The 61984-nt window shown below is 34.8% G+C and overlaps 4 protein-coding genes across 4 annotated transcripts in view; 2 read left to right on the top strand and 2 right to left on the bottom strand.

Annotated features, from left to right (window-relative positions):
• Positions 1-1243: 1243 nt before the first annotated feature.
• Positions 1244-32004, bottom strand: LOC141336832 (glycogen synthase kinase-3 beta-like). Its single transcript, XM_073842561.1, has 8 exons — positions 31181-32004; positions 21853-22046; positions 17644-17727; positions 4239-4349; positions 3930-4060; positions 2025-2131; positions 1357-1458; positions 1244-1269 (listed from the first exon to the last, which is right to left on the bottom strand). The coding sequence occupies exons 1-8, from the start codon at positions 31266-31268 to the stop codon at positions 1244-1246; spliced, it is 843 nt and encodes a 280-aa protein (XP_073698662.1). The 5' UTR covers positions 31269-32004.
• Positions 32005-35453: 3449 nt separating this feature from the next.
• Positions 35454-44964, top strand: taf5 (TAF5 RNA polymerase II, TATA box binding protein (TBP)-associated factor). The gene is made up of 11 exons (XM_073842437.1): positions 35454-35873; positions 37598-37823; positions 37936-38251; positions 38887-39050; positions 40297-40432; positions 40510-40630; positions 40765-40894; positions 41070-41234; positions 41644-41821; positions 43641-43818; positions 44325-44964. The coding sequence occupies exons 1-11, from the start codon at positions 35471-35473 to the stop codon at positions 44540-44542; spliced, it is 2235 nt and encodes a 744-aa protein (XP_073698538.1). The 5' UTR covers positions 35454-35470; the 3' UTR covers positions 44543-44964.
• Positions 44965-44975: 11 nt separating this feature from the next.
• On the bottom strand, positions 44976-45893 carry atp5md (ATP synthase membrane subunit k). The gene is made up of 4 exons (XM_073842438.1): positions 45839-45893; positions 45355-45457; positions 45164-45259; positions 44976-45083 (listed from the first exon to the last, which is right to left on the bottom strand). Exons 2-3 carry the CDS (start codon positions 45439-45441, stop codon positions 45170-45172), a joined length of 177 nt encoding a protein of 58 aa, XP_073698539.1. The 5' UTR covers positions 45442-45457; positions 45839-45893; the 3' UTR covers positions 44976-45083; positions 45164-45169.
• A 186-nt stretch (positions 45894-46079) lies between these two features.
• pdcd11 (programmed cell death 11) overlaps positions 46080-61984 on the top strand; it is a 27924-nt gene continuing 12019 nt past the window's right edge. The window contains exons 1-20 of the mRNA XM_073842560.1: positions 46080-46160; positions 46773-46900; positions 47030-47158; positions 48712-48879; positions 48979-49140; positions 49451-49559; positions 50874-51049; positions 51241-51348; positions 51972-52181; positions 52276-52400; positions 52487-52547; positions 52658-52804; positions 54027-54278; positions 56084-56209; positions 56291-56488; positions 56588-56752; positions 56844-57057; positions 57155-57307; positions 59763-59878; positions 59959-60419. Of these exons, the coding sequence (XP_073698661.1) occupies positions 46802-46900; positions 47030-47158; positions 48712-48879; positions 48979-49140; positions 49451-49559; positions 50874-51049; positions 51241-51348; positions 51972-52181; positions 52276-52400; positions 52487-52547; positions 52658-52804; positions 54027-54278; positions 56084-56209; positions 56291-56488; positions 56588-56752; positions 56844-57057; positions 57155-57307; positions 59763-59878; positions 59959-60419 (3179 nt within the window). The 5' untranslated portion in view covers positions 46080-46160; positions 46773-46801. The remainder of the gene's footprint in view (positions 46161-46772; positions 46901-47029; positions 47159-48711; positions 48880-48978; positions 49141-49450; positions 49560-50873; positions 51050-51240; positions 51349-51971; positions 52182-52275; positions 52401-52486; positions 52548-52657; positions 52805-54026; positions 54279-56083; positions 56210-56290; positions 56489-56587; positions 56753-56843; positions 57058-57154; positions 57308-59762; positions 59879-59958; positions 60420-61984) is intronic.

The following is a 61984-nucleotide window of genomic DNA, read 5'->3' as shown; positions in this document are numbered from 1 at the left end:
AAAAATACATAGTATGGGTCAAAATTATTGATTTTTCTTTTATGCCAAAAATCATTAGAAAATTAAGTAAAGATCATGTTCCATGAAAATTTTTTGTAAAATTCCTACTGTAAACATATCAAAATGTCATTTTTGATTAGTAATATGCATTGTTAAGAACCTAATTTGGACAACTTTAAAGGTGATTTTCCTCAGTATTTTGATTTTTTTGCCCCCTCAGATTCCAGATTTTCAAACAGTTGTATCTCGGCCAAATATTGTCTTATGCTAACAAACCGTATATCAATAGAAAGCTTATTTATTGAGCTTTCATATGATGTATACCTCTCAGTTTGTAAAATTTAACCTTATGACTGGTTTTGTGGTCCAGGGTCACACATATATATATATATATATATATATATATATATATATATATATATATATATATATATATATATTTTTTTTTTTAAAGCAAAGATGCTTTAAATTGAACAAAAGTGATGATATAGACACTTTTATAATGTTACAAAATATTTCTATTCCAGATAAATGCTGTTCTTCTGAACTTTCTATTCATCAAAGAAACCTGAAGAAATTCTACTCAGCTGTTTTCAACATAATAATAAATGTTTTTTTAGCAGAAAATCTGAATGTTAGAATGATTTCTGAAGGATCATGTGACTGGAGAAATGATGCTAAAATTCAGCTTTGAAATCACAGGAAGAAATACATTTTCAAATATATTCAAATAGAAAACAGTTATTTTAAATAGTAAAAATATTTCAAAATTGTACTGTTTTTGCTGCACTTTGGATCAAATAAATACAGGCTTTAATGTTAAAAAAAAAAACAATAAAATTGGTATGGATGGTTATATAGTTTATCTTTATATCAGAGTTATTTTAGGTTTAGTTAAATTGGTTTTTAATTACCAATTTAGAAAATGTAAAATATTAAGTTATTTTAGTACTTCAACTTTAACTTATTTCAGTTAAATTTTGATTTCAGTTTTAATTCAAATAAAAAAAAAGTTTTTTAATAGTTTTAGTTTTTGATGACAATAACAACACTGCTTTAGATATTTTTGGTCTCAACAGGAATTTACTTATAGGAAGTAAGACATTTTTTTTTTAAAAAGTGCCTCGAGGATTTAGCTGTTAACTAGGACAGCTCCGCCGAAAAAAGAAATAAAAAATAACTGCGTTTTGCATTACTCAGACACAAGAAAAGTGCATAATAGGGGCTTTCGCACTCCATAGTTCTAGGAACTAGCCAGCATGGTGGTTCCTAGAAAACTAATGAGACACATCAGCAATAACAAGAATGGAAGCTACAGTTTCAAGATTATTTATGAAAACACACACACACACACACTTGCCTTGATAATTTCAACAAGCTGATCTACGCCACTGTCACCAGGAAAAATGGGCTGTCCAAGCAGCAGCTCAGCCAGTACACAGCCAGCTGACCAAATGTCTGTATGGAAACAAAAGTAAAAACTGAATATTACAGCACTTACTCTTCTTACATCACAGATTAGCAGCAGAAATGTATTCAATCACATCGTGATCCTGGATTAAGTAGCATGGGTATACTAAAAATACACTGCATGGGTCAAAATTATATATTTTTTCTTTTATGCCAAAAATCATTAGGATGATAAGTAAAGATCATGTTCCATGAAGATATTTTGTAAATGTTATACCATAAATATATCAAAACTTAATTTTTGATTGGTAAAATGCATTGCTAAGAACTTCATTTGGACAGTTTAAAGGTGATTTTCTCTCTATTTAGATTTTTTTGCACCCTCAGATTGCAGATTTTCAAATAGTTGTATCTCGACCAAATATTGTCCTATCCTATAATGTATAAATCTCAATTTAAAAAAACTGATCATGACTGGTTTTGTGATCCAGGGTCACATTTCATTAGCAGGTCTCACTAAAAGACTAGAGTTAAGGCAGATGAAATATCCACTTTGTTATACACTATAAGAGGAGTATTTTTTGTTATACACTATAAAAAGAGCATTAGATTACCTATGCTGGAAGTGTAGTCCGTGGCTCCGAAAATGAGCTCGGGGGCTCTGTAGTAGCGCGAGCAGATGTAGGAAACATTAGGCTCACCACGCACCAGCTGCTTAGCACTGCAGGAGACAGAAAGAGACAGACCAAACGCAAGACACAGACAGAGAGAATTAGACATAACCAGAAATGACACCAACACGCGTCCACATCAAAACAGCCATCATCATTGGACACATTATCATCACAAGAACAATAATCATCATCATCATTATTGCCAAATAGCCACTAACTACAGCCAAATGTTTGTTAACTATGAAGGAACAAAACTTTAAGTTTAAAGCAGTTTAACCAAATAAAGTCAGTCACAGATTTAGATCAGAACGCTCAAAGCTAAATGTGTCAGATGATGGGATTTGATCCGTGAAATAGTCACTTTCACACACGACTTGTTTAGCTGCTGTGAAATTGCCAAATGAAGTTTTCCAGTAAAGGTACCACATCACACGAGTAATGTCTTTCTGTGTTTTATATTGCTGCCATTCACACGCCATCACAACAATGGCATTATTTCCTCAACCAGCTTCATAAAGTGACTTTTGAGTTGACATTCTATATATGATGGACACTTGTTGCATGCTATTTCTTCATTATTTACTCCAAACTATAAATTTGTAAAGAAACACAAATGTACACACCTGTTCATAAGCTTGAGGTTTGTACGATTTGTGTAATGTTTTTGAAAGAAGACTTTTAAGCTCATTAAGACTGCATGTATTTCATAAAAAATACAGCAAAAACAGAAAAAATGTCAAATATTATTACAATTTAAAATAACTGTTTTCCATTCTAATATATTTTTAACTTGTAATTTATTGCTGTGATGCAAAGCTGAATTTTCAGCATCATTATTGCAGTCTTCAGTGTTACATGATCCTTCAGAAATCATTCTAATATGATTACCTGCTGCTTGAGAAATATTTCTTATGATTATCAATGTTGAAAAAAAAAAATCTTTGTAACATTAATGTAATGGGTTTTTGTTGTCTAGTGGCTGTAAAATTGCCAGATGAAGTTATTATTGCTAATAACATAAGTTATTTTTATTACTACCAATGGTGAAAACAGTTACAGGAAACTGTAATACATAACTTTTATATAAAACAGAATTTTTTTGCACAGTGTCTTTACTGTCACTTTAGATCATTTTTTTTATTTTTTATTTTTGTTAATGCTATTCTTTTATGGCTATGTTAATGGCGAGAGCCAGGTTTAGTTATTCAAAAATAAACCTAAAAGTATCAACAGAATAAAACACAGGAGTAAAAGTATTACAGTCTAGCTAAATACGTTTAAAGGGCAGTGGATTCTGACATTCTGATCCTAGCAATTATCAAAATGAAATATGTTTTTTTTTTCTTTTGACCAATTTAATGCATCCTTAAAGAATAAAAGTATTTTTTTTACTGACCCTAAACTTTTGAATGGTAGTGTACTTTTGTAAATGATGTGGAGACTGACAAAGAAATTGTTGAGTAAAGTTGTTATTTTTGTTTTCTTTGAGCACAAAAAGTATTTTTGTTGCTTCATAAAATTAAGGTTGAACCACAGATGTCACATGGACTATTTTATCAATGTCCTTACAACCTTTCTGGGCATTGCCCTTTATGCAGGGTCAGAAAGCTCTTGGATTTCATCAAAAATATCTTAATTTGTGGTCTGAAGATGATTGAAGGTCTTCATTTTTGGGTGAACTAGCCCTTTAAGGTCAATCACCAAAAGGTTTTTAAGATAATGAGCATCAATACAGAACTACAGGCAATGTTTCAGCTGTTTTAGTCAAGATCTCAAAATAAACAAGTGCTGTTAATTTTCCAGCAGATGTTATATGCATGACAGCACCTAATTTCCCAGTCTCACCTTCCAAAGTCACAGAGTTTGAGTACAGCTGTCTCCGGGTCGAGCAGGAGGTTCTGCGGCTTGATGTCTCGATGGCAGATCCCATACGAGTGGATGTACGCCAAACTGCGGAACAGCTGGTACATGTATAGCTGAATACACACATAAACAGTGACTTTAATACAGCAGAATTTTCTAGCTGAGGTCTACAAAATATTTCACTAAAAAGGTCAGTGGTTCACAAGCAGCACCCAACCAACTTAAATTAGCATGAAAAAAATCACGTTTTCAAAATAGTGAATAATGTCAGATTCTACTGACGGACGTTACCTTCACATAGACCATGGGCAGATTCTGCTTGGCTCTGCTGTAGTGTCTGGCCACTCGGTATACGTTTTCAGGCACGTAGTCCATCACCAAATTCAGATACACCTCATCCTTCTGTGGGCATGAAGGAGATGGGTAAGGGACATAAGGAAGTGAGTTTAGCAGGTTGATATCTAGAAAACACTGAGTATTTAGACTTGTATGGCTTAATATACCATTAATTATGTCTCTTACTAAAATATGTAGTAGAAACCCCATGAAAGATTTACGTTATTTTAAAAATCAATGTTGTTTTACACTTATTTTGGAATAAATTATTTTGATGATGTCAAATGGTTGCACTCAGTGATCAATTGGCGCTACAACACAACAGCTCCACAATACCACAATAAAATAATGATATGATGACCACAGCTACTGTGGTCTGAAAGAGCTTACAGGTGGCGATAGATAAAAGTGAAGGCTTAAACTAAAAGCCGTATCATTGATTTTTCCCACAAGGAGCCTAAACACACATGGATATTGAGTGAAATCCACGCTGAGAAACTACTTCAGTAACTGTCAGTCATCGGCATCTAGCGTTTCTTGTCTCTGCCGTTTGTAAGCTCTTTCAGTAGCTGTGGTCTACTAAAAGCCTCAAAGGCATCATGGCTGAAGTGGAGAGAACAGAGACGCGGGTCTCTAGGAAGTTTTATTCATTCACAAGCATCTTCCCGTTCTTTTCTCCTCTTCTTATTGCTCGGAAAGCAGTTAACACTTACATCGTCTCTGTTGTTGCCCTTCGACTAAAATTACAACCAAAAGCCACACAATGCGGCATCATATTAGTACTTTATATTCAGAGCGGTCTTGCGATAAAAATACCAATAGGTAGCGCCAGTTAACATCATAATAATGGCGCCCCCCTTAGTCCAAAATATATATAAAACAATGTGGATTTTGTAAATAACGTACATTTTTCATAAATTTTCTACTACACATTTCAGTAAAATACATAATTTATGTTATTTTAAGCAATACAAGTGTTAATACCCATGGTTCCCTTTAAAGAGAAAATCCACCCAAAAATAAAAACTCATTTATTTATACTCAGTCATCATTTATTGACTCATGTTCAAGCCTGTATGACTATTCTGCGGAACACAAAACATATTTTAAAGAATGTTGGTAACTAAACAGCTTTTAGTTCCCACTGACTTCCACTGTAGTGACAAAAAATTGAATGTAAGTCAATGGGAACCAAAACTTATTTAGGTTCCCATCTTCTTTTGGAATGGCATGAGGGTGAGTAATTAATGATAGATTTCTGGGCGGACAAGCATTATATATATATATATAGATAAATATAGATGTAACGCCACAGGCGTGTGTTTACTTGCTATTATGGAAATCAACATATTAGCACAATTTCTGAAGGATCATATGTCACTTAATTGAGTAGTTCACTTTCAGAACAAAAATGTACAGATGATTTACTCACTCCCTTGTCATCCAAGATATTCATGTCTTTCTTTCTTCTGTCGATAAGAAATTATGCTTTTTGAGAAAAACATTTCAGGATTTTTCTCCATATAATGGACTTCTATGGTGCCCCTGAGTTTGAACTTCCAAAATGCAGTTTAAATGCATCTTCAAAGGGCTCTAAATGATCCGAGCCGAGGAAGAAGGGTCTTATCTAGCGAAACGATCGGTTATTTTCCAAAAACATTTACAATTTATATACTTTTTAATCTCTACACAGAGTACACATGGAGCTAGACAAGATGAGCATTTGAGGTTAAAAAGTATATAAATTGTAATTTTTAAAAGACAATAACCGCTCGTTTTGCTAGATAAGACCCTTTTTTACTTGGCTGTGATGGTTTAGAGCCCTTTGAAGCTGCATTTTGGAAGTTCAAACTCGGGGGCACCATAGAAGTCCATTATATGGAGAGAAATCCTGAAATGTTTTCCTCAAAAAACATATTTCCTTACGACTGAAGAAAGAAAGACATGAACATCTTGGATGACAAGGGGGTGAGTACATTATCTGTACATTTTTGTTCTGAAAGTGAACTACTCCTTTAAGACTGTAGACTGTAAGACTTAAGACTGTAATGTCATCACAAGAATATATTAGATTTTAAAGTAATAATATTTCACAACATTACTGTTTCTACTGTATTTTCACCAAATAAATGCAGCTTTGGTGAACATACGTTCTTTCAAAAACTAAAAAAAAAAAAAAAAAAAAGTACAGACCACAAACTTTTGAACTGTAGTGTAATATTACTCTACTGATTCTGGTCATACAGTATCATCTACCCCTAAAACCAAAATATTTATTTCATTCCTTTATTCACTGGAACATGTGGATAACAAGAACATTTCAGTGGTGGTCTTTCCAGGGCAAAGGGGGGTCTGAGACTCACACATAGACTATTTGAACAGTCATTATTTCTCTCTCTCTTTTGCCCCCCAGAGACATAAACTCCTTAATGTAGCTGGAAAATTAACCTGCCAAAGGCACTGAGCCAACTCCTGCCTCGTAACAGTGACATCAGCCCTGCCATTGTCCTGTGATTGGCTGCATGTTTTCCGAGACGTGCTGTGATTGGCTGTTCACACACACATACAAATCCTGAGATAAAAGAGGCTGCCAAATGACAAATATTAGTATAAAGGCTCCATGCTGGTGCTTCTACATTGGTAATGAATGAAGACAAGCGTTTTAAGAGATTGATTGGTCAATACAGCATTCCAACCATGCTAAAATACATCATATAGTAACATCCACAACAAAAAAACAACCCTAATAGAAGTATATTGTATAATGTGCAGTATATACTAGATAATGCCTGCTATATTTTAAAAGGTTTGTGAAACAGTGCAAAATATGCAAGGATAAACATTTTAAATGGTAGTATGCTACAATGACGTAGCATGTCTTAAGCAATATCCAAAAATACATTGTATAGGTCAAAATTACAACTTTTCTTTTATGCCAAAATTCATTACGATATGAAGTAAAGATCATGTTCCATGAAGATATGTTGTAAATTTCCTACCATGAATATATCAAAAATTAATTTTTGATTAGTAATATGCATTGCAAGAACTTAATTTGGAAAACTTTAAAAGTGATTTTGTCAATATTTAGATTTTTTTTTCAACCCTCAGATTCCAGATTTTCGAATCTCAGCCAAATATTGTACACTAGCAAATGATAAAAATAATTTGACTTATGAGTGGTTTTGTGGTCCAGGGTCACATAAACATGCATAAAAAATCCATAAAATATTTAAATTAATTTTATATTTTTATACAATTACTCACACAGACATTCACAGTAAAACAAATGCATACTACTGTGTCTAGATTGCGCTTCTGTTCTTGACTATAAGGTGACGTGATAGCTAATATCCATGAACTTTGATTCAACCGCACCATGGGTATGTAAACGGGTGAGAGTTCGGTCTGGACAGGGTTACATAACTGAACTGATCCTGTTTCTGTGCCACCAGGGGAGCCGTCGGGACGAAGTCGCAATGGTCAGACAGTATGTCACCGTGCTGGAATGGAGGGTTAAACCGGTGAGGACAGCCCTGCTCTCGCTGTCGGTCAATGAGACGGCCAAAGACACCAGCTTCACAAGACATAAACATACTCTACACATGCTAAATCATCACGTTAACATGTGTTTCTGTCCTATGGGGTGCCAACATATGTCATTACTCAAGAGGGCATTAGACTTTCCATTAGATTGCAGCAATACTTATACTTACATAGTGTTTCTTAACTAGTGGGACTAAATGCAAAAACACTAACCATATAATTGTGAAGACAAATAAATAGGCCTATCAAATTTCATACAGTATATATCCAGTAAAAATACAGTAAAAACAGGGATATTGCAAAATATTATTACAAATTCAAATAACTGTTTTCTATTTTGATATGTTTTGAAATGTAATTTATTTCTGTGATAAAAAGCTGAATTTTCAGCATCATTACTCCAGTCTTCAGTGTCATACAATCCTTCAGAAATCATTCTAAAATGCTGATTTTCTGTTGAAGAAACATTTCTTATTATAATTAATCGGTGATGGCGGCTTAATTTGTGTGAAACTGTGATATAAAGTAAAAAAAAATAGCATTTATATATAGTATTATTTTTTACATTTTAAAGTAATGTGTTGTGGGGTTTTTATAAATCAAATTATTGGTTAAATAAACATTACTTACACAAGAAAACAACAATTCTATTTAATATATTTACATTAACAATGTAATCAATATTCTATTAATAGCCAAGTATAAATCTCATCAAGCATTTTACATTTATTCCTAAATAATAACTCAAGACAGTAACAATACAATTTAAAGGAACCGTATGTAAGAAATTTATGTCAGTTAATTATAAAATGGCCCTAACATGTCACTAGACATTAAGAAATCATGTTCATTTCAAATACTTATATCACTGACAACAGTGGTCCGGCCAGGATATTGTCATTTAAAAGTGAGAGTTGCAGCCCTCAACTGATGTTATTGTTGTCGTTTTGTGTTTTGGTCTGAGGCTCCACCCTCCAGCTATCTACCAATCACGAAGTCAGTAGAGTTTCGTGAGACGGGTTGCCATCTCTGTTAGAGCTGCAGCTAGCTATACGAACGTGTCGGATAAAACATGTATAACGTTACGAAACCTAAAAGACCTCGTTATTAGGGATGAGCGAGTACAGCATTATCTGTATCTGTATCTGTATCTGTTAACCCTATTGAATTATCTGTATCTGTATCTGTACTCGGAGTGGGCGGGGCCTAACCCGGAAGTGAGTGGGATTTAACCTGGAAGTTGGTCATGTTGTCTTGAAATGGGCGGGGCTTTAACCAGTATGTTATTTTAAGCATGCAATTGATATGGGTTGATCAGAAATTGTTATATTTATTGCTGATTAGAAAACTATTTACATGACAGCATCAGCATTGAGCTTCAGATCAGTGGTTTTGATCATGATAACAAACGAACCATATACAGAACAAGTTTTGCAACAATGAATACAACACATGCGGTTGCAATTATGAAGTAAAATGTAATGGACAAGAGTTTTCATTTCAACATAACTTTCTTTTTTTAACCTTGAGCAGTGTGATTTTTTATTTATTTATTTATTTGGTTCTTCTTTTTTTCCACACCAGGTATGTGTGTGTGTGTGTGTGTGTGTGTAGCTTATTCATTTGTAATATAGTTTTTTTTTATACCACTACTTCGAACCAGCAGAAGGTTTAAAAAAAAAAACTCAGATGAACGGCAGAGAGAGGGAGAGAGAGTGTGTGTGTGTGTGTAACTAATTTGTAATACCACTACTTCCTTTTTTTATTTTTTTATTTATTTATGAAATACAAAAAAGAAAGTGTCAGACACTCAGTGAGTGAAGTAAAAAAAACTGGTCAGAGCCAATTGACTGTTTAAAAAAGAAAAAAAATTCTCCGACAGGCAGAGACGCGAGTCGCTTTTACCAAGCACCACGTCTGAACAAACCCCGCGTTTACCAAAACTCTACTGGTTAAGTAAGTACTACAAACAATCAAAGTAAAAAACAAACCTGAAGCTGAAGAAACCCTAAACGTTAACGGAAAAAACCCGCAAACCTGAGTGACTGAGGGAGAGAACGAGAGAGAGCCACTGATCTATATAATGACTCTATTATAGATCAGTGGAGAGAGCGCGCTGTTCTCTTCTCTGCTCAGTGTTCTGTGTGTGTGTGAGCAGAGCGGGACCGTTCACATGTCGCGCCTAAAAACGTGTGGAAAACGCTAGGCACGCCGCTTTCTTCCTTATCATCAACAAAGCGCTCGGGCGCTTGCGCTCCGGAAGCATCTGCCGTTTCTAAGCAACCATCAGCTGCGCTCTAGCTCCAAGCTTCGGTGCGCTTGCTGCATTCAGAAAAGTTGATTTGTTTTGCTTCCATTATGCGCGCGCAAGCCTACATTTAAAATAACGAATTTGAGCACGCAAAAGACGCTACATGTGAACGGCCCCTAAATCTGTATGTGTGTAGGGGAGGGACGCTGTGATTAGTCTATCACAGAACGCAGACACAGTAAACTACCCAATGAGAATTTTTATTCAATCCGAGCACAGATATTGACTCGTATTACTCGTATGATACTCGTACTCGGCAAAAGTGCTTTATCCGTGCCGGATACTCGTTTCAGCCGAGTATCCGGCTCAACTCTACTCGTTATGAATCCGAAATACGTCGTGACAAAGTCGGAAATAAAACAAGGATTTGTATATGCCTTTGAAAGATGGAGACGGCTGAAAACGGAGAAGAATTTGAAGATAGACGCCATCATTGGTAATTTTCCCCTGGACAGGTAAGATTCATCTATGTTTGGCTAACTTTGCTTCCGTACACAGTGGATTTCCCACGATCGGCCGTGCTAAATGCGTTCATAAAAAGCTTTATATCGCACCACTAGCAGGGTATGAAAACAATCTATGTTCCGACTGAAATGTGGTATTACAGTACATCTTTACGAAATATTTGGCTAATCGCCATCTGTAAATTTTTGCGATACATAATTACTTCGCAAAACATCTCTTGTGAAGCATAAACATAATTAACAGAAGAAAAACAAATTTCTGTGTAGGACTCGTCACTTGCCATTGGAAGCTCCTTGTAGCAGCCTACTCCTGCAGCTTAGCTGGCAACCTCGAGTCAGGGGGGAGGGGGAGGGGAAACACCGTTCTACAGTATTTTGAAAGTGATTGCAGTACCAGTTTTGGCCACAATCCTACATACGGTTCCTTTAAACAATATATTTAATTTGTGTACTTATATTCAGCTATTCTTTTTAATAGTTAACTTTAACTATTTTTTAATTTGTCAGATCATCAGTCATCAAAGATCTGTAAATATTGGTCACAGACATGGAGATTTACTTTAAAGCTAATAACTCCCTAAAAACTCCCACAGATCATTTTAAGTCTTATTTTGATGCAACAATAAAAAGTTGTTAATTTTTTAAATTTATCTATTAATTAATTTCTAGAATCATTGTGACTTTATTCTCAAAACATTGAGACTTTATTTTCAAAACATTTAGACTTTATTCTCGAAGCATTTCGACATTATTCTTGAAACATTACGACTTTATTCTTGAAACATTTACACTTTATTCCCGAAACATTTACACTTTATTCTCGAAGCATTTCTACTTTATTCTCGAAACATTACGACTTTATTCTCGAAACATTACGACTTTATTCTCGAAACATTTACACTTTATTCCCGAAACATTTACACTTTATTCTCGAAACATTTCTACTTTATTCTCGAAACATTTCTACTTTATTCTCGAAACATTACGACTTTATTCCTGAAACATTTACACTTTATTCTCGAAACATTTCTACTTTATTCACGAAAAATTTCGTCTTTATTCCCGAAACATTTCTACTTTTATTCACGAAAAATTTCGTCATTATTCCCGAAACATTTCGACTTTATTCCTGAAACATTTACACTTTATTCTCGAAACATTTACACTTTATTCTCGAAACATTACGACTTTATTCTCGAAACATTACGACTTTATTCTCGAAACATTACGACTTTATTCTCGAAACATTACGACTTTATTCTCGAAACATTACGACTTTATTCTCGAAACATTTCTACTTTATTCTCGAAACATTACGACTTTATTCTCGAAACATTACGACTTTATTCTCGAAACATTACGACTTTATTCTCGAAACATTACGACTTTATTCTCGAAACATTTCTATTTTATTCTCGAAACATTTCTACTTTATTCTCGAAACATTACGACTTTATTCTCGAAACATTACGACTTTATTCTCGAAACATTACGACTTTATTCCTGAAACATTTACACTTTATTCTCGAAACATTTCTACTTTATTCACGAAAAATTTCGTCTTTATTCCCGAAACATTTCGACTTTATTCCTGAAACATTACACTTTATTCTCGAAACATTTACACTTTATTCTCGAAACATTTCTACTTTATTCACGAAAAATTTCGTCTTTATTCTCGAAACATTTCTACTTTATTCACGAAAAATTTCGTCTTTATTCCCGAAACATTTCGACTTTATTCTCCAAACATTACGACTTTATTCCTGAAACATTTACACTTTATTCCCGAAACATTTACACTTTATTCTCGAAACATTTACACTTTATTCTCGAAACATTTCTACTTTATTCACGAAACATGTCGTCTTTATTCCCGAAACATTTCGACTTTATTCTCGAAACATTTCGACTTTATTCCCGAAACATTTCAACATTTTTCTCTAAATACTTCAACTTGATTCTCAAAATATTACAACTTTAATCTCATAATTTTAGATTTTTTATTTTTTAACGTGGCACTAAATCAACGTCGTAATATCTAAATGTGTGAGTTGTTTACTTTTTTTAAATTAGTCTTCTAATTAATGCAATTATATTGTTCATTCAGACTGATTCATGAACGCAGAACGTGTATGAACACAAGAGGTGGGATTTATTGCATGAACCAATCACAGTCAAACATAACCATAAGTCATATCCAATCATATTACGTCTGTTAAAACTCAATGTCTGTTAAAACACAAACTGTTGAACAATTTTCTTTAGAAAAACAAGTGATTTATACACTTTCTAATGTTATATTTTGTAATATTGGCATTGTTGTATTTTTGTACTACAAATTTTTTTCTCATCCTACCTCCCATGCCTCCTCAGAAGGAAACGCCCCTGATATAAATATATACTGACCCCAAATAGTTGTGTGTTTTTGTTGTTGAAATGAAAGGTCATACGACCCAGGCTTGAGTGTTTCAAGCCAATATGTTTGTCCTGAATTAAAACACCAGTTTAAAGTATGTTTCAGGCCACAGTGACAAATCAATCCATCACAACTGGCCTTCACTGACAGCATCCTACTTTCTGTTTATTTTCTTTTATGTCTTTCAAAGCAGCCCTCACACATGATCTCTTTCTCAGCGTCTTCCTTTCTGTCTTTGTTACAAAGAGAAGCCCTGCCGTTGTGTGCAAGAATAACTCAAGAGTAACCTTACACCCTGCAGCCTCTCGTATGTGCATCAGTGTGTACGTGCATTTTTAGGTTAGATGGTTGACATTTAGTGAACTGAATTGGTTTGCAGAGGGATAAACAAGTCTTAACATGGCTCCACTGTTAGGATGGCCTGGGTTCGGGTTCAACATAAGTAAACTAAGATGTCTGTTAAACAAAAGCATTTGAATTTTTGTGATATATTGATTACTGTGGTTGAAATAAAAAATCTGGTCATCTTATAAATTACTCCAGAAGCCTTGAGTGCACTGTAAAAAACTATTTGTTGAGTCAACTTAAAATAATTTGTTACCTGGCTGACTTATAATTTTAGGCTCAGTCCACTCAAAAAAAAAAGTTTAATCAACTTAAAATGTTAAGTTGTACTAAGTGACAACTTAGATATTTGAGTTGATTCAACTTAAATTTTTAACAAAAAAAATTTTGTTGCGTCAACTCAAATTATCTAAGTTGTCTCTTAGTACAACTTAACATTTGGCTGACTTATAATTTTAGGCTCAGTCCACTCAAAAAAAAAAGTTTAATCAACTTAAAATGTTAAGTTGTACTAAGTGACAACTTAGATATTTGAGTTGATTCAACTTAAATTTTTAACAAAAAAAATTTTGTTGCGTCAACTCAAATTATCTAAGTTGTCTCTTAGTACAACTTAACATTTCAAGTTGACTAAACTTTTTGAGCTGACTAAACTTAAAATTTTAAGGCAGCAGGGTAACTTGCCCAATTTTTTTGTTAAGTCAACTCAAATATCTAATGGCGCTTTTCCACTACACAGTACCAGCTCGCCTCGGCTCGGCTCGACACGACTCGGCTCTGTTTGGTTTTCCACTGTGTAAAAGTTGTACCTGTACCTCTACAATAGTACCTGGTTTGTCATAGCGACGCTGCAGGAAACTGCCGTGACGTAATCATCTACGCGACACACACCCGCTGTCTGCACATCCTCGTTTGACCACGGCGTATTCTTCCGAGTTGCCATAATATGTAATGGATTGGATATGTCACGCAATCTCTGGCCAAACTTTTTAAAAATGGTGGGGTTATTCTGGATACTATTGCTGGCGCGTGCAATGATGACGCAGTGAATAGTGACGATTCTCTCTGACCAATCAGCAGTCTGCTGTGTTTTCACGTCACATTTAGTATCGCCTTAGCTCGCCTCAGCTCGCTTGGAACCTCGCCGGAGGTGGTACGAAAAAAAGTACCTGGAAGCCGGTACAGGTACAACTTTTACACAGTGGAAAACCAAACAGAGCCGAGTCGAGCCGAGCCGAGGTGAGCTGAGGCGAGCTGGTACTGTGTAGTGGAAAAGCGCCATAAGTTGTCACTTAGTACAACTTAACATTTCAAGTTGACTGAACTTAAAATTTTAATGCAGCAGGGTAACTAATTATTTTAAGTTGACTCCATAATTTTTTTTTACAGTGTAATGACGCTGAAAATTCAGCTTTGCATCACAGGAATATAAATTACATTTTAACAAATATTAAAATAGAAAATTCTTAAATTGTAATCATATTTCATAATATTACTTTTTTAGTGTGTCTTGGTGAATATAAGAGACTTTTTTAAAAACATCTTATTAAACATCTTAGCTACCCAAACTTTTGAAAGTTAGTGTATTTATAGAGATATAAACACATAAAATATATATTAAAATATGTATTTATTACATTTCTGAGGGACTAATATTGCAAATCTTAACGTCTGGCCCAAGCCAGCACAGAGAAATATAAATATTTGTACTGTTAACCACTGCTTTAGTCACGGAAAGGTCCTTGATTGCTCTTCTGACTGATGTGACACTTCAATCGAATTCACTCAATCCAAAACGTAAAGGAAAACAAAAGAGTATGTGGATGAAACAGACCCTCTTTGCTCAGAAAAATTCTCTCAGGTTTCACAAGCAATCATTTTCCAAACCACAGCCAAAGTATGAGCTGCAATCTATATTTATATATGAATGTGGCCCTCTTGGTTGAAGTGGACTACCTTTGACATGAACTATGCATGTATGAACGTGGTTAGAGTTAGGTTACATTGTGGAACTGTGTTCTTCTTTCTGAAAAAGAAAAAAGTGGTTGATTTTGGATGTCTGCTGCTTGTAAAGTTAAAACTTTACTCTGTAAAAAACCTACTCTCAGCTATGTAATGCTATAGCATTCTCGTTATAGGATCCTGACAAGACTCCGATCCTATTTGTGTGATCTGTGTGCAGATTATCCATTAAAAGTGAAGTCTGAACTCCCCTAGACCTGAACTCGGTGAACTGTCTACACACACACATTGCTCCTTTGGCTGGCTGCACAGGAGCCAGAGCTTGTCATACAGTAAAAATAGGGCTGGTCTAACAGTTTATCTTCCCATCAATCAAAAGTTTCCTACTGAGCTGTCACAGGCCACTGCTGTGACAGGTTTCGCCCCCGGGGCTATCAAAGGATTACCAGAGATCCCATCCACAGGTCAGCGCTGGAGGGTATGAGCAGTCAGAGCTGTAAATCACAACAAAAATACCACCCTGTTTGGATGGCAGATGTCTTCTAGTGTATGTACTGTATGCTTGTGCATATTATTAATAGATCTATTTATGTAATGATTTGAAGAAAAATGAAAACATTTTGTGATTGTTCCCTTCTGGGACAGGAAAGTATATTTGATTCAATTTGTTTATGATGTGCTGGAGAATCTCACCAAAAAAAAAAAACTGTTTATATTTTGCACAAACAATTATAGCACCATTAGTATTTATTTATTCATTCAGTTTTTTGTCTAAGATATCTTACTTTTCAATGAAAAATATAAATATGTATATTGATAAAAATACACAAAAATATTTGCAAAAATAAAAAATATTAAAAATATATAGTTTTAAAATGTCATTTTATGCATAAATTCATTCATGATGTACTGGAGAAAAAAAAAAGAAAAAAAGAAAGTAAAAACTGTTTATTTTCTGCATAAACAATTATGGCACATTAGTATTTATTTATTCATTCATTCAGTTTTTTTTTTAGTAATTTACTTTTTAATAAATATATATATATACAATACATTTTTTGTAAACTTCATAAAAGTATACAAAAATATTAAAAAATATTTTAAAAATGACATTATATGCATAAGTTCATTCATACAGGAGGATCTCGCAAACAATTTTTTATATTTTGCATAAACAATTATAGCACTATTAGTATTGATTCATTTATGTACTTATTCATTCAGCGTTTTGGTTAAGATATCTTACTTTTTAATGAAAAATATAAATATGTATATTTCTAAAAATAAACAAATTTTTTTTTTAAACTTTATAAAAAATATACAAGAATATATTTTAAAAAAAAGTCTAATTATATGCATAAATTCATTCATGATTTAATGGAGAATCTCACAAAAAATGCTTATATTTTACATAAACAATTATAGCACCATTAGGATTTATTTATTTATTAATTTATTTAGTTTTGTACTTTTTAATGAAAAATATTAAATATATATTAATACAAATATTTTTTTACAAAATTAAATATTTAAAAAATATTTTAAAAAATTACATTATATGCATAAATTTGTTCATGATGTAGTTTTTGTTCGTGATTCAGTTTTTTGGTTAAGATATCTTACTTTTTAAAAAATATATACATAAACAAAAAACTTTATAAAAAATATAAAAATATATATAAAACATCATTATATTTATTATTAATTAATAATATATAATAATAATAATAAATAATAATAATAATAATAATAATAATTAATAGTTACTTAATAGTGAGAATTGGTAAAGTGTGACAACTACAGCATCATTAAGATTGATTTATTATTTATTGATTTGTTTATTGTGCCATTTTGTGGACATTTTCTCACAAATACTTACTATAAAAAAAATCACAGTATCATAAAATAACATTTTAAAAAAAAATTTAATGTAATATAGCAATGAAAATCATCCAAAAGAGGTTTAATTCATTATGTAAAATAAACATTCTTATATCTGTTATTTATTGAAAAGACACCAAATAGAGTATGACCTTCCAGTCAAGTGTTTTTAGGTATGAGTTTGCTGGTGTCCAGAGTGTAACTTGTGCAAGAGCCAAACTACCTGCAGGGCTCTGCTGCAGTCCCTCGTAAGCACAGCTCATTAAAAAGTTAGACATCAGACTGCTATTCACTTCAGGTTGCACCACAAGAATACATATCCCATGACCCAGAGCATTTGCTGGAAACTGCTGGACTGCATGTTTCTGGTCTATAGGGCACATGATGCTGCTCAGAGAAAAAAAAAACAGAGGAAAGAAAAGTGGCACTCACTTTATCTCCACTAGAGTAGAAGAAATAGCGCAGACGGACAATGTTACAGTGGTCCAACTTCCTCATGATCTGCAACTCTCGATTCTGAGACAAAAAAATCATAGGCAGAGAAAGGAGGAAGAATCATGAGAAATGACATCAATATAATGCTACCTGGGTATACACAAAATAGGGATGCACCGAATGTTCGGCAACCGAAATAAGCGAACAGGCAGAATAAATTATACAGAACAATGACACGATCAAATAGAGGTGCGCACTAATGCAGCAAACATGACGGCAGTGTGGAAGCATTCAAAACTGTCAGAGAAAGACGCAAAAATCACTACAAGCACCGACAACGAGAGACTGTTTAGTTTCGCATTGCATGTCTTCGATGAGAAGAGAAAGGGCTGGTTGTTGCTGGTTACTGTATGATGACTGAAATCGCGAAATGGCCTTCAACCATTGGTGAATAAACTACAGAACGTTATTTTGTCTAATATACGCATGAATTGTGTTTATTCGGACAGCGCTGAATGAGCTCCTTAGCCAGGGTTCAAAGTCCAAAGCGTAAGGGAAATCTTCGCTGAAATGATGAGAATCATTCATTAATCTGCTTCAGCAAAAAGTAGTACTGAGGTCTTCTTGCGGGTTTCCGCCAAAATAAAAGTCAACATTCATAAATGTCAGTACTGTAATTTTACTGTTGTTCTTTAAAGGGGTCATCGGATGCCCATTTTCCACAAGTTCATATAATTCTTTAGGGTCTTCAAGGTGCAGTGTGTAATATTTAAGATGATCTCTAGACAGAAATGAAATATAATATACATAACTATGTTTTCAGGGGTGTATAAATACCTTACTTAATGAACCATTATGTTTTTATTACCTTAGAATTATCAGTTTATATCTACATACACCGCGGGTCCCCTCACATGGAAGTCGCCGTTATGTTTCTACAGTAGCCCTGAACGGACAAACTGCTCTACAGATCGCGTTTCATCACTGTTGTTCTTTGTGAAAAACACTGACACAATGATGAACAAGTAACTGTAGTATTCACAATAACATCTTTTATAGAATGATTGAGTAAATATAATTCCCTAATTTACATTTTAAAAGAAACCTCATTATTCTTTGCTGTCTAAAACGCCGACATCTTAATCCTGCGCGGCTACCGTAGCTTCTGTAAAGGGAGGGGTGAGCGGTGGACTAAACCGTTGGTTGCAATTCATAGCCTTACCGCTAGATGCCGCAAAAATCTACACACTGCACCTTTAATGAAAAGTCTTTAATATACTTTGGCTAAAAATTCTCAATAGTACCGTAAAAAAACACCCTTATACCTTGTCAAAATCAGCTCTGCAAAATATCAACTCATTTTATTGCATAGTCCTTTAAATGCAAATGAGCTCTGCTCACCCCGCCCCTCTCTGCTGTGGGATTATGAGTCGTCATGTTTACTTTAGCCGCATTTAGCCGTGTTTAGGGCTGCAACAACGAATCGATAAAATCGATAAAAATCGATTACTAAAAGCGTTGGCAACGAATTTCATAATCGATTCGTTGTGTCGCGCGACGCAGAGACATTTGGTTGTTATTATATATATAAAAAAAAAAATTGAGCGCAGAGCGGAGTGGACACATTCGGTCTCTCTCCCGCACTGATGCCAGCAGAGTTCGGCACCTCATAAGCTGTGTTTCCATCCAAAAATGCGAATTTAACTTATGCGCAAAACTGGAACATTTGAGCATAAAGCACCGTTTCTACATTATATATATATGCTGCCCCGATTTATATCAAACATGTTTGATATTTAAGCCTACTTTGGCTAGCGTACTTTCACAGCAGCCAATGCTCGATCGCAAAACAGCTGCTGTACGGGTCGTTGGATAGTGGAGATGGAGAAAACTACTTCTATAGTTTTTGTAACACTGTCTGTCTGTATAATGTGTCGAAAACATACCACAACCGTAAGGAGAAAGAGGAGCTCTGCTGAGGTGAAATCGTCTCAGTTTTGAATAGGGCTGTGACGGTGGCACGTTGTTTTTTTTATATATAGCCTACACTTCAGTGATTACATTTATTTTCGTTCCTTTAGTTTATAAAGTTAATTTAGAGATATATTTGGAACACTTTTTGTTTGTTAAAGTTATACCTAGCAAACAGCGGCAGACAGATCAAAAGCCTGCTTAATTCATCGCGATTTAAATTAAAATCCATTGATATAAAAAACTTAAAACATATCACAATATTAGTTTAATCATTCAATCAAGATAATTCCAAAGTTTGTGCGGACAGAAGCGCGCTTTGCAGGACATGGAGACGCCAGTGCAATGTGGAATTTCTTTTTTGCTCATAAAGGTAAGAGTAATTTACCACCCGGGCCGGAACTGTAAAGGGTCTAGCTTAGTTTGTGTGTACTAACAGTATCAACAAAATGTGCTCTTAAAGAAAACAAACAGAATACGCTTGATATCTTTGGCTTTAAACAGGAGCGCTTCACAATAATTAACCGAAACCCAGGTAATTGCCTCACAAACACAATATCTATAGAAAGCTTTAAATTATTATTTTACTATAAAACGAAATAATTAAAATCGAAAACAAAACTCTTTCATTAGCTAATCCATAAAAATGCATTAGGCATTAATGAGCAGATGGCAGGATCGTCAATTTCATCTTTGCAACACTGAATCAGAAAATACTAGTTTATTAATAAGTAATTTGAATATTTTCTTAATTTTTGCCTTGACTCATTCATGGTAATTACTTTTGCTGGGGCTTTGAGGCCAGTTTTGCGTGCATTTGAATGCGGAACTCTTCCAGCTGGTCGCTGCTGATGACAGGACACTAAACACCGCCATGGCAGAATAATAGCAGAAAGTTAGTCAAGTTATCCCGTTCCAGCGTGCAAAGTCACATGACTTTTTTAATGCGCACTGAGGAATTTAATTTGAGAGGCTTCTTGATGGGAAATGCAGCATGTACACCACAGCAATCCGCTGTTATGACGGATAGTAATTTTAGTTTATTTAGTATATATATTTGGCAGATGTAAAGCATACATGTGTATGTTTTTTGTGTTAGTCCATTTTTATTTTATTATTATTATTATAACAGTTCAAGGAGCAACATGTTCGTGCACTTTCTAAAGATTTTAGTTCTGTTTTTGAATAAAGGGTTGTAAATCCCTTGTTTTTTTTTATTTATCCGATTCATCGATTAATCAAAAAAATAATCGACAGATTAATCGATTATTAAAATAATCGTTAGTTGCAGCCCTAGCCGCATTTATCGGCGAAACTAGCCAACAAGCACATTGCATAAAAAACCATTATATACTCACTTCTGCTGTGGGTGAACATAGACGCATATGTAGATCGGGATCAGCGCTTTCCTTTCAAAAACAAAAGTGTCTTCAGTGGCTCAGATGTCGGGAGTAAATGACTACTGCTATGTTCATTATTACATCCAACAACAGAACACCTCAATCACTCAATCTGAGACATTCTTGTCTTCCACTGCACCTGAGTCGACACTATGGCGATCGGAGTCGGACTGTTTCAGCTCAGTGAGGGCTTATGTCAATTAAGTATCGTGGGAGTGGCCTCTGTCTGTGTGTCATCACACCGACAAGAAGCTGAAAATGACCTGATTTTAAAAAGGGGATATTACTTTTAAAGATTAAAAAATACCACTGGGTGGATTTTTATCATTGTAGAGTGGTTTTGTACACAAACTGCCAACACACATTAATGTTCAAACAACATGTAAAAGTGAGTGAGTAACACAATACATGTATTATTACATTCTCCTTTGCTTAGCAAGGCTGCATTTATTTGTACATTAAAAACACATGCCTGATTCAAGAAGGAGGTCTTAAAAATGGCCAAAGAATGTTATTTTACTAACTTTGTATATTGTGCTTTGTTGGTAGGCTATAATGTCTACTAGAATGTTAAAAATGTTCAGTGTTAAATAAAAAAATTTAAATTGCTGTTTTGTAAGCAAGACAAAACTGTAAAAAAGCAAATATTGGCTATTTAATTTATGCAACGGTGAAAAAAATGAGCAAAATACATGGGGGAAAACGCGAAAAAAAAAAACGTGTTCGGTAATCTGCCTTCAGCCTTTGGCCCAGTGTGTAGTTTTGTTCGGCTTCGGCCAAGAATTTTCATTTCGGTGCATCCCTAACACAAAACCACCGATAAACAAATTCTCACCTTAAACCTTTTATCCTGCAGCACCTTCTTTATGGCCACCAGCTCACCGGTGTCACAAAGCTTCGCTTGATATACGACCCCGAACGAGCCATTCCCGATGACCTTTGTGTCCGTGTAGCTGACCTCCTGAGGTCGGTCGGGACCCTGACCGGGGGTCGCGGCCACTGTTGTCACTTTACTGCCATCTTTATCTCCTATAGACAGAGAGAAAGTACAGTGTACCATGAATATTCCTTTGTAAAATTCAATGGCCTGTTTTACATGGTCACATGAGCTCTGGGTGTTACTATGCTCATTAGTGTATGATCCTGGGTGTATCATTCATCCACCTAAGCTCATTTTTGAGTTAAAAAATGACAACATGAAAATGAGAAATATGAGGACAGAATGGGCGCTGTCCTCATTTATAAAGTAGATATACATTTAATATAAAGATGCAGGGAAGAAGAACTGTTGAAAAAGTCGCTATTTTTAGTTTTCTTTGCACACAAAAAGTATTCTCGTAGCTTCGTAAAATTACGGTGGAACCACTGATGTCACATGAACTATTTTAACAATGTCCTTACAACCTTTCTGGGCCTTGAATGTGGTAGTTGTGTTGCTGTCTATTCAGAGTCAGAAAGTTCTCAGATTTCATCCAAAATATTTTAATTTGTGTTCTGAAGATGAACGAAGATCTTACGGGTTTGGAACGACATGAGGGTGAGTAATTAATGACTGAATTTTCATTTTTGAGTGAACTACCCCTTTAATGTTCACTAGGAAATAACATTAGTGAACCTTCAAAATTTCTTGGCAAGATTTTTTTTATGTTTTTTAAAAGAAGATTCTATTTGATGAAAAATACAGTAAAAACACTAATAATGTGAATTTTGCTATCCTCACTTACCAAAATAAACTGTCCTGCACCCACTAGTAAAAAAATTATATATAACACACACACACAATATGAAGGTAATAAACTAGGAATCTATTCTTTACTTTCTTTTAAAGGCACTCCCTACAGAATGAAAGCACAAGGAAGGAAATATCAGATTTACCATACAGGCGTCAAAACATTGACAGTATCATGATTCACTCACAAATCATCTAAGTCATTAATTAATTAGTGTTACAAAAATAACCTTTAATAATAAAGGGAATAATTAGTTGTTGGTTTTGTGTTTGCTTTCTAAATGAGTCATGTAAGATTCTCTGTTTTTACAAAAGAACCACTGCGAATAGATCATCAAGTGAGTAAGCTGAACTTAGATTCATAAATGAATCGTTCAGCTTGTTTTCTGAATCAGATGAGGAACTAGGTCAAAAGAATGATTTGTTCATAAATCGAATCGAATCTCAAGTTAACAACTCACTCAGGTAATTATGACTTAAATCAGTCTTTTCCTCATGCAAAGCTAATGTACAGCTTTAGAAACACCCTTTTTGATGCTTGACAGAAGAGCTGTACGAGAAAATCATTTAAAAAATGCATTATTGCAGTAAACACAGCCAATAAATAATAAACATTTATTATTAAATTGCTTATTAAGTATTGTTCACCTTTTGATTATTACTGATGCCTCTAGTAATTAAGTGTCTGATTTTTCATTTCCAACCTATTTTGAATTCATTTTAAGCAATAAATATAGTAATGTTTTTAACAGTAGTTTATAAAATAAAACTGCCCAAATATTTAATTTAACCACTGGGTCCAAAATAAATAAATAAATAAAACAAATTCATACAAATTCATCTCGATAATGTCAGATAACTTTGATAGAAAGGTATGTAACAAATCAAGGTCAGGTCAAAGTGTCAAATCAAATTTTTGGTCCCAAATTTTTATCAATTTTACTGGTGGTCCACTGTATGAAGACTTTTTGGATATAATATCTAACGGTTTACATATTTTGCTATCCTCACTTACAAAAATAAACCATAGTGTTCTGCACCCACTAATAAAAAATATCTAAAATTATATCTGGTGTTTGAATAATATATATATATATATATATATATATATATATATATATATATATATATATATATATGCACACACGATGTGAAGGTAAGCGACTAGGAATCTATTCTTTACTTTCTTTTAAAGACACTCCCTACAGAATGAAAGCACAAGGAAGGAAATATCAGATTTACCATACAGGCGTCAAAACATTGACAGTATCATGATTCACTCACAAATCATCCAAGTCATTAATTCATTAGTGTTACAAAAATAATCTTTAATAATAAAGGGAATAATTAGTTGTTTGTTGTGTTTGCTTTCTAAATGAGTCATGTAAGATTCTCTGTTTTTACAGCCGTGACAAAATAGATCTGGGAAGTACCGGTGCGAATGGATCAAGTAAGTGAGCTGAACTTGTAAATAGATTCATAAACCAATCGTTCAGCTTGTTTTGTGAATCAGATGAGGAACTAGGTTAAATGATTCGTTCATAAATCGAATTGTACCGATCCGGATCTCAAGTTAACAACTGGCTCAGGTAATAATCATAAATCAAAAATCAGTCTATTTTCTCATGAAAAGCTTTAGAAACATCCAATTTGGTGCTTGAAAGAAAAGATGTATGAGAAAATCATTTAGAAAACTGCATTATTGCAGTAAACACAATCAACACACGTGCTGCATGTTTGCAGGCAATCTAAGGCACTTTAATGAAATAGTATAAGCATGTGTGTGTGTGTGTGTGTGTGTGTGTGTGTGTGTGTGTGTGGCAGGTCAGGTGAGCCGTGGAGTAAAGTGCAGACAGAGTGCACGTTCAGCACGGGGAAATGTGATGAGTCAGAGGGCGTGAGTGTGCACACAATCACACGATGAGCTAATAAAGATCTCGGCTCCCAAACTTACGCAGCATGGAATTTTAATTGAGTCACGGGCCATTACTTACCCAGATCATCTTCCCATCCTGCTCTTCTGACACCATCCCGCTCGCGAACCGACTAGTCATTTAGCAATTCAGATAAACCGAGGCATTTAATATAAGACGCAGCTTAACTTAATCTTCTCCGCTCTAAGAGACTCTTCATCATTACGACTACAGCATTAATCACATTATCTCACATACAAAACGATTATCCCTCACCATCCGCTATGTTGAGAACAGAGGAAAATAAAACGGGTGTAAATAAACATGAACTGATTATGAATATCTAATGATTAGCAGAATTTAAACGCCAACATTCTTGCGTATTTGTTTTTATATAATGACAATAAATGTCATAATTAACTTGACACGTATGAAAACAGGCATGATACCAATTAGCCAATAATTATATTTTTATGTTACAGCATTATAATGTGCAGTATGGATATTCATTTTAAGATTTACTAAAGATTAAATAACATTTTTTTTAATATATTTTACACTATGATTCAAAGGTTTGGGGTCAGTAAGATTATACATTTATAAAATAAATGCATTAAATAAACAAATGTAATTGATTAAATGACAGTGAACTTACAATCTTAAAATTTATATTTCACACAAATGCTGTCTTTCCAGACTTTCTGTTCAACAAAAAGTATTACAGTTTCTACAAACATATTAAGCAGGACAAGTGTTTTCAACATTGATAATATTTCCTAAACATCACCATTTCTGAAGGATCATGTGACGCTAATGCTGAAAATTCAGCTTTGCATCACAGAAATAAATTACATTTCATAATATATTCAAATAGAAAACAGTCATTTTAAATTGTAATAATACTTCACAATATTGATGTTTTACTGTATTTGTGATCAAATAAATGTGGCCTTTATGAGCATGAAACACTTCATTCAAAAACATCCTACCAACTCTATTCATTTGAATGATACTGTATATTTTTATGAAGATTAACTTTGTGAGCATTAGATGACAGCAAAGGTAATCGTAATGTAAAAACAGGTAAAAAGCACAGTTAAATATCCAATATCTGCTAGTATGTCCCGACTGATAGCTACCAATATGGTACTAAGATATTATACTTTCAGCTTTTTGTCCACTGAACATTTTTTGTTCACACTACCAGTCAAATGTTTTTGAACAGTAAGATGTTTTTAATGTTTTAACGAAGTCTCTTCTGCTCACCAAGCCTGCATTTATTGGATCCAAAATACAGCAAAAGCAGTAATATTGTGAAATATGTTTACTATTTAAAATAACTGCTTTCTATTTGAATATATTTTAAAATGTTATTTATTTCTGTGATCATTACTCCAGTCTTCAGTGTCACATGATCCTTCAGATTTGTATCAGCTGATTTGCTGTTTTTTGGGGTAAGAAATTTTAGAAATGAATACTTTTATTTAGCAAGGATGCTTTAAATTGACCAAACGTGATGTTAATGACATTTATAATGATTTCTATTTCTATTCTAGGGGCAGCCGTGGCCTAATGGTTAGAGATTCGGACTTGTAACCCAAAGGTTGCAGGTTCGAGTCTCAGGTCCGGCAGGGATTGTAGGTGGGGGGAGTGAATGTACAGCACTCTCTCCACCCTCAATACCACGACTGAGGTGAGTCCCTTGAGCAAGGCACCGATCCCCCAACTGCTCCCCGGGCGCCGCAGCAATGGCTGCCCACTGCTCCGGGTGTGTGTTCACGGTGTGTGTGTGCTCACTACTGTGTGTGTGCACTTGGATGGGTTAAATGCAGAGCACAAATTCCTTGTATGGGTTACCATACTTGGCCTCACTCACCCCCTTTCCTTTCCTTCAGTTTATTTCAGATAAATGCTGTTCTTCTAAACCTTCTATTCATCAAAGAAACCTGAAAAAAATATACTCAGCTGATTTTAACATAATAATAATAATAATACAAATTTGAGCGGCAAATCAGAATATTAGAATGATTTCTGAAGGATCATGTGACTGATGATGCAAAAAAATTCAGGTTTAACTCACAGGAATACATTCGATTTTAAAATATATTCAAATAGAAAACAGTATTTTACTGTTTTTGCTGTACTTTTGATCAAATAAATGCAGACTTAGTGAGCAGAAGAGACTTTAAAACATTAAAAATCTTACTGTTTAAAATCTTTTGACTGGTAGTGTATTTTTATTGTAACCAATACATTAATGATCAACAAACCAGTACCGTTGACCCACTGAACAACTTCTGTCCCTCACAGGCTCGTTTCATACCTATTAAACAGACACCTACCCTAAGGAGGTCTATAATAGCTCTAAACAGGTTTAAATCCCTAATTTGCTTGGACAGGTTCATGGTATTATCTCTAATACGAGCTATGAAATGTAATTTCACAGCTATGAAGAGAGGCCTGCCGCTGTTTTCTGTTAAGCATGTCTAGACACGAGACTATTTGGCGTGTGACGGTAATGAGCACGTCACATGTTCAGGTGTAGCCCCTCTTTAGGACACACCCTGTGGAGGAAGTCATGCTGCCTCAGGCCTGGGTGTTGCTATGGCAGCAAGATGAGTCAGCTGCTACGGCTGATGCTGGGAATCATTGGCTGTCAGCTGATCAGATATATATACATATATTATAATATACAATGACTAATTTCTATTTGAATATATTTTTAAATGCAATTACTGAGATGCAAAGCTAAATTTTCAGCATCATTACTCCAGTCTTCAGTGTCACATGATCCTTCGGAAATCATTCTAATATGCTGATTTGCTGTTTTTAGAGAACTAATAATAATAATAATTCTATTCTATTCTATTTTTTCACAATTGCATTGTCGTACATAGTGTTTGAGGAAACATACAAGCTGCACATAGCTGCTTTTAAACCCTCCAAATCCAATCCCAATAGAAAATAATCTAATGAAACACTGAGTTTCCATTATGGTCAAACACCATTACACAGACATGGATGTGTTAAAGGAGAAGTTCACTTCCAGAACAAAAATGTACAGAAAATTTACTCACCCCCTTGTCATCCAAGATAGTCTTTCTTTCTTTAGTCGTAAAGAAATTATGTCTTTTGAGGAAAACATTTCAGGATTGTTTTCCATATAGTGGACTTCTATGGTGCCCACAAGTTTGAACTTCCAAAAAGCAGTTTCAATGCAGCTTTGAAGGGCTCTGAATGATCCCAGCCGAGGAAGAAGGGTCTTATCTAGCGAAATGATCAGTTATTTTCTAAAAAAAAATGTACAATTTATATACTTTTTAACCTCAAATGCTCGTCTTGTCTAGCTCTGTGTGAACTCTATGTATTCCAGTTCAATACAGTTAGGGAATGTCTAAAAACTCCCATCTTATTTTCTCCTCCAACTTCAAAATCATCCTACATCGCTGCAAAAGTACAGACCCAGTGTTTACAAAGTGAATGCACAAGGAGGGTCAAACACCCTTTTACAAAAAAAGGTACAACAGCGATGTAGGGCGATTTTGAAGTTGGAGGAAAAAACGAGAAAGGAGTTTTTCAACATACCCTAACTGGAATACACAGAGTTTACGCAGAGCTAGACAAGACAAGCGTTTTGGGGTTAAAAAGTATATAAATTGTACATTTTTGTTTCACTAGATAAGACCCTTCTTCCTCATCTGGGATTGTTTAGAGCCCTTTATAGCTGCATTTAAACTGCATTTTGGAAGTTCAAACTCATGGGCACCATAGAAGTCCACTATATGGAGAACATTCCTGAAATGTTTTCCTCAAAAAACATAATTTCTTTACGACTGAAGAAAGAAAGACATGAACATCTTGGATGACAAGGGGGTGAGTAAACTATCTGTACATTTTTGTTGGAAGTGAACTTCTCCTTTAAGTGGCAATCCGCAGATCCTCCCCTATTGTTAAGATGCCTGTGACTCTACCGACAGCTACTGTAGGTATGGACACTTGGAAAAGAGGAACAGAGTCAGAGGTGAGTCACACACATCCCTCTGATCCTCCTTTCCTGAGGAGCACAGTGGTGAGATACACATCATTAGTGCAGGAAATGAGTGATCCAGCTGAGCTAAGGCTCAGGAGAGAGGCCTGTCAGTCAAACCATGGGGCATGGGTTCAAAGAGGGGCAATGGACAATTTTACAGCTCAGGCAGCTAAACATTATCCAGCTAGAGAGTACGTGAGATATCAGGTAGTAAGCTGTGCCTCAAGACATTCATGGCTTATAAATCAATACCTATTCAAGGATCTCTGAGCACTAAAACAAGCCCTGAGATCATCATAGAACATCTTTCTTGGTAGAACAATGAGTCTGAAGCTAAAAGGGTCTCAGATTAAACTTAAAGGCACAGTTCAAAAAACAGAAAAAAATAGAATTGTGTTATTTACTCACCCTCAAGCTGTTCCAAACTTGTATGAGTTGCTTTCTTCCGTTGAACACAAAAGGCTACCATCAACTGTTTTTTTTTACCAGCATTTTTCAAAATGTATTCTTTTTTGTTCAACAGAAGAAAGAAACTCTTACAGGTTTGAGACAAATTTTTGGTGAACTGTCTCTTTAAATGACAGCTTTATTTGTACACAGCAATGTTCTGATTAATATCACAATGTATACGTGACAATATTCTGTTTGTGAACAATATTCTGATTAATATCAGAATATGGTCATCATGTAATGTGTTAATCTAATGATATATATATATATATATATATATATATATATATAAATCTGTATTCCTTAATCAGACATTTGTGTCAAATAAACACATTTATTTGGAATAAATACCCTAATAATATATCATGTGACAGCTGTCTTTTTCAGACTTCTGTAACCCAAAATGTTGGTTTAATCTGGTTATGGTAATTAAGTCAGTGTTATTTTAGGATCATTGAGATATTTTTGTATTATTAATTTAGTTTTTATTACTATTTAAAATTTGTTTTCATTTGTATATTCTATTTTTATTTTATTTTAGTTAAAGTTTAAGTAATTTTGCTGTGCTTTTGTCATTTTTATTTGTTTTTTGTATGTCTATAAATAGCACAAATAAGAAATATAACTGGCAACTAGCTGAATTAAAATAAATGTTCTTATTTTTTTATTTTGGTTTAATCTGGTTATGGTAATCAAGTCTGTTATTTTAGGATCATTGAGATACTATTGTAGTTTTTATTAACATTATTGTTTTCATTAATATTATTGTAGTTTTAATTCATATTTTAAATTTGTTTTTATTTGTATATTTTATTTTCATTTTATTTTAATTAAAGATTTTGTAATTTTGCTGTGTTTTTGTCATTTTATTTTTAGGTTTTAGTTATTTTAGTACATCAAGTCAAACAACGCAAATGTAAAATGTAACTTTGGCCACTAGCTGAATTAAAATCTTATTTTAAGTCTTATTTCATCCTTTTAGTTTAATCTGGTTATGGTAATCAAGTCAGTGTTATTTTAGAATCAATGAGATATTATTGTATTATTGTAGTTTTTAATAATGTTATTGTAGTTTTTATTCATATTTTAAATTTTGTTTCCATTTTATTTTACTAAAGGTTTTAGTAATTTTCCTGTGTTTTGTCATTTTTATTTGTTTTTTAATATGTCTATATAGTTTTTTTATTCATTTTTATTTTTAAGTTTTAGTTATTTTAGTACATCAAATTAAACTAAACGCAAATGAGAATACGTCTTCTCATTTTTTTATTTTGGTTTAATCTGGTTATGGTAATATTGGTTTAATCTGGTTATAGTAATTAAGTCAGTGTTATTTTAGGATCAGTTAGACATTATTGTATTTTTGTATTTTTTTATTAATATTATTGTAGTTTTTATTTAATTTTGTTTTTATTTTTGTATTTTCCTGTTTTTATTTTATTTTAAAGATTTAGTCATTTTGCTGTGTTTTAGTCATATCCATATATATATATATATATATATATATATATATATATATATATATATATATATATATATATATAATAGGTTTGTTTTTGTTGTTAATAATAGTAAACAATTTTGTTTACTATATAATAACTATAACAACCCTGATTCATGGTGTTGTGTTTACATGATGCTTATATGACAACTTCTGATTATTATCTGACACTCCTTATGCATGTTAACGCAGTCATTATCTCAGCTAAAAAAAAAAAAAAAAAAAAAGCTCTGGCCACTGCAACCTCCCTGGTATAAACTACTGAGCTGTGCAATGATGCCTAAGCAGGGTGCTTCCTTAGTGCACAATGCAGCAAATGTATTTCCATTGAGCTGATCTGATAATAAGAGACAGGACCTGACCCATCCCTTGAGATTCAGGCAGCATTACATTAGGGGCAAGATTACATGGCAGATGCTCACAAACTGTACATTATACACATCCATCCTAATCATAACCGATTATGAATTTCTTGTATGTTTATGCTGTTTGGCTGAGATAGCCTTCAATATGAGATATAGAGTAGATGTTGGTACTTACTGCTGACTTTCATGTTGCCAAAGGCTGAAGGCTGCGGCACTGGCTTGCAGCTCTCCGCAAATGAGGTGGTCCTAGGCCGGCCTGACATCTCCAAGATCCCGTTACTCTTTAACCACACTCCTTATAGGCTCCTTTAAGACAAGAATGAATCTGGGTTCCGAATAAGCTTCTGTTTAAGCAAATAAAGGAAAACTCCAGGATATCTCTTCTAATGCAATGAATTCAGAGGTGGTCAGCTGATTGTGGATGAAGATATCCGTTCATTAACCATCAAACGTGCCGTTTAAAAACACTTTACAACCCGAATGGCACAAATTAGTCCCCGTTTCAGACTTGCCGATGATAATGTCAGAGAAAAATGTCTATGGAAAGACGAAATCACATTATCTTGAACAGACATTCAGCCTGTATCAGTTCACATCAGCATATCCAGAGCGCAGAACTGTTATCTCGCATGCGCACAGATGAAGTCTGCCGAGATCAGATAAACTTACTCAATTATGATTATTCTTTCACTTTATATCCTTTAGATGTTGCAGGCGTGTTTCGATAAAGCTGACACCGAGACTTGCCATGGCCGCATCAGTCCGTGAACACTGATCTACATCCGATAAAACGCAAATAATTCAGGCATCTTTCTTCCAGATGAAGGGACGGATGTCGCTAGCTTTTTCGTGAGCTCCTCAAGAATCCCTGAAGATGTTTCCTTTCGACTGACACAGCCGCTCTAGATGCCTCCTCAGCTAGCGATGTGAGTGAGATTCATGAACAAATCATTCCGAATGATTCGAATCTTTTTGAATGAATCTTTCAAAACGCTCTAGTCTAGTCCAAACGACTCGTTCCTCAACCGGGCTGGTCCGGGCTGTTCTTAAAGTGATAGTTCACCTAAAAATGAAAATTATGTCATTAAAGGGATAGTTCACCCAAAAATGAAAATTTGATGTTTATCTGCTTACCCGCAGGTCATCCGAGATGTAGGTGACTTTTTTTTCTTCAGCAGAACACAAACAAAGATTTTTAACTCAAACCGGTACAGTCTGCCAGCCATATAATGGCAGTGGATGGGCACCAGACCTTTAAAAGTAAAAAAAAAACATGCACAGACAAATCCAAATTACACCCTGCGGCTCGTGACGATACATTGATGTCCAAAGACACGAAACGATCGGTTTTGGCTAGAAACTGAACAGTATTTATATAATTTTTTTTTACCTTTGATACACAGCCACGTCCAACTGTCATGAGCATGAGCTTTTCATCCGGCTCGTTACATGTGAAGACAACATTGTTTAGTGCACAGAGATTGTGGGCTATTCAAAATGGTAATTACTTGCGCTTATCCTGATTGTTCAAACAGATTTAAAGCTAAAAGATTACGTTTGCTTGCGCAAACTCATCCGGGACTGTTGACTTTTCACCGATTTCCCTTTTCAGCTTTTGCGTATACCATGCCAGAGCACGTACACATGTAACGAGCCGGATGAAAAACTCATGCTCATGACAGTTGGACGTGGCTGTGTATCAAAGGTAAAAAATGATATAAATACTGACCAGTATCTCACAAAAAATGATAATTTCATGTCTTAGGACATCAGTGTATCGTCAGGAGCCACAGGGTGTAATTTGGATTTGTCTGTGCATGTTTTTTTTTTTTTTTTACTTTTAAAGGTCTGGTGTCCATCCACTGCCATTATATGGCTGACAGACTGCACTTTATATTGAGTTCAAAATCTTTGTTTGTGTTCTGCTGAAGAAACAAAGTCACTTTTTCTCTACCTCCCCTTCTAGCCTGCACTCTTCTAACAACGCCTGATTATGGTATTTTTGAACCCTTCCTATGTCGGTCAGCCCCCTTAGGATGAATCACTTGTTGTATTCCCAATTTTTTAAGTCGCTTTGGATAAAAGCGTCTGCTAAATGAAATGAATAAACCTACATCTTGGATGCCCTGGGGGTAAGCATAAACATCAAATTTTCATTTTTGGGTGAACTACCCCTTTAATTACTCACACTCATGTCGTTCCAAACCCGTAAGACCTTCATTCCTCTTTGAAACACAAAGATATTTTGATGAAATCCTAAAGCTTTCTGACCCTCCATAGACAGCAACACAACTGACACCTTAAAAGGCCCAGAAAGGTAGTAAGGACATTGTTAAAATAGTCCATGTGACATCAGTGGTTCAACCGTAATTTCACAAAGCTACGAGAATATTAATTTGTGTGCAAAGAAAATAAAAATAACGACTTTATCCAGCAATTCTTCTTCCGAGACATACTGTGTCTTATTTACATTTAGAGGAAAGCACGCAATTGTTATGTAAATGCAAATTATATTTAGGTTCTAAACTGAACTGGGACACTAAACACTCTCTTTTACATAAAATGTTATCAAAAAGACATAATAAGCAGCAATATATATGTATATATATATATATATTTTTTTTTTTTTTTTATTGTAAATGCTTAAACAGTCAATAAAGAAAGAACACTGCCAAGGGATAACAACACAAATCCATAAAATACTGACCAATAGTTATAAATTTAATCATAATAAACCAACACAAATGCACACAAACATATATATTTATAATAAATTAAAATGTTACATAAACAACAAGAAATAAATGTAATTAATTAAATAAATAATTATTATAATAATTATTATATTTGTTAAATTATTATTATTGTAATTATGTATTATTGGTACCCTGGAAATCCAGAGGTCTCGCGAGAGCACAATTTGAATCTTAATAGATTAGGGTCTGGATTTTTCCAGGCTATATTATTGGTATATTATTATTAGAATAATTTTCTAAATAATTTTTTTTTTTGAAAATTTAAAAAATTCATAAAACCCTCTTACAGAGGACATTACAGAGACATTACAATGAGATTCAAACAATCATACACAAGGAAAGCATCTAAAATGTATGGATTTTCTATAAATACTTCTCTGTAATATTTCAGGAACCTTATTTTTTTTAAATTCATTATAAGATAAAGCGATTTTAAAATTAGTTAAATTCAGCTTTAAAAAGGGGATAGGATGGGAAACTATCTGCAAATGTTTGTGTGTGAATGAAAAAATTACCATATAAAATAAATAAATAAATATATATTTATATTAATAATATGTATAACCTGTTCCAGTGGTTTATTTTTAGTGTTATTATAATAATAAAAAAATGATGTCTTTTAAACTAAAGGAGTGTGCAGCATTGGCACAATCAAATAATAAACAGAAATATGTGTCTACATGTGGCTGTACTGTACCGTTTAGAGCCACGCCGGGACCACGTGGTGACGTACTTTCGTCATGACGTAAAGAATCCCTGAATTGATTCTTTGCAACGAAGTGTTCAAAAGAACCGACTCACTGAAATTAGTCAGAGTTCCCACCACTACTTCCTACCGGAAAGTAAAGGATGGCGCATTACTCCCTCTCTTCCCTCATCTCTCGCTGTTACATTAGGGCCTCTACAGTCGCTTTGGAAAATAATACGTCTTTTACGTAAAGATGCGCTTTCAAACGTAAAGCTCTCCGCTCAACAACGCAACTTGATTTCGAAATTGTGAACGCGTTTACGTGACGTACGCGCTCCTTGAGCTGCGCGCCCTGAAGGGAAATGGGTGGAGAATCCTCAAACCAATGATGATTAAGTGTGAGAATTCCACTTTATAGGAATATAATGTAAATTTTAAGAAATATCAGGGATCTATGACTTGTCTGGATGGTTGTTCTCTATTGTGTCAATTCCAAAATCTACGTACAGCCACTTAGGACTATTTGTAGAGGGTTAAAATATATGTAACATATTTAATATTTGTTTAAAAAATACTTTCAGTAGATACTGTGTAAAATAAGGTTTTCAGAATTTTTTTAAAACGTATACTTGTTGCGTTCGCCTTTATTTTATTATGATGTAATATGATACTTAATATGGCTGTATATGTAATATCAAGAATTTCTTAGATTTTAATGTATTTCTATTAATTTATTCAAATTAAATTTAAGTGTGTGACGTACAGGGACGACATTATGTTATTTATTTATCTTTTTTAAATGCCCTTCCAAAAGAAAAATGCCTCAAAACATTCAGTTTCAACGGGCAAATACTGCCACTTATTTTTTATTTTTTTTTTTAAATCACACTGTACTCTAGGTTTTTTTTTTCTTTTTTTTCTTTCACTGTACTCTAGCTACTGAATCAAAAAAGCACTCAGTACGTCATGACGTACTACGCTGCGTACGTCATGACGCCATTGCTACCAGCGCCAGGGAAAAATGGCGGCTGTGCAAGATGGACCGATGGAGCTGGACGCAGAGAAAGAAACAAAGCCAGAAATTCTCAGCGATGGGACGTCAAACCTCTCGGGGAACACAGCCAGCGGGACCCTGTCCTCATCGCCCATCACCGCTGCCCCCGCCGGCGCGGCTCCGAAGATGGAGGACCAGCAAACTTTGATCGCAGTTCTGCAGTTTCTAAAGCGGAATAAACTGACGGAGTCGGTGGATATCTTGCGGCGGGAAGCCGGTCTCGAAGACCAGGAGGATTTACAGGCTCTCGATGGCAGCGGAGGAGGGAAAGCTGAAGGGGATGGAGGGGAGGCAAACTCTCTGCTCAGCCGGGTATCCATGGCATCAGCAGCCGCCCCCCAAAGCACATTGACTCCCATGCCAACTAAGAGTGAGTGTCACCTACAACTTCTGATTCATGATATTTACCATGCAGTGCAGCTTTAATAAATAAACTAAAAGGTGCATGGCACCTTTTAAGTTGTTAAAAACATCAGTACAAATTCAGCTTTATGTTTTTCCTATGATGTTGATGTAGTTTTTACAAAAGGTCAATTGCATCAACAATATAACCCTCCATATAATCTTACATAGATATAGTGCATTTGAATAATGACTTTACGACATTTTTTACCATCATTTGGCCACTTTGTGCAGAAAGTTCATACATATAAAAAGGTCTGGTTACATTTAGGTGATGTTTTTTTTCTGTACTATATGTAGATGCACAGAAAAATTAAATATTGCTGTAATATAACTTGTTATATATTATATATAATATAAGTTACTGTGTTTACTAATAATAGTTGTACAAATAATTTGAAGTAGAATAGATATCAGGTTTATAATAGGCAACTTAAAGTAAAACTACAAAACACTATTATTATTTGTCTTGAATTAACATAAGCATTGGCTGAATTAAAAAAAAAATACTTTTGAAAATAATTAGCCTGAATTTGTTTGATTCATAGTACAGCGAAATCACTAATATTGTTAAATATTTTTACTATTTAAAATAACTGCTTTCTATTTGAATATATTTTAAAATGTAATTTATTCCTGTGATCAAAGCTAAATTTTGAGCATCATTACTCCAGTCTTCAGTGTCACATGATCCTTTAGAAATCATTCTCATATGCTGATTTGCTGCTCAAGAAACATTTTTATTATTATCAGTATTTAAAACAGTTGAGTATATTTTTCAGGATTCTTTGATGAATAGAAAGATCCAAATATTAGAATTTATCTAAAATTAAAAAAAAAAAAAAACTTTTGTAATGTTATTATTATTATTTTTTTTGTTTTTGGGAAAGAAATTATAGAAATAAATACTTTTATTTAGCAAGGAAGCTTTACATTGATCAAAAGTGATGATAAAGACATTTATAATGTTACAAACGATGTCTATTTCAGATAAATGCTGTTCTTTTGAACTTTCTATTCATCAAAGAAACATGAAAAAAAATCTACTGAACTGTTTTCAACATAATAATAAGAAGAAATGTTTTTGAGCAGCAAATCAAAATATTAGAATAATTTCTGAAAGATCAAGTGACTGAAGTAATGATGCTAAAAATTCAGCTTTGAAATCACAGGAATAAGTTAAAATATGTTCGAATAGATCTTTTACATGGTAAAAATATTTTGAAATTTCACGGTTTTTGCTGTACTTTGGAGACTTTAAAAAAACATTAAAACTTGGATTAACATGCTAAATTGTAACACTGTACTGCAATGTTGTGGTTCAAAATAAAATAAGTAAAAAAAAAATAGTTGATAAACAAATAAATATTGCTGTAACATAACTTTGTTACTGTATTTACTGTAAATAGTTCTTCAAACAAGTCAGTGTAGATATCAGGGTTATTATAGTTATTTATTTGAATACATTGATTAAAATTGTAACTAAAATTAAAATGAAAAATCTAAATTTAAAGATTAAAAGTTCAATTCAAAATATTCGTAAAAATATAATACAATCTCAATTCTGGAATAAAAAAAGATTTGTGAAATCTCTGATATCCCTGGTCTTTTAATATGCAGATGCATCATAGATCATGCAAACATACATTTCCCGGTGTGATTTGCCATTGATGTTTATGTTGTTTGTTGCAGGAGCGGAGGACCATCCAGATGTTAGTGTGGTCTTGTCAGCGTACAGCCAGCAGGGGGACCCATCCCTGTATAAAGTGTACTACAGCGGCCTGAAGAGCTTCATAGAGTCCGTTCTGGACTGTCACCGAGCGGAGCTGTCCCAGCTCTTCTACCCTCTGTTCGTTCACATGTACCTGGAGCTGGTCTACAACAACAATGAGAATGAAGCAAAGGCTTTCTTTGATAAGTAAGCATCAGATCTTGTTTGCATGTGGAATTATTCATAAAGCACGTTTTATTCTTTAAATAAAACACTGGACTCTTCAGTAGTGACTTAACCAGTTCATCTTTCCTGATAGGTTTAGCGGTGATCAGGAGTGTTACTATCAGGATGACCTGCGTGTTCTCTGTGGCCTCAGTAAGAAAGAGCACCTGAAGGGGAACGAGGCGCTGCTGGACTTTCGCACCAGCCGATTCGTGCTGCGCATCTCCAGAGACTCGTACCAGCTGCTGAAGAGACACTTGCAGGAAAGGCATAATAACCAGATATGGAACATCATTCAAGAGCACTTGTACATTGACATCTTTGACGGTATGCCTCGCAGCAAGGGCCAGATCGACAGCATGTCCGGCAGTCTTGCGGGAGAGGCCAGACGAGAAGTTAATAAAGCCAAGGTTAGATATGTTTACATTTAAAAAATATACAGTTAAAAAGTTTGATGTTTGATGGTCAACAAAGCTGCATTTATTTGGTCAAAACATAGTAAATAGTATTATTACAGTTTAAAATAACTGGATTTTCAGCATCATTACTCCAGTCTTCAGTGTCACATGATCCTTTAGAAATCATTCTAATTTGCTGATTTGCTGTCAAGAAACATTTCTTCTTTGTATCAATCTTTAAAAAAAACAACAACATTTGTGCTTAATATTTTTGTGGAAACCATGATATATTATTTCAGAATTATTTGATAAATAAAAAGTTCAAAAGAGCATTTATTTGAAATAGAAATCTTTTGCAACATTATAAATGACTTACTGTCCATTTTGATCAGTTTAATCCCTTGCTGAGTGAAAGTATTGATTTCCTAAAATCTAAATGAAAATCTTTTGGATGTCAGTGTATAAGGGATGTTTTCTTAATTTGATTTAGATATTTGATGAGATCACAGTGGAGAGTTTGCACTTTTAAGGAAATTCATTTAAAGAGATTTTAAAAAACATCCCACTATCACCTTTTGAATTAAAATCATATCTTGTTCAAAAATGATTGTGTTAATGATGTAATGTCTTGTTTGTAATGGTACCAGGTATTCTACGGGCTGCTAAAGGAGCCAGAGATCGAGGTCCCGTTAGATGATGAAGATGAGGAAGCAGAGAATGAGGAAGGGAAGCCAAAGAAGAAGAAAACAAAAAAGGACAATATGGGCTCCAAGAGTAAGAAACAAGACCCCAACGCTCCTCAACAGAACAGGTATGACAGATTGAAATTACTTGTATAATCAGTTTTTGAAATTTGAAGTTAAAAGCGAAGTTTACTTCCAGAACCAAAAAATTACAGATAAGGTACTCACCCCCTTGTGATCCAAGATTTTCATGTCTTTCTTTCTTCAGTCGTAAAATTTTGTCGATTTTTTTCATATAGTGGACTTCATTGGTGCCCCAATTTTGAACTTCCAAAATGCAGTTTAAATGCAGCTTCAAACGATCCCAAATGTGGTTGTAAATGATCCCAGACGAGGAAGAAGAGTCTTATCTAGCGAAACAATCGGGTGTTTTCATAAAATAAATACAATTTATATACTTTTTAAAGTCAAACGCTCATCTTGTCTTGCTCTCCCTGAACTTTAAAATCATCTTACATCGCTGTTTTACCTTTTTTGTTAAGCATGTTTAATCTTTTTTGCATGTTCACTTTGCAAACACTGGGTCGGTACTTCTGTAGCTTTGTAGCATGATTTTTGAAGTTAAGGGAAAAATACGATGGGCGTTTTTCAACATACCCTATCTGTCTTAACCCAGAATACACAGAGTTCAGGGAGAACAAGACAAGCGTTTGAGGTTAAAAAGTATTTAAATTGTATTTTTTAAAATGAAAATAACCAATCGTTTCGCTAGATATGACCCTTCTACCTCAGCAGGGATCGTTTAAAGCTGCATTTAAACTGCATTTTGGGAATTCAAACTCGGGGCACCATTTAAGTCCATTATATGGAGAAAAATGAAACATTTTCCTCAAAAACCTTTGTGACTGAAGAAAGACATGAACATATTATTGGATGACAAGAAGATGAGTACATTATCTGTAACTTTTGGTTCTGGAAGTGAACTTCTATAACATTTTTTTTTTTACAAAAAGGACACATTAAATTTAAAAGTGACACATTTTTTTCTTTCAGTTAGAAGAATACATTGATAATAATTGATAATAATAAAATTGTTTATTGAAAATAAATGGGCATATTAGAATGATTTCTGAAGGATCATGTGACACTGAAGAAAATTCAACTTTGCATTACAGAAATAACTTACATTTTAAAATATTTTCAATAAAAAACAGCTATTTTAAACACAGACTTGTTTCAGGTACTTTAAAAAATCTTACTGACCCCAAACTTTTAAAAGATGGAGTATATTGGACATATATTTTTCAATACAATTTAGATGATGCTTAAAAATGATTGAAAACTGTATAGTTTCATAACCTCTCTGTCTGACAGGATCCCTCTGCCGGAGCTGAAAGACTCGGACAAACTGGATAAGATCATGTACTTGAAGGAGAGCACCAAAAGAATCCGGCTCGGCCCAGAGAACCTGCCTTCCATTTGCTTCTATACGTTCCTCAACGCCTACCAGGTTGGTAGTGTTTCTGTTGATGGTTTAGTTTGGTGTTGCTGGACTTCACACATGCTGATTGTGTGTGTGTTGCTCAGGGTTTGACAGCGGTAGACTTCACAGACGACTCCAGTCTGTTAGCGGGAGGGTTTTCAGACTCCACGGTCCGAGTATGGAGCGTCACACCCAAAAAATTACGAAAAGTCAAATCTGCAGCAGGTACGTAGATAGATACCTATATATTAAACTTTACTTTACTTTTAAAGACAATCCCAAATTTTCTTCTTCTAGACTCCAGTGTAAGTGGTGTATGGTGTCTTATATGATTTCAATTTTGCTGTCTTGTTCTCTAGAGCTGAATTTGATTGATAAAGAGTCTGATGATGTTCTGGAGAGAATCATGGATGAGAAGACGGCCAGTGAGTCAAAGATCCTCTACGGTCACAGCGGGCCTGTATATGGTGTCAGCTTCAGTCCAGACAGGTATCAAATGCGTCCTCTAAAGTATCGCTAGGTAATACAGGACAGTGGTGAGGTGTGTACGCATGAGTACAATCAAACAAATAGTTTGCTATAGACTAAACATTTTTTGCATTATTCATTATCTTCCTGCAGTGTTATGCATCTAACTGTGCTTTAATATCTCTTTGTCTCTTAGGAACTATCTGTTGTCCAGTTCTGAGGACAGTACAATCAGACTGTGGAGCTTGCAGACGTTTACATGTCTCGTGGGGTATAAAGGACACAACTATCCAGTGTGGGACACTCAGTTCTCACCCTTCGGTTATTACTTTGTGTCTGGAGGACACGACAGAGTAGCACGGTATGGTAGATTCTCGTTATTTCCTCAAAAATTAAAACTCTTTAAAACTCACCCTCATGTCGTTCCAAAGCTGTAAGACCTTCGTTTACAAATTAAGATCATTTTGATGAAATCCAAGAGCTTTCTGGCCCTGAGGGAGAGTAATTAATGACATAATTTTCATTTTTAGGTGAACTATCCCTTTAAATCAACAAATACTAAGCAAAATTAAATTTTGTTTTTGGATTTTAGGAAGAAATGTAACATGAATATTTTTTGACAGGTTTTCAGTCAAATAGCTTATCATATGATTATCATATAGTCTGTTTCACAATGTGGTTATAAAAAGATCTGTTTGTGAATGGCAAGATTTGCAAAAGACTTGTTTTCAAGACTTAAATCAAATAGGATATCTTCATTTTCTTCCCAGTCTTTGGGCGACAGATCATTACCAGCCCTTGCGGATATTTGCTGGGCATCTAGCTGACGTGACCTGCACGCGATTCCACCCCAACTCTAACTATGTGGCCACAGGCTCGACTGACCGCACTGTACGCCTCTGGGATGTCCTGAATGGAAACTGTGTCCGCATTTTCACAGGTCACAAGGTATTGAAAGCTTCCAACGGTGACTGAATTATATGAGTACTGCAAAGGAAATCCCATTGGTCTCATTTGTGTTTGAAAGTGCACTGCATCGCCGTCTCTGTGAAGTTCTTTCATTATTAATTTTCTCCCTTTTAGTGCTATTTACAGTTGAAGTCAAAAGTTTACATACACCTTGCAGAATCCGCGAAATGTATCTGTAAATGTATCATGCAAAATGCATGGTATTTTTTTGTTTAGTACTGACCTGAATAAGATATTTCACATAAAAGACGTTTACATATAGTCTACAAGAGAAATTTTTAAAAATGACACCGTTCAAAAGTTTACATGCACTTGATTCTTTACACTGTCTTGTTACCTGAATAATCCACAGCTGTTTTTGTTTTTTTTAGTGATAGTTATTCATGAGTCCCTTGTTTGTCCTGAACAGTTAAACTATCCATTGTTCTGCTTCAGAAGAAAACACGATGCATTAAAGGAACACTCCACTTTTTTTGGAAATAGGCTCATTCTCCAACTCCCCCCGAGTTAATAAGTTGAGTTTTACCGTTTTGAAATCCATTCAACCGTTCTTCTTTTCTGGCGATATCACTTTTAGCATAGCTTAGCATAGATCATTGAATCCTATTAGACCATTAGCATCGCGTTCAAAAATGACCAACGAGTTTCCATATTTGTCCTATTTAAAACTTGACTCTTCTGTAGTTATATCGTGTACTAAGACCGGTGGAAATGCAAAGCTTCAATTTTCTAGGCTGATAAGATTAGGAACTACACTCCCATTCCGGCGTAATAGTCAAGGAAGTTTGCTGCCGTAATAAGGCTGAAGCAGGAGCAGTAATACCACGCAAATGCTAAACTAGCTGGGAACTCATTTCTGATAATACTCTGCCTGCTTCGGCCATATTACAGCAGCAAACTTCCTTGACTATTACGCCGGAATGGAAGTGTAGTTCCTAATCTTATCAGCCTAGAAACTGGCAGCTTTGCATTTCCACCGGTCTTAGTACACGATATAACTACAGAAGAGTCAAGTTTTAAATACAACAAATATGGAAACTCGTTGGTCATTTTTGAACGTGATGCTATTGGTCTAATAGGATTCAATGATCTATGCTAAGCTATGCTAAAAGTGATATCGCCAGAACAGGAGAACGGCTGAATGGATTTCAAAACGGTAAAAATCAACTTATTAACTCGGGGGGAGTTGGAGAATGAGCCTATTTCCAAAAAAAGTGGAGTGTTCCTTTAAGAGCCAGGGGGTGAAAACTTTTGGAATTTAAAGATCAGGGTAATGTAACTTATTTTGTCTTCTGGGAAACATGAGTATCTTCTGTAGCTTCTGAAGGGCAGTACTAAATGAAAACAATATGATATTTAGTCAAAATTAGAAAAATGTACACATCTTCATTCTGTTCAAAAGTTTACACCCCTGGCTTTTAATGTATTGTGTTTTCTTCTGGAGCATCAGTTGAGTGTTTAAACCTTCTGTAATAGTTGCATATGAGTTCCTCAGTTGTCCTCAGTGTGAAAACATGGATCTCAAAATCATACAGTCATTGTTGGAAAGGGTTCAAATACACAAAAATGCTGGAAAACCAAAGAATATGTGGGTCCTGAAGGATTTTTCTCAAGAATAGCAGGCTGTTTAACGAGGGACTCATGAACAACTACTTGTCATGTCATTTCAACCCCATCACTGACAAACCTGCTCAACTTTGTCCATCTCATTTGTAATTTATTACCCAATGGCCCTTATATAGCCAAATTTTTGAGTCATTTGAGTAACATTAAAAAAGTGATAATGATTGTTTTTCAGGGGCCCATCCATTGTTTAGCATTCTCACCAAACGGAAAGTTCCTGGCATCTGGATCCACAGACGGGAGAGTTTTACTATGGGATATTGGACATGGGCTGATGATCGGAGAGCTGAAGGGTCACACAGACACAATTTATGCCCTCAAGTTCAGCAGAGACGGAGAAATCCTCGCATCAGGTCCGCACACAATCCACTGAATGTCTCCTGTATACGTTTTTTTTTTTAAGTCAGAGGCTTTTTAGTACAATTCTAAAAACTTCCCTTTTTCGGTTGTGGTATGTCTTTTTTCTTGTGTTTACTTGATAATCCATACATCATTCTTTCAAAATAATTACATTTTAAATTTGTGAAATATGATAAATCAGGCTTTTGAGGAACATTGGATGATATGGAGTGACAGCTTATATTTTTATGCATTTTATGTAAGGAGTCTGTTATACAGATCTCATTGATTTACATTACAAGCGATCAGAATTTCATCTTACTTTTCGGTCATGTAAAGATCAGTTTCTGCATCAAATTTTTGCTCAGTTTGGGCCACTGAATAAAACTGAAATGTGTTTTGAATAAACTGTTGCATTTAATTGATATCTTTTTCACTAAAATTTCATGTCAGTCCTCACAGGTTTAATAGCAATAAATGTCATTCAGTTCAACTTGAAATCCTATGTGTTTTGCTCCAGGCTCTATGGATAACACCGTTCGGCTGTGGGACTCATTGAAGGCTTTCGATGACGTGGAGACAGACGACTTCACCGCAGCGACTGGCCACATTCACCTGCCCGATAATTCGCATGAACTGCTGCTCGGGACGTACCACAGCAAATCCACACCCGTCACCCATCTGCACTTCACCAGACGCAACCTACTACTGGCCACAGGCGCATACAACTCCCAGTGAAGTGGCTGTGTATTCCTGAGGACAATGACTTTACATAGCTGTGTTTGTTTTTGTGAATGGTGCATATTATATCACAATTACTGCTCATCCGAACATGTGAAATGGGTTCATAATAATGGTTCATCATAATGAACCAACAAGCACTGAGCGTACATGAGCTACCTGGGAGCAGCCATTAATACCTCTTGCATTATACCTGATGCTCATGGTAAGCTTGTTTCTTTTCCTCATCGATATCATCACTGCCACATTTGTTTTCGAGGCCCTTATGCATCATACGGCTCATAATGATGTGGCTGGTCTCCTTTTGTTTTTGTAAATGAAGAACTTCTGGTCATTGTTTTTGAAATGTGTTGCATATGATCTCAATTTCTGTACAAATTTTAATACCGGTGCCTAAAAAGTGTAAATAAAACAAGTTTTCTACCCAGTGTTTGTTTGGTACAAGTGATCTTTTTATTCTTTACATAGCTGAACCATAGTGATAAGGTCAACACAAGGACATCCAGCTTTCCGCACCCCTAGTTTCATCACAAACATCCTGAAAACAGAGGGAAAGAGAGTCAGAATGCAACTTTTGAAAACGTAAATTGGTTTAAGTTAAATTCGGGTGGCACCTACTATAAATTAACTTGATTTCACGGCCTTTTGCTTCTTGGGTTTCAACTTGAAGAAGAGGATAATGGCTGCAATACTGGCGTATGTGGCCAACACACACTAAGGTCAAGAGAAAAGATAGTTTGGTTTACTTAAGTACTTCAGTTTGCAAAATTATGCCAGAACTTGTATCATTTCGGTGCGGTTTAACTTACATTCCTCCTGCCTGTGATTGTGTATGAGTTGAAGTACTTGGCGATGCCAGTGAACTGGTGCTGAGTTCCTGCGTCGTGTCCTCCCATGATTTCTGTGCGCAAACTGTTGATAGACGTTCATAAATGAAAATAAATTCATCAAGATATGCACTGTTTCTCATAAATACGTAAGGTCACACAAAATGCGTAAAGGACAACACTACATATTGGGATAATGACAGGCTGCTTTTATGTGGCTCCTAATATGTAGTTGTAGCTTTAACATGAGATTATATATGTCAAGTTTTAAATTCAGAGGTTTAATATTATAATTTGTATATTAGCATCTTAGTTCGTTAGCTAAACCTAGCGTCTTTATGGCAAATGCGATCTGTGAGTTTTACCGAGCAGTATATATTCGTATTGCAAGCAATATTAAAACGGCAAGATTTCTAAAACACGCTGAATAGAAGATATTTCTATTAAAATGTGAAACATGACTTACCAAGCAAACTGGTGCCCTTCAATGGAGTAGCCGGAAAGTGAATGATTTAAGGAAATCCCGCCTTCGCGGTGATAGCCTGGATAAACTGCAGCGATTGGATTACGCTCACGTCAATCACTTCTCACGCTTAAACAATAGGTTCCCAAAGACGTCATTCTAACTATCTCATCATCCTATTGGTTGATTCTTCATCTTTCGGTAAAATCTTAAATCCCGCCTCTCAGTGTTTACCTCCGGGTCGTACAGATCGCACGCTTCTGAGGAACATGTGAGATTTACTTGCACTGAGTGTTTTGCATTAATCTACACAACGTTTTATACCGTAAGTAAAGTTAATTTGCTGTTATCACTAGATGAGTTAAGTGGCAGATGTTGCGTATTGAAATATAAGGATTAGGTAGATTAAATGTTGTGTTATTTTTAAATTATATGTTGTGTTTTTGATATGTGACCATGGATCACAAAACCAGTCGTAAGGGGCAGTTTTTACAACTGAGATTTATACATCATCTGAAAGCTGAATAAATAAGCTTTCCATTGATGTATGGTTTGTTACGACAATATTTAGCTGAGATACAACTATTTGAAAATCTGTAATATGAGGGTGCAAAAAAATCAAAATACTGAGAAAATCGCCTTTAAAGTTGTCCAAATGAAGTTCTTAGCAATGCGTATTATTAATCAAAAATTAAGTTTTGATATGTTCATAGTAGGAAATTTACAAAATATCTTCATGGAACATGATGTTTACCTAATATCCTAATGATTATTGGTATAAAAGAAAAATGGACCATTTCGACCCATACAGTGTACGTTATTATTGGCTTATTGGTTTTGTAGTCCAGTGTCACAGTTTTGTAAAGAACAGATGGTTGCAGACATGTTATTTAAAAGACTCTGTTTTTGCCTTTGTGTCTTTATTGGATTTCTTTAGAGACTTTATATTTAGGTTCATGGTGAAAAATGGCGTCTATGGAGGAAGATTTCCCCCGTGGAGGGACAGAGAAGGCCACCGAGTCCAAGAAGTCTGTTAAAGCACATGATGTGGACAATCTTTTTGAAGTAAGATGATGATAATGATGATGGTGGTGACTACAACAGTGATTTTTATTATGAACAATGTGCATTCAGTAGCTGTACCGCAGCTGTTTGGAGTGTAATGTGCTTATGTATGTGCTTAATATTTTTCAGACACGTGAAAAAGCGAAGAAGAGAAAGGTCGTGCAAAAGGATGAAACGAAGAAAACTAAACAACAAAAAGTAGAAACAGGGGATTTAAAACTTAATACTGCCCCCAGTGTGGAAATTCTTCATCTTCGGGTATGTATATGCATGTACTATATATACAGTTGCAATCGAAATTGCTCAACTCTCTTGATCTGCAAGACATTTTGCTGCAAAGAACAAAATTGAGTGAAAACAATTAAACAAAGGCATCAGTACACTATTAGAGAAAGTTTTTCAATACACATTTAAGTAATTCTGAAAACATACGTTGATGAATGAAAAAAACAATCAAATTGGCTCTAAACGCTCATGTTCAACAGTAAACTTTGGTGCAGAATTTTTGATTCCTTAAAATCACCAATAAACACTGCCTATAAGTGCTTAGAAACTTCTGTCTCCTCTCTACTACAATCTTGGCCCATTCTCCTCCTGAAAAAGTTTTGGCTAATCTTTGCTTTTCACATTGCCACTGCTTTCTTGAAATTCAGCCAAGTGTTTTCAATAAGAATTAAATCTGGAGACTGAACAGGCCACTCAACCAAGTGGAACCAAACATAAGTAGATTTGGATGGATACTTTGAGATGATTGTCCTGCAGGAAAGTCCATTGATCATTAGCTTCAGTCTTCAAAATTCTTGCCAAAATGGGCATTTTTCATATGGTCACGGTTTTCACCTCCTGCAACAGTAAAACAACCCCAGAACAGGACCGGCCCACCTCCATGTTTGACGATGGAGATGGTGTTCTTCTGCTTATAAGCCTTGCCTTTTTTGCTCCAGACATACTGCTAATCCATAGGTCCAAAAAGTTCAAGTTTGGTCACATCACTCCATAAAACATTCTTCCAGAACTCCACAGATCTATTAAAGAATTTTAGCATGTTCAAGTCGGCCTTTTTTTTTTTTTTTTTTGAAAAAAAAAAAAAAGTGGTGTTCGGCAAGATGCCTCAACATGAAGGCCACACTTGTCTTTTGTTCTTCTTATACTCTGTATTGAAATGTTTTTCCTCCTTTTGTCAGGTCATCTTACAAGTCTTTGGCTGTACATTGCAGGTTTTTCTCAGATGCTCTGATCAAACATTTTATGAAATTGTGCTTTTTTGTTGAACACCCTCAAAGGTTCAAAAACACACTTTAAACTAAAGAATAAGGCTGCCAGCTTTGTCTCTGAACTTTTTTTTGTCTTGGAAATCTTCATGTACCCTTAGACTTTCTAGTATATAATAAAACAATTTCTTCTCTATAGCTTTTGTGAGAGCTCTGTTGACTTTACCATATTTGCTACTCAACTGAATGTATGTATGTGTAACAGCTCAAGCTAATTCAGTTTTTCAAAGGCCCAATTGTGTTTAAAGACAATTTAGTTCTCTACCATAAAAAAAGGGGGGTTGAATAATTATGACATAGGTGTGTTATTAAAAAATTATTACTCCAAAACATTACATTATATATTGACATTATCACTTTTAATATGCCAGTAAACTGTTGTAGATGCAATTTTTATAAAGTCCTAGATCTTCAGTAAAGCTTGTATTTGGAAAGTAGAGCAGTCTCTGGGAGGTTGAATAGTTTTGTTTGCAACTCTGTCTTTAGAAACAAACACAAACGAATTGAGTCATGCCACTGACCCTTGGTTTCTCTGTCTAGAATCTGAAGGTTGGCACTCTGATGCTGGGTTGTGTGAAGGAAGTGACAGTTTTTGAGGCAGTAGTTGGTCTCCCCAGTGGTCTCGTTGGTTATCTGCCAGTCTGCAACATTTGTGACCCCTACACCAACATGCTTAAGGACAACCTGCACACTGAAGACAGTTTAAAGGTATCAGAGCTGCACAACGACAAAATATAAAGATGTATGCGAAGGTTTTTTTGTTAAACAGCATGATGCATTTTTTGTGTGTTGGTCTACTCTTTACAGGAAATTGTTAGTCTCCCACAACTTCTTACTCCTGGAATGGTGATCAGATGTGTTGTGTCGTCTTTAGAGTCTGTTAAGGAGGGTCAAATTAGTCTTAAAGTGTCAATCAATCCGAAATTGGTTAACAAGACGTTGAGTTCAGGTTCTTTGAAACGTGGAATGGTGAGTTTGCATTTTTGTTTATATCATAAGCAAATAGATGCATGTTTCAAAATAGTGATGAATATTGAATGTTTATGATATGTTCAGTGTTCTTTTGATGCTTTGTTCATGTGATGCAAAGCTGAATTTTTAACATCACTATTTCAGTCTTCAGTGTCACATGATTCTTCAGAAATCTGATTTGATGCTCAAGAAACATTTCTTATTATCATCTATGTTTAAAGCAGTTGTGTTCCATCAACATTTTTTTTTGGAAACTATAATCATTTTGTCACTTGTGAACTAAGATCAGACTGTCTTAATATTTTAGACACTGAGTGGTTGTGTGGAGAGTGTGGAAGATCACGGCTTCCTGGTTGACATCGGAATCACTGGCACTAAAGCTTTTCTGCCCAAAAAGAGCACATCCTCAAAACAAGGTAGGAAAGCAGACACAAACACAGATTTGATTTCTATACAGAAACTATTTATTAGGGATGCAACAAAATGAAAATTCTTGGTCGAAGACCAAAATTAAACACTGGGTCGAAGGCCGATTACCGAACACGTTTTTTTCCCTTATGTATTTTGCCATATTCCCATTTTTTCACTACTGCATGAATTAAATAGCCAAAATGTGCTTTTTACAGTTTTGTCTTGCTTTTCAAAAAAAAAAACTCAATTATAAAACAACAATTTAAAAATATTTACTTAACACAAAACATTTCTAACATTCTAGTAGACATTATAGCCTACCAACAAACCACAACTAAACGTAAAATTAATAAGTTAGTAAAATAATATTCTTTGGCCATTTTAAGACCCTCTTCTTGAATCTTAATCTTAATGTACAAATAAATGCAGCCTTGCTGAGCAAAGGAGAATGTTATAATAAGTGTATTAATAGAGCTGTTATAATGATTGTTATCATTATTTTTGATTATTACACTTCTTTGGAATGCTTGATTCTGATTGGTCAGTTGAGACATTTGCAGGTTCGTTCTTTTCAAATAATCACCGCTCCAAAGTAATAACGCATAGCCGGTACTACTTGTATGTTTAAAATCCCTCCATGCCAACAAAGATTACCGTTTGGCGCCATCTTGTGACAAACACTGGACAACCACAATTAACAATGGAAAATTTCGACATTAATCTATTTAAATTGTCTTACTAACGTACACAGTTTGAATGTTAGTCACGTGGTACTATATCGTTTCGCGGAAGGATAAAAATGTTAATTTAAAACAAATATGCCAATAAAAGGTTGCCTGTACATTATCCCTTACTTATTTTATGTTACAAAAGAACATTAAAATTACAATGCTAACATTTATGAATTTTGACTTTTATTTTGTTGAAACCCACAAGAAGACCTCAGTACAACTTTTTTGCTGACGGCAGCAGATTTAAAAATGATTATCATTACGCTGTTTCAGTGCAGATTTTCCTGCAGATTCAATGAATTACCCACTTCTTGTTGATTAATAGAACTACCATTAGTTCACCTAATAATTTAAATTGTCATAATTTACTAACGTTCATATCAGGCAAAGCCAGTATGGCATGAACTGCTTATAAGATATAAAATGCAAAAATATTATTTTACATTTGACCTTTTATATTTTACTATTGTTCATAATAAATAAGTTATACAGGTTTGGACAACAGCGTAGACTAAATTAGTTATTTTCGGATGTACTGGAACAGAATAAAAGCAGCGTTTATGATTGTAAGTTTCCTGTTTATCTCAGATCTGAATGTGGGTCAGTACGTAACGGTCCTGATAGAGGAAGTCAAGAACGATGGACGTGTTGTGCGTCTGACCCAGGATCCCCAGGCTCTTGGAAAGGCCTGTGCAGAGATTCAGCAAGGATGGACTCTAGATACGCTCGTGCCGGGACTTCTGATCCGGGCACGCATCAAAAGGGTAAATCAGCTACACATAAACAAAGTATAAGATTGGCAATTTTTAAATACTTCCAACTATCCCAGTTTAATATGCGGGAATGATCGTAAGTCACTGTAAGCTGTTTGAATTCCCTTTCAAGTTGATTTCTAGTGTTCTGGATAAAACCTTTTGAGAGATTGACATTGTCTGCGGATGTCTTGTTTTAACAGATTACCCCTCATGGGCTTATTGTGACGTATCTTTCGTCTTTCACTGGAATGGTTGATTTTCTACACCTTGATGAGGACGCAGCATCTACCTACAACATAGGAGACGAGGTATGAGTCAAAAGAGTTGTGACTGTGGATTTGGATATCAGCAGAGTTATTATTTTTGGCAACTAAAACTATTAAAATATATATGAAAATAAATAGAAAAAAATCAGGGTTTCTGTAAAGGGATGGTTCACCCAAAACATTTAAATTACCATATGATTTACTCACCCTCAAGCCATCCTAGGTGTATATGACTTTCTTCTTTCAGATGAATACAATCTGAGTTATATTAAAACATGTCCTGGCTCTTCCAAGCTTTATAATGGTAGTGGATAGGTGTTGAGATTTTGAAGTCCAATAAAGTGCATCCAACCATCATAAAAAGCCTTTTGTATAGCCTTTTGTAGTGAATCGATGCATTTGTGAAAAAATGTCCATATTTAAAACTTTATAAACCATAATCTATAGCTTCCGAATGCAGAAGTGCAGAGGAGAGAGCAAAACAAAACACTGGTCATGAATTAGACGTCCAAAATAAGTATTTGTAAAGAAAAATGTTAGAGGATTTCGATATAAGCCAAAAGGAAACTGGTTTCAGTGCTACACACTTGAACCCATAATTTAAGAGAGAGAGATAGATAGATAATAACACAGGTTTTCAGTCAATAATAAAGTTCATTCTTCAGGTTCTGGCTCGGGTTCTGCATGTGGAGCCGTCCACGCGGCAAGTGAGTCTGTCCCTACGCAAGCATCTCCTGCCACCAGGGGGCGCTGTGCTGGATGCCGTCTCCAGTGAGCGGGTGGGTGAGGTGGTGCAGGACTGTAAGATGACTGCTTTGCACCATCACTCTGGAGCCTTGATGAAGACACCTGACCAGAGCACAGTCTTTGTCCATGTGAGTACAAAAGGCAGTCTTGACAATGATGTACACGCACGCATGCATGCTGATCTGAGAGTCTAATGGAGTTTTATTTGCATTCAACATGTAGAAAAACCTCATGAAGGAGGCCAAAGAAGAATACAACCCAAACCGCTTGCTGTCCCAGCCTGAACACACTCTGAGAGTCATAGATTACAGTCCTATGGAGCAAATGCACATGGGCACACTGCGCAGGTACGCTGTTGTTATGTGGTTGCTGGGGTGTTTTGGGATGCTAGTTTGTTTTGTAATTTGTTGTTCTGTTTTCTTTTGTTTTATAGGAGCACTGTTGCGGTTGAGTTCTTTAGATATCAAGACATCAAAGTGGGACAAATTATTGAGGTGGGCAACTATGTCGAACTGTCACGCTGGAAAACTAGAAATGGATTTGCAGCAAATGTCACACAAATGAAAAGATGTGCTTGTGGTCACACACTGTCTGTGGGTTTCAGGGTACAGTTATGGATTTGCAGAAACATGGTGTCAATGTGAGGATAACGGACCATATCACAGGATTGATACCCAAATTTCACATGGCCGATGTCGTCTTAAAGGATCCAAAGAAGGTGTTTTTTAGCGGGCTGAAGGTCAAGTGCAGGGTGAGGCTGTTTAACTTTGGCTTTTCTGTTATTTGGGTCAGGGAAAAATAAGGATATCAGAGATGATGAAAGATTTTCTATTTTCTCTAATGCGGTCTTGAGATTTTAAGACTATTATTTAAAATTTAAAGCTGTTTTGATTGTTTGAAACCAATGGATTATTCCAAAGTATTTTGTTTTATTTATTTATTTATTTATTTATTTTTAATGCAGTCTGGAGTTTTTAAAAATATTATGTACAATTATAAGATGCTTTAATTTGACACAAATTAATAATGCCAGTGTTTTATTTTATTTTTTATTATATTTGTCCCACCTCTGTAATTTAGTACCTTTTTCCCTCTCCCCTTTTAATGCAGTCTTGAGTTTTTAAAAGTATTATGTAAAATTTTAAGATGCTTTGATTTGAAACAAATGGATAATGCCAGTATTTTATCTTTGTACTTTTTATTTTATTTCTCCCATTTTTTTTATTTTTTTTTTTATTATTTCTCCTAAGACTATTATATAAAATTTAAATCTGCATTGATTGTTTGAAACTAATGGATAATGCCAAAGTATTTTATTTTTATTATTTTCCCTTTAATGCAGTCTGGAGTTCTAAAAAATATGTCAAATTCAAAGCTGCTTTGATTTGAAACAAATGGATAATGCTTCATCATGGATAAATTTTTCATCTCCCTTTTAATGCAGTCTTGAGTTTTTAAAAATATGATGTAAAAATAAAAAAATAAAAATGTATCTCCTTAAATGCAGTCTTGGGATTTTTAAGACTATTATTTTAAATTTAAAGCTGCTGTGATTTTTTTTTTTTACTAATATATAATGCCAAAGTATTTTATTTTATTGTTATTACATTCCCTTTAAAAAATATTGTCAAATTTAAGGATGCTTTGATTTGAAACAAATGAATAATGCCAAAGTATTTTATTTTATTTCCCCCATCCCTTAAATTTTTTACCTTATTCATTTCCCCTTTAATGCAGTCTTGAGTTTTTAAAAATATAATGTAAAATGTAAAGCTGCTTTGCTTATTTGAAACAAATGGATAGTTCCATAGTGTTTTATTATTGCACTTATTTAGTTCCTTTTTAATAGTATATTATTTTTCAATTTTTTGTCGTCTTGAGGTACTTTTATTTCTCTCTCTGTCTCTCCCCTTTAGGGCAGTCTTGATTATCACTGAAAATGTATTTGTAACCTTTTACAAATTGTGTTTAAGGTGTTGTCAGTGGACGCTCAGCAGAAGAAGTTGTTTCTGACCAGGAAGAAGGCCCTTGTTGAGTCCAAACTCCCTCTCTTCCTATCTTTCGCTGATGCCAAGGTGGGCCGCGTCTCCCACGGCGTCATTGTGTCTATGAAAGACTTTGGCTGCATCGTTCGTTTTTACGGAGATGTGAGCGGCCTGGTTCCTTTGTCGGAGATGTCCACAGAGCGCGTGGCTGATCCACAAGAGCTCTTCTTCCTTGGCCAGGTCAGAAATGAACAGTATTGCAAAATTATCAAGTGCATCTACTTAAAAATCTAGTTACACTACTGTTTAAAAATTTGGGGTCGGCAAGGTTTTTTAAAAAAGAAAATAGCTTTATTTAGCAAGGGTGTATTAAAGGTTACATATCATGAAAATCGACTTTTTCCGTGTTTAAGTTCTATAATCGGGTTCTCAGTGCATCTACCAACCCAGAAAACTTTATTTATTTATTTATATATATATTATGCTGCTGCCACACTGATCTAATATAAATGTGTAATTTTTTTCCCTGCTGTTTAGCTTCACAGACATAACTGACTGTTTTTGTAACCCAAGTGTACTTTTAAATAAACTTGTGTCTATTTGACAGTTTAAGCGCAATAAGACTTGAATGAGAACTTAGTTTAGTACTCACATGCCGTGTGACAGCCGCTTATTGTGCACATGCTTAGCGCTCAGAAAACACTATCAGAAGTTTAAACTGATATGGCTTTAAAAAACGCATGATTTTCAACGCGATGGACATGATAATCAAAACCAAACAGATGTTTTTAGCAGAGTATCTGAGGTACGAGCTGTAGACGCACAGCTCTATTCTGGAAAAGGGGGCATGGAGCAGCAACTCATTTGCATGCGTGTTTCTGTTTACACTCAAAATAGGCGTTTTCAAAATGATAACATAAATGATCTGTGGGGTATTTTGAGCTGAAACTCAGACATATTCTGGGGATGTTATTTTAATCTTTAATATATGTGACCCTGGACCACAAAACCAGCCTTAAGTCTCTGGGGTATATTTGTAGCAATAGCCAAAAATACATAGTATGGGTCAAAATTATTGATTTTTCTTTTATGCCAAAAATCATTAGGAAATTAAGTAAAGATCATGTTACATTAAGATTTTTTTGTAAAATTCCTACTGTAAACCTATCAAAATGTAATTTTTGATTAGTAATATGCATTGTTAAGAACCTAATTTGGAGAACTTTAAAAGTGATTTTCTCAGTATTTAGATTTTTTTTGCACCCTCAGATTCCAGATTTTCAAATAGATGTATCTCGACCAAAATTGTCCTATCATAACAAACCATACATCAATAGAAAGCTTATTTATTGAGTATTCATATGATGTATACATCTCAGTTTTGTAAAATTTAACCTTATGACTGGTTTTGTGGTCCAGGGTCACATATTACAGTTTGTATTTTTCATCAAATAAATGCAGCTATGTTGAGCTTAAAAGACTTCAAAAACCATTTGAAAAAAATCTTACTGACCCTAAAATTGAAAGTGCATTATTATTATAAGTGACCCTGGACCACAAAACCAGTCTCAAGTAGCACAGGTATATTTGTTGAATAATTTGAAATTCTAGGTTTTTCTTTTATGCCAGAAATCATTAGGATATTAAGTAATGTTGCAAGATATTTTGTAAATTTCCGTAAATATATCAAAATAAATTTTTTTTGATGAGTAATATGCATTGCTGAGAACTTCGTTTGGACTATTTCAAAGACGATTTTCTCAGTATTTTGGTTTTTGCACCCTCAGATTCCAGATTTTCAAACAGTTGTATCTCGGCCAAATATTGTCCTATCCTAACCATACATCAACAGAAAGCTTATTTAGCTTTCAGATGATGCATAAATTTCAAAAAATGTACCCTTATGACTGGTTTTCTGGTCCAGGGTCACATATTGCTCTTGCACATTTTGTATTTTGTCACATTTATTCTGGTTGCACATTTCTCTTAAACTGTTTTGATCTTCAGTTCACACTAATTAACACTCTTTTAATTGTTTTCTGCAGGTTGTCCAGGCCAAAGTCCTTAAGTGCAGTGTGGAAAATCAAATGCTACGTTTATCCTTTAAGGCTGTTACTGAGGGAGACGTAAATGAGGCGCAAACTGCCAAATTTGACTTTGTGGTTGGAAAGGTAAATTGTCTGAATCAAGGTTTATATAGTTATTTTCTTTGCAAACCACAGGAATTTTTTTAATTGCTATTTCCTATTTAGATGGTCGAAGTGTCAGTGTGCCGCAAAGTACTGGATGGTCTGGAGGTCAGCATTTTTCCAGAAAAGGTCTCAGCTTTCATACCCACAATGCATCTCTCTGACCACGTGACCAACTGTCTTCCTCTGTGGAATGCGCTGGAGGAGGGCGACACCATTTCTAATTTAATGTGTCTCAGCAAGACCAAGAATAAGGGCATTGTATCCTCACAAAGCCGTTCATATTATTGTTGTCAGAAAAAATAACTAAGAAATCTCCCACTTTCTCCGTTCAGTTCTTCTTAACCCAGTTCTATTCAGGTTCTCACTAAGAAACCCCTGCTGAAGGCCTGTCTAGTTGGCATCCCGACAAACTTTTCTGAGGTCAAGGTGGGCATAGAGATGGTCGGCTGGGTGAAGAGCATCATGCCTTATGGAGTCTTCGTCGAATTCCCATATGGGCTCTTCGGCCTCGCCCCTATAGCTGTACGTCAGTGTTTTGGTTGTTTGGATGCTATTCAGTGCCAAAATAACACTGTTTTTGTGTAGATTTGATGTTGTTTTGGTCTCATTGTAGGCCATGGCTGACAAATTCATCACAGACACCAAAGACATCTTTGACATCGGCCAAACGGTTGTTGCCAAAGTTAAGAATGTGGACGTGGAGAAGAAAAGGTTTCTAGTCTGTCTAAAGGTGTCAGAATTGAGTATCTCAGATGAAGGCTCCCAAGCCAGACTGATCCAGGGTCTGAAGGAAAGGAAGACCTTTTCTGAGATGGTGACTTGCAGAGGTATGAACCATGACGCTATTGAATGACAAGCGATAAGATGTCATTTGACTGTGTTTTAGTGTCTTTAATCAAGTTTTCCAACTCTGTCCATCTCCAGGGGAGTCTGAGGTCTTGCAACAGCTCTCTGCTGTATCACTAGGAGATAAACTGAAGGTGACGGTGGGGGATACTAGAGAGGATGGCTTGGTCACATTGACCTCAGATCAGCTCAGTAAAGCCACTGTATTGGTCTCACAGGACAACGCAAAAGGTGAGGACCGAATGCTCTTTAAAGAGTTAGTTCACTCCTAAATTAAAATTCCCTGATAATTAACTCCCATGTCATCCAAGATGTTCATGTATTTCTTTCTATTGTCGAAAGTAAATTAAAGAGGCGGAGATATGGGTTTTCGAAAAATATCTTCTTTGCCATTTGTAATGTAGTTGTTAATCAAACAAGTGCATTATACATAAAACACTGCCTCGCAAAAGAAACCGTCGACTCAGAATTGCCTAAAGGGGTCCTATTATGCTCTTTCACAAAGTCTTTATTTAGTTTTTGGGGTGCACTAGAACAGGGGTTCCCAAAGTTTTTTACTCCAGGGCCCCCTCCTTCTCCGGTCAATTTTGCAAGGCCCCCCTATGCCTGACATGTCCTCTTATGCTGTACAGTACTTCTGCAGTATTTATTTTTAAACCTTTTTTATTAACCAAAACATTTGTTTTGCCTTATTATTCTTCTACTGCATGTTTTTAAAAAACTCAAAATTCAAACAAACTTTAAATATACCTTATCTTTATAGAAAACCTCTGCTCAATTCTAACTTTTTAAAATTGCCTGATGCTCATTAACACCGAGCCTCACTCCTATTCTATGGGTGAGCATCCATTATAAAACACTCACAGGACAATAATTTGGACAACTAGGCAAATGTTTTGAAATTTCACGCAAAAATACCATAAGTATTAGAGCCCCGAGAGCGCTCAGAGTTCGTGAATCAATAACGGACTTATGCGTGTCTAATGCACGACTCTGATAAACACGACTGTTATACCTTAGGCACGTGCAAGTTCGTTATTACGCGAATTGTCTTTACCTTTATATTAGCGCAATGGTTTGCTTTGTGCATGCAGCCGAGAGATGTAACAGTAGTTTGCGTACAGCATTTGGATGTTTTGAGCCGCCATTCAGTCTGTATTTAACAGTGCGATGAGGCTTGCTGCGCCGAGTCTGAAGCAATCAATCACAGAACACGAGAGAGGCTGTGCTTTTGTTTTCATTTAGCTTATTAACAATGAAATTAAACAATTATATGATAATATTGAAATTAATTTTAGGATATCTCGCGGCTCCCCTGGAGGATCACTGAGGCCGCTGCACTAGAACATGCTCTCATGCTTGGTGTTTCAAAAAACGCATTATTTTTCACATAATTTACATTAGTACAATAGCTTTCTCCCTAGGCTGGCACAAATGGCTTGATTAGTTCCGGGGTTGATGAAGGTCCGCCTCCTGAAAAAAAAAATGTGTTGTGATTGGTTAGCAGTCCCACAGATGGCATATCAGTACTGCAACGCCCCTTCCCAAAGGAGCTAGCTAGATTAAAGTGATTCTTAAGTTTTAAATATGGATATTTTTCTTACAAAAACACATTGGAGCACTAAAAGAGGCTTTTATAAGTGTGAGGCACTTTTTATCATGGATTGACTTGTTTTGGACTGATGGAGAGAAAGTCTATGCCGTTCTAAAGCTTGGAAGTGCCAGGGTTATTTTTAATATAACTCCGATTGCATTCGTCTGAAAGAAGGAAGTCATATACACCTAGGATGCATGGAGGATACGTAAATAATAAGCTACGGTAGTGTTGGTCCTATTGTCAGCCTGCGAGATCGCCGATATATGATGTTATCATTATTGTGCTAATTTATTTAATTATTTACATGCCCGAAACCAGCTCCAGCATAAGGCTAGTAAAGCTATCTACACTGTATGATGAATAAATCTCTTACCACACACTGCATACGTCTATGGCGCAGCTTCAACGCGGCAACTGATGTCAACTCGTCACTCTAGTCAATGCTGGTGTTTATGAAAAGGAGGGGTTTACAGACATTTCGCTTAAAGCTACTTTGAATTAACTGTTTTCGAAATCATTGACAAGTGACTCTGTGTATTCTGAGAAAATTACAATGTTATCTGACCTTGGATGAATTTAAACCTGTTGTAAGGGAAGCATATGACCTGCTTTTTAAAGTTTTTAAGGAAAACATTCCAGGGTTTTTCTCCATATAGTGTATTTCAATGGGGATCAGTGGATTAAAGGTTCAAATTGCAGTTTCAATGCAGCTTCTAAGCAATCCCAGCCAAGGAATAATGGTCTTATCTAGTGAAACAATTGTTCATTAAAAATAATTTGCATGGCAAAATGTGATGTTTAAACTCGACAATTTATCTCAAGTTATCTTGAATTACAGCAACACTGCTTAGAATCAGAATACAGATGTGTTAAACTTCTGTTGAAGCCGAATCTTAAATCGTTTTGTTCCAAAAGTAACCGTTTCCTGTTGAAATGATGCTAACATTGGACTGTCTATATACTATCTAGTGAAAAGCATGCGAAACTGGCAACTTTACAATTTCAGTGTTTGCGTGAAAATGTGCTGATGTTGACATGGATGGATAACATGCCAGTTCTCATCTGACCAGATATGTGTTAATGTTTCAGGTGTGAATGCAAGTCCAGGTTTCAAACTGACTGCAGTGATTCTCCATATCGATTATTTGAAGTCTGAGGTCCATGTGTCGCTGCTTCCTGAGTTGACCACGACAAAGAGGAAACCGGTAAGTCCAACTCAAAACCCTGAAAATCCACAGCATCTGTCTTTTTCCATATAAAGTTCATTGTTTTTGTTTGTCTTCAGTTGGAAATAGGCTCCAAACTCACCGCCAAAATCCAGTATACCGACAAAGACTTTGCTGTCGTCTCATTGGGAGACACCGGTCACATGAGCATCATTCCTACTCGCACTCACATAAATGACTTTTTCAATTCAGAGATATTTTGCGTCGGTTCCTGTCTAAATGCGACAGTGGAAGAGCCGAGCAACGAAGAGTTGGGAGGTCTTCTTCTTGTCAAAGTGAACTCTAAAGAGAAGCAGAGCGAATCTACGAGCACAGATCTTGAGGAAGTGATGACGGTGAGAGTAAAGAAGGTGAAGCCTATGGAGGTGTTGGTGGCGCTGCCGTCGGTGGGCACAGGAAGTATCCATGTATCCCAGATCGAGGAGTCACCCGTGGTTGGCAGCTTCCCAACATCGTCTCTGAAGGTCGGGAGCACGCTTGAAGCCACAGTGATTGGAGGACGCTCAGTTCATGGTCACAGGTAGATACAAGTTGTCTGTCATAGTATGTCCACTGTCTCATACAAGGGCATTCAAATAGTGCTCACCCAGAAGCTATATTTTTTCATATAGTTGGATGACTAATCAAAAAGTAAATTTTCCCATGTCGGTAATTTAGGTTTTTATGTGATCTGTGTGAAAGGCCAGTAAGAACCTAGAGTAAATACTTGTGGGTGTCGAGTGACACTGCCTCACTAAGGGGAATAAATAAATATAATTAACTAATTGTAATTGAGGTCAATTTTTTTTTTTTTTTTTTTTTTTTTTTACATAAATGCGTTTTTCATTGTTAAATTTATTTTAGAGTTTACTTTATTTAAATACTTTACTTTTAATTTTATTTATGCATTGTTTTTGGTATTTCATTCAGTTAAATGCTTTTTTTGTTTGTTTATTTAGCTGTATTATAGGACAATGGGGTTATTTAAATTTTTGTTTTATTTATATATTTTTGTTATATTTTTATAATAGTATATTTTTTTTATAATTATTAATAATTCTATTCTTTAATTGTTATTATATATACTTTTTTTTTATTTGCTCCGTTACGTACTCATTTGTTCATTTTTTTTGTGTGGCTTAATATGAGTAATATGCTTGGATAAATACCTTTCAATTGTTTTGTAGTGATAATGTCAGCTTTTATGGACAGCTTGATTCTTGGTCATGTCGTCCAGCCCCAATTTTTTTATTTTATAATTCTTTGGGGGGATTTCTTTCTTTCTTTTCGTTATTCCTTTTATTTGTCCTGTTACTTATATTAATTTTTAAAAAATGTTTGTTTGTTTTGTGTTTGTTTTAGTTTAGTTTTATTCTTTACATTTATTTCAATTATGTATAATGAGTTTTTTTTATTATTATTATTGTAATTTTTATTTACTTAAATGCTTTTTGCTGTTTTTCATTGTTAAACTTATTTGAGATTTTAATTTTTAAATTTGTATTTTAATTTGTTTTTTTGGTATTTCATTCAGTTAAATGATTTTGTTTTTTATTAGTTTAACATTATTTTTTTAAATACATTTTTATAGCATAAGAAAAATATAGCATGAAAATTTACAATTTTTGCAAAGCATTGATTTTACATGAGTCAGATTCACATCTATAAATGTATATAATTCATTAATCGTAATCGAGGTAAAACAGTTCAATTAATCAAGATTTTAATTTTAGGTCATATCCATGTCCAGTCATTTTTTTTTTTTTTTTTTTTTGGAGTTTTATTTATCTATTTATTTATTCATTCCTTTTATTTTTTATTTTATTTTAATTCTTTGTTTATTTAAATGATTTTAAGTTTTACAATTTTGTATTGTTTTGTTTAGTTTTATTCTTTACATTTATTTTATTTCATGTGTGGATTATGGAATTTATTTTATTCTTTTATTGTTAAACTTATTTGAGATTTTACTTCATTTAAATCCTTTTTTATTTACATTTTATTTATGCATTGTTTTTTGGTTAAATGCTTTTGTTTTTTGAGTTTAACAATGGGGCTATTTTATTATTATAATTTTTTAAATATATTTTTTCTAATAGTATATGG

Source organism: Garra rufa, chromosome 6 (assembly GCF_049309525.1).
Source record: "Garra rufa chromosome 6, GarRuf1.0, whole genome shotgun sequence".
Lineage (NCBI taxonomy): Eukaryota > Metazoa > Chordata > Actinopteri > Cypriniformes > Cyprinidae > Garra > Garra rufa.
This window is presented reverse-complemented; position numbering and strand designations above follow the sequence as displayed.

Bases quoted from the DNA above. Each gene is read 5' to 3' on its own strand.
- taf5 (XM_073842437.1), top strand. From the start codon at position 35,471: ATGGCGGCTGTGCAAGATGGACCGATGGAGCTGGACGCAGAGAAAGAA. The intron at 35,874-37,597 runs GTGAGTGTCACC...TGTTTGTTGCAG, and splicing joins GACTCCCATGCCAACTAAGA to GAGCGGAGGACCATCCAGAT. The intron at 41,822-43,640 runs GTATTGAAAGCT...ATTGTTTTTCAG, and splicing joins GCATTTTCACAGGTCACAAG to GGGCCCATCCATTGTTTAGC.
- LOC141336832 (XM_073842561.1), bottom strand. From the start codon at position 31,268: ATGTCAGGCCGGCCTAGGACCACCTCATTTGCGGAGAGCTGCAAGCCA. The intron at 22,047-31,180 runs GTAAGTACCAAC...CTCTGTCTATAG, and splicing joins TGGCAACATGAAAGTCAGCA to GAGATAAAGATGGCAGTAAA. The intron at 17,728-21,852 runs GTGAGAATTTGT...TTTTTGTCTCAG, and splicing joins TGCAGGATAAAAGGTTTAAG to AATCGAGAGTTGCAGATCAT.
- atp5md (XM_073842438.1), bottom strand. From the start codon at position 45,441: ATGGGAGGACACGACGCAGGAACTCAGCACCAGTTCACTGGCATCGCC. The intron at 45,260-45,354 runs GTAAGTTAAACC...TCTTGACCTTAG, and splicing joins CAATCACAGGCAGGAGGAAT to TGTGTGTTGGCCACATACGC.